This window comes from Tamandua tetradactyla, chromosome 15 (genome assembly GCF_023851605.1).
Source record: "Tamandua tetradactyla isolate mTamTet1 chromosome 15, mTamTet1.pri, whole genome shotgun sequence".
Lineage (NCBI taxonomy): Eukaryota > Metazoa > Chordata > Mammalia > Pilosa > Myrmecophagidae > Tamandua > Tamandua tetradactyla.
Genome location: NC_135341.1, coordinates 57,087,478 through 57,159,566, shown reverse-complemented (window position 1 = coordinate 57,159,566; position 72,089 = coordinate 57,087,478). Strand labels below are relative to the sequence as shown.

General features: G+C 39.3%; 1 long non-coding RNA gene and 1 pseudogene across 1 annotated transcript; both read right to left on the bottom strand.

Moving 5' to 3' along the window:
* The window catches only part of LOC143656832 (small ribosomal subunit protein mS22 pseudogene), a 12,923-nt pseudogene extending 3,354 nt beyond the window's left edge, over window positions 1-9,569 (bottom strand).
* Window positions 9,570-37,871: 28,302 nt separating this feature from the next.
* Window positions 37,872-53,916, bottom strand: LOC143657996 (uncharacterized). The gene is made up of 3 exons (XR_013163052.1): window positions 53,824-53,916; window positions 47,369-47,522; window positions 37,872-38,015 (listed from the first exon to the last, which is right to left on the bottom strand). It is a non-coding gene; the product is annotated as an uncharacterized LOC143657996 (long non-coding RNA).
* Window positions 53,917-72,089: the final 18,173 nt, after the last annotated feature.

Here is a 72,089-nt window from a genome sequence, read left to right as displayed (position 1 = left end):
ATGTTACTGCCTTACTGATTGATTAAAGTATTTTTCTTTTTTAATGTAATTGCTGTGTGTATGTATATACTATATAATTGTATGTGGAAAAAATGAATGTAATCATATATATATGCTCATTTTTAATTAAGTTTACAAAAAACTGAGCAGATAGAGTTCCTATGTGCTCCCATTTGCTCACCCCCACATTCCTTGCCTCCATAAACAGGTTGCCCTATTATTAACAACTTGTATTAATGCAGTACACTTGTTAAAACTGATGAACCAATACTTATGCATTATTATTAATTAAAGCCCAAAGAGCTCACTCTTTCTTTTGTAATCCTATGGATTTTGACAAAGGCATACTGTCAAGTATCCACCATTACACTAGCATACAGAACAGTTTCACTGCCCTAAAAATGGCCTGTGTTCTACCTATTCATCCTCCCTCCCACCTCCTTTTTTACAGTCTCCATAATTTCGCTGTTTCTATAATGTCACATAGTAAGAATTGTTTTCCTTTGGCAATATGGGTTTAAGGTTCCTACACGTCTTATTATGGTTTGATAGCTCATTTTTGATTGCTGAATAATACTCCATTACATGGAGGTGTCACGGTTTATTTATTCTTTAAGTTACTGAGGGACATTTTGGTTGCTTCCAGTTTGGACAATTATGAATAAAGCCACTATAAACATTCATGTGCAAGTTTTTATATGAACATAAATTTTCAACTCATCTAGGTCCATACCTAAAGGCACAATTGCTAGATCATGTGGTTAGTCTATGCTCAGCTATATAAGAAACTGCCAAACTGTTTTCCAAAGTGTCTGTACCATTTTCCATTTCCACTGGCAGTGAATGAGAATTCCTGTTGTTCCACATCTTCTCCAGCATTTGGTGTTGTCAGTGTTTTGGATTTTAGCTACTCTAATAGGAGTATAGTGATATCTTGTTTTAATTTGAAATTCCCTAATGACATGTGATGGTAAGCATCTATTCATATGCTTATTTTCCATCTGTTTATCTTCTTTGGTGAGGTTTTTATTTAGACCATTTGCCCCTATTGAAGTTAGATTATTTATTATTTTATTGTTGAGGGTTAAGAGTTCTTTGTATATTTTGAATACAAGTCCTAATCAGATTTGTGCTTTGCAAATATTTTCTCTTAATCTGTGGCTTGTCCTTTCATTCTCTTAACAGCATCTTAGAAGCTTTTAGTTTGTTTTAATTTTAATTTTAATGAAGTCCAACTCACTAATTTCTTCTCTCATGGATTATACCTTGTTGTCATACCTAAAATGTCATTACCCAACCCAAGGTCACCTAGATTTTCTCCTATGTTATCTTCTTGAAGTTTTAGGACTTTGCATTTTACATTTAGATCTATGGTAGGTTGAATTATGTACCCCAGAAAAAAAACATGTTTTAATCTTGATTTAAATAGGACCTTTGGAAGAAGTTATCTTTAGTCAAGCTTGTGGCCAACTGATTCAGGATGGGTCTTAATCCTGTTACTGGTGGTCTTATAGAGAAGGCCAGGGAGAGAAAGGCACCAAGGAGAAGTAGAAGTTGGAAGTCAGTAGAACCTGGAAGAAAAGGGAGAAGAATGCTGTCATATGTATTGCCATACAATGGAAAAGCCAAGGTCTCGAGGATTGCTGGCTACCATCCCCAAAGAGCCACAGTCTTCAAGGAGAAAGTATCACCTTGCTGAATCCTTGATTTTGGATTTGTCCTAGTCTCAACACCATGAGCCAATAAATTCCTGTTGTTTAAGCCAACCCATTTCATGGTATTTATTATCACAGCTAGGAAACTAAGACAAGGTTTATGATCCATTTAGAGTAAATTATCATGAAAAGTATATGATTTGTGTCTAGATTATCTTGGGGTACATGTGGATGTCCAGTTGTTTCAGCACCTTTATTGAAAGATTATCCTTTCTTCATTGAATCACCTTTGTTCATTTGTCAAAGATCAGTTGACTATATTTGTGTACTGGTTTCTGGGTTCTACATTCTATTACTTTGATATTTTTGCCTATTCCTTTACCAATACCATATATCTTGATTATTATAATTTTATTGTAAGTCTTGAGGCTGGAGAGTGTCAATTTTCCTACTTTCTTTTTCTTCAGTATTAGATTGGCTATTCTGGGTCTTTTGCCTTTTCATCTAAGTGTTAGAATCAGTTTTTTAATATCCACAAAATAATTTGCTGGGATTTTGTTTGGGCTTGTATTGAATCTATAGATCAAGTTGGGAAGAAATGACATATTAACAATATTGTCTTCCTATCCAAATGAACATGGAATATCTTTTCATTTATTTAGATCTTCTTTGGTTTCTTTCACCAGTACATGTTTTTTCTGTTGTTTGTTTTTCAAAAAAACTTCCTCTTCCCTTCTATCTTTGCCTGTCTCCCATGACAATAATCTAGTGTAAGTGTTTCCTTACATCTTTTTGTATCCAAGTTCTCCTATATTGAAGGTACATGTGGATATATGTATATATGTATACCCACTTCTTTCTCTTCTCCCCTACTTCAACACACTAAAATATGAATACATGTATTTCACAAATAAGTAAAATTCTGTCATATACTTTCCTGGTCCTTGCTCTTCTCATTCAATAATCTCATAGATATACCCCTGTTCTGGTTTGCTAGCTGCTGGAATGCAATATATTAGAAACAGAATGACTTTTAAAAGAGGGAATGTATTAAGTTGCAAATGTAAAAATGGCCCAATTAAAGCAAGTCTATAAAAATGTCCAAATTAAGGCACAACAAGAGGTTACCTTCGCTCAAGAAAGGGTGATGAAGTTCAGGGTTTCTCTCTCAATTGGAAAGGCATATGGCAAACATAGTGACATCTGCTAGCTATCTCTCCAGACTTCTTGTTTCATGAAGTTTCCCCAGAGGTGTTTTCCTTCATCTCCAAAGGTCTCTGGCTGCATGGACTCTCATGTTTCTTTTGGCTCTCTCATGGCTATGGTTCCCTCATGGCTTTGAAGCTTTTTCAAAAATGCTTCTTCTTTTTAAAGGATTCCAGTAAACTAATCAAGACTTGCATGGAATGGGTGGAGTCACATCTCTCTCTAATCAAAGGTTAATACCCACAATTGGGTATGTCACCTCTCCGTGGAGATAATGTAATCAAATTGTCAACCTACAGTGCTGGATAGGGATTAAAAGAAATGTTGCCTCCACAAGATGGACCAGGATTAAAACATGGTGTTTTTAGGTTACATAATCCTTTCAAACCAGCCCACCCCCTAAGAGATTTAGTTCAGCCCTTTTATTTTAAAAAAGAATACATAATATCTGGTTATGTGGATCACCACAATTTATTCAGTAATTCTCCCATATCTGATCATTCACTTTGTGTTCCCATTTTTTTGCCCCTACAATCATCATTGTAGTAAACTTATAAATACATTCTTATATATTGATTGTGTATTTATGGGGGTAAATTTCCAAGAGTGGAATTTCAGGATCAGAGGAATTTGTGCAATTTTTGTTTCATTAGGTGTTGCCAGATTGCATATTCAGAAAATGTAGTTACTGCACTTTTTTTTTTGTATCAGAAAGGCGTAAGTGGGAAATTTCTCCCATCTCTCTGCTATAAATTGCATGACCACTCTTTCAGTCATTTTTTTCCAGCTGTATCAAAGGATATCTCTGTTACTCTTTTTTTTCATTTCCCTAACTACTAGTTGAATTTGAGCATATTGTTTTATACTTGTCAGCCATCTGGATTATATATTTTGTTAATATTTCTGCATATATTGGGATTATATTCTGATTTATTGGTCTTTATTGCCAATATGTAAGTCTTATTTGTTTATTACAGATATTATCTTGGACTGCCATCTCTATTACAGTTTTATTTTTGCAGATCTATCATTTTCTCATTGCACTTGTTTATGGATCACTTTGGTCTTGGTTTAGTTTCCACCCCAAAGCATTTGTTAAGAGGTCTAGGGAATATTTTTTAATTAAAGGAATCAGAGTCAAATGAGAGTGAGAACAACTCACTCTCAGAATACTGTAGAAATAATGAACATTGCAGTATGGAGTGGAACTCAGAGAAACTGAGATTGTTCACTCTGGAGAGAAGAAGATTGAGAAGAGGATTAGGAGATCAAGAAAAATGAATAACCATCTCAAATATCTGAACAGCTTCATGTGGAAGAAGGTTCACAAGTGACAGAACTAGGTCAAAGGAAAACTATAGTAGGAAGAATTGGACTTGATATAAAGAAGAAATGTCCTAACAGTCATGGCTGCCCCAAAGTTAACTGGTTGCCTCCAAACATAGGGTGTTAATGGAATCTGTCCAGATGGCCAACATAAAGATGGAGCACTCCTAGGAATGGATATTATGAACAGATTTTTATCATTCAGGAAAACTGAAACCAGTTCAGGTTTTTCAAAGAAAAGGAACTTCAATAAAAATAATTTCATGATCACAGAAGAGTTGGAAGGCCTGGAGAAGTGAAGAACAAGGGCAGCAATAGTTTTCAGCTTCATTGCTACAATTATGGTCTCACAAGACAGAGACAGGAATATGCCAGACCCTACTGCTAACTTCCCATCTCCTTTACAGCCCCCACGCATGTGCGCTAGTTAGAAACGATTATGTACCCCCAGAAAAACCATGTTTAATCCTGATCCAATTTTATGGGGGCAGTTTCTTTTAATCCTGATTCAATACTGTAGGGTAGAAACTTAATTAGATTATATCCAATCAGATGTGACACGCCCAATGTAGGTATGACCTTTGATCAGATGGAGATATGATTGCACCCACTCAAAGTGGTTCTTGATTAGTTTACTGGAGTCCTTCAAAAGAGGAAACTTTTTGAAGAAACCTCAGATGCAGATGCTTTGAGAACAGTTGCTTCAGAGCTGACAGAGACAGATGTTTGTAGATGCTTGGAATGCCGACAGGGAAAGCTCATGCCTAGACATGGACAGAGCCCAGCACAGCAGATGTTGCCACGTGTCTTCCCATGAGATGCTAAGCAAGCCAAAACCCAGAGTTGTGCTCCGGAGGAGCTAAGCAAAGGCCCACAGATGCTTATAGAGGAAACCATAGGGAACAGAAGCTGAAAGCAACAGAACCCAGGAGCAAAGCTAGCTACCTGCCTTCCCAGCTGATGGAGGTGTTCCAGATGGCACCAGCCTTTCTTGAATGAAGGTGACCTCTTGTTGGTGCCTTAATTTGGACATTTTCAGGGCCTTAGAACTGTGAACTTGTAATGCAAAAAATTACTTTTATAAAAGCCATTCCATTTTTGGTATATTGTATTCTGGTAGCTTAACAAACTAATATAGCAGGTGAATAACAAGAAACTCAGAAGTCATTGCAAAAATATTATCTATGCAAACTACACATAACCACACACTACTGCTAGTAGAGAAAAAAGAAAATGACTTCTACCTTTACTCTGCCTTCATGTAAGTGTACCTTAATGACAAAACATAAATGATATCCAGCTTTCTGGAAATAAAGGATTCCAGAAAATGTAGTTCACAGTCTTTTAGTCCCTACAATACTGAGAAGTGTTGAAAGACAGGATAAGGGACACTAGGTTGTCAAGGAAACTAACATCCAGTATGGGTTTCAAGTATCCATTTGGGGCAATGAAAGAGGGATGTTCTCGGTGCCATATAACCTGCTTAGAAGGTACAGAAGTAGGATTCCATAGTTTGTTGCTCAGTCCTCCCCCCTGGAATTGCTTTAGAAACTTGTGTTGTAATAACAACCATCTTAAAACTCTTGAGTTCTTCTCTATTCTTGTTCTTGGAAAGCATGAGCAATACTGCCCTTTTAACTACTATGGCAACTCACCCACTTCATCTTTCTTATAGAATCTGTGAAAACTGTACTTAAATCAATGTCATTGCACTAAAGCTAAAGACAATCTTTGCTACTTCTGAAAACACAAGGATATTATTCAATTCAATAAAAATGTGTTGAGGAGCACTTTATATGAGTTGTTAGTTTTTAAAACTCAAGGGGTCCAGCTAACCACTAGTGCTGTATGCACAACCATGCACTATAATGCTTCTTCTACAATGCTGCAGAACCACCAGTGGCCTCTGTATTCCAGGGAAATGAGAAACTGTGACTGCCCCATTTTGGTTAACTAAATCATGATATTGGGGCAGTCTCCCATCTCTACCCCATTTGTGTACCAATTCTCAGCACAAATTTTATAAGATCACATAATGGATATAAGGAATGGATTTTATTGAGGAAAAGGAAAATTCAAAAGTACAGAAATCAGCAATACAGAAATATATGTTGCACCCTAGTCTTTCATCATCTCCTAGAAAAAGCATGCCAGGGCCATTGAATCATCATGGAAGTATGCTTCTCAGATTTTGCCAAGAAAGAGAGAGAGAGAGAGAGAGAGAGATTGGAGTGCAGTTAGCTGAACACCTCTTCCATTAGGGCCTCTGGAAAGGTCACATTCTCTTCATGCAGCTCCCAGACGATAACTGAGCATTGTGCGCCTGGCCATTTCTGTTCAATGTGGAACTTCTCTATGTGTCATCTTTGTGCCTGCCCTACCCATTGGACTGGTCAAGACTTTCTCAGAGCTGCATCATAATCTGAGCTTTTTCCTCCCAATCTGCTTTCCTTCCTCCTCTCTTTACACAGGTGTCAGAGCCAAACTGTAGTCCAAATGCTTTCCCTGACTCTCTGATGTCCTTTCAACTTATCTTGCACTTGTAAGTGGGTCTTGGCATCTGCTTCCTGGAGAACCTAATCCGATACAACCAGGGCATTCATTAGTCACAATGTGGGTGATTAAACAGTCCACTTCACCCTCACAGACTGGAGCTAATTTGCATGGCATCACATAATGATTCCTGAATTAGAATTATGATATCAATCTTTTATTAGAACTTTTCCTATATCTTATCAAAGGGAGAAGAGTCGAAGTCTATAGGAACAGACACCTGGGGGATGTTTGGCTTAGTGTGTGTGCATGTTAGATGTTAAGATTTTTGGACTTTAGGCAGGAGACAAAAAAAGTAAATAGTTAAGCAGCATTTCTACAATTCATTCTCTTCTGTTGGAGGTTACCTCTGAGATTTAAAGCAGATAATCTCATCTAAACTTTCTTGTAAGTAAATTAATAACAGATCTTCTGGCAAACCAATGTTTTTGTTAGTGGAAGAATCCTTATCTATGGAATGCTTTTAGAAGAATATTTCTCATGGTCTAAGTTGCTTATGGAAAACAAACCTGGGATCTATGGATTTATGAATATTTCAGGATTGAAACAGCTCTCTTTTGTGTAAGCTATGGTTGCACCCATTATTTAGATACCTCATATGTTTATGTGAACCCAGAGAATATCCTGATCCATAAAAAAGACCTAGGGACCTGCACTGGAGGTCCTAGACCTTTCACTACTTTGCCTGTGACTTATGATTATCTATAGCCACAACATTATTAGTAATAAAGCCTGATACTAAGCAATGTCTCTTTGTCTTTGTGCATCTGACTTGACAACCTGATCCTTTGTGATATCTCAAGGCACACAGTGAAATGAAGTCATCACATCCTTATGTCCACTCTGTCTAACCCAGTATCTATTAGGTATCATAAGAGTTTGAGAAGAAATATATTAAACATGGTTTTGGTCCTCAGTGAGCTGATGTGAGAGACAAGAAATACACTCAGGAAATGATTAAAGAAGAATATATACTTTTACAAAATATTTTCAAATGCCTTTCAATTTATGGCCACAATATAGTGATTTTTTTTAAATATAGTATATTTTGAAGTAATACCAGATTAGCTCGAAGTCCTGTCTCCCACACTACTAGTTACATGACCTTCAGCAAATCATGACCCCTAAACCTCAGTTTCCTCATCTGTATTATGGGAATAATAACAGAACCTATTTTCTTTGGTTGCTTTGAACAGTCCTCTGTATAGTTCTGACACATAATAAGTGTTTAGAGATAGCTAATGTTTTTCGCTATATCTCTTTCACACTTACAATTACCAGGTCATGTATTAGTACAGGGAATAAGAAAGGCAAAGTCCCTGACCTTAAAAACTTTCAACTTAATGATAACAAAAAAAAATTTATACTGTCATATGTGTACTACTTTCTGTGCTCCAATTCAGAAACCAAGTTTTGCTGGCAAATCATAGATCTATTGTTTTGCAGAGATTTATTTTCCCTCATTTCCCCTCCAACATGCCACATCAACCCTTTTTACTCCTAAAATCATTTACCTGTCCTTTTCCACTCCCTCTCACTTTATTTGTATCTCTCACCATGAGGAAGAGTGAATTAACACAATTCCTTGCTTTGAACAGAGATGGTCACATACACCCATACCCAAATCCTACAACACTCTTAGAGTTAGGAAGAGAAGGGTGGGAGAACTGAGGCACAAACAAAGTAAACTGGACTAACCAAAGGTAAATCTAGTACTTAGGGTACCTAATTTTGCTATATGATCTAAAAGTTAACCTTTGCTCTTCCTCCAATCTCCATACACAGCTACAAACATGAGCCAAACAGAAACATGGCAGTGTTCGTAGAGTGGCAATCACAGGCTCATACAACATAGAAGGTGAACAGAGATGTACTTGGTCCAACACTTCTACTTTACAGACAAGGAAATTGAAGTGCAATAACTTATTCAAGTTTGCACAATTATCTGTGGTCTATGAGAAAAAAGACTCAGGTCTCTAGACCCCTGATCCAGTGCTCTTTTTTGAATGACTAGTACCTTTTGGTCATTTAAGCTTTAACTGCTTCAGTTTTTATTGCTGCTTCTGACCTCTCACCAAGGGCAAACCTAAACCAGGCAGCCCTTGTTTCCTCTTTGTTCACAGCAACGATATGACACAGATGGTAGGCATCAAGTGAATTGTCAAAGAGCACTATAATCTTCAACCTGTGGGCCTTTTCCTTGTATTTTTTTACCATCTATCTTGCCCTCTCCTGTCTAACAGCACCAGTACAATTCCACATTTATTGTTCTCCCCATAAAGAGAAGAACATGATTTATATAGTTCATGGGGGGCATTGAAATCTTTAGTTTCAATAAGCAAGAAGCAGCAGTAACATCAGAGGGTGCCTCTCATGCACTGACTCAGACCCTCTACAGTTATTATTTGTGGTTGTTGGCATTATTGGCCCCAATATTTCATTCCTTCCTAGATCCACACTCTTTTCCATGCATGGTGGCTTTGTTTTAACATAATAAGCTAAATTACATTTCCCAAAAGGTTCTTCTCTGTGTGGTCATGGGTTTAGTTTGCCCCATGAAAAATGTCTGAATTTAGGAATAAGGAAGTGAAGCAGCAGCCCAGCAGCCTTTTTAGTGTATGTTTTAAAGGTGGATATAGGCTCTGGCTCTGTTGAAGCTCATGCACACTGTCACGGATCTTCTGGCTCATCTTGTCGACACAGAGCAGTAGCCAGCCCTACAGCTTCTCCAACTCCCGTTGAAAACACTCCTTTGTCTTCTTTAACTCCTGCCCCAGGTGTGTGCAACTCTATGGCAAAGAGCACCAGCTTCTCCTGTAAGTTGCCCATGTCTTCATAGTTGGAAGCGGTAGAAGACTGATGTTTGTTCCAGTCAGTCCTTTCTCTCCCTCACCCTATGTCTAAATTTCCTTCACAACCGCTGGCCCTGAAGACCTCAGGTCCAACATCAGACCCAGAACCACAGCCTTACATAGACTTCTTAATCAATTTCCACAACTGTATAAAGTCTAATTCCTATGTGCTGCTTTGAAAGTATGCCCCCTAAGAAAAGCCATATTTTAATATAGATCTCATTTCATAAAGGTAGAATAATCTCTATTCAATACTGTATGTTTGAAACTGTAATGAGATCATCTCCCTGGATGATGTGATTTAGTCAAGAATGGCTGTTAAACTGGATTAGGGGATGACATGTCTCCACCCATTTGGGTGGATTTGATTGGTTTATTGGAGTCCTATAAAAGAGGAAATATTTTGGAGAAAGAGAGACTCAGAGAGAGCAGAGAATGCTGCAGCACCACGGAGCAGAGAGTCCACCAGCCAGCGACCTTTGCAGATGAAGAAGGAAAACGCCTCCCGGGGAGCTTCATGAAACCGGAAGCCAGGAGAGTAAACTAGCAGATGATGCGGTGTTCGCCATGTGCCCTTCCAGCCAAGAGAGAAGCCCTGACTGTGTTCACCATGTGCTGTCTCACTTGAGAGAGAAACCCTGAACTTCGTCAACCTTCTTGAACCAGGGTATCTTTCCCTGGATGCCTTTGATTGGACATTTCTATAGACTTGTTTTAATTGGGACATTTTCTCAGCCTTAGAACTGTAGGCTAGCAACTTATTAAGTTCCCCTTTTTAAAAGCCATTCATTTCTGGTATATTGCATTCCGGCAGCTAGCAAACTAGAACACCCTATAATAAATCCCTTATTCTATATCATTCCTAAAAGCCTTGATTTTCTAATCAAACACTAATTTAGACATTCCATTGACCATGCAGTTGCCCTTACTTCCATTGGTAGAGTAAATTTCACCACCTCTTGACTTCGGTGTTTTAGTTTCCTAGCTGCTAAAACAAATTCCATACAGTGGGCTGGTTTAACAACAGGAATTTATTGACTTACTGTTTCAGAGGCTAGAAAGCTTGTTTCCTCCTAATGTCAGTTTCTTCTGTCTGGCCAGGAATCTTTGGGGAACCTTGGCTTTACCATCACATGGCAGTGCACATGGCAATGTCATCTCCTTTCTCTTCTGGGTTCTGTTCATTTCCAGCTCCTTGCTCCTGCGGCATCTTTCTCTGTATGACTTCCACCCTGTTTATAAAGGACCCAGTGATATGGATTAAAGTCCAACCTGATTCTGTGGGACCACACCTTAACTGAAGTAACATCTTGAAGATTTCTTATTAACACTGGGCCCAGACCCACCAGAATGCAGACCAAGACCAAGAAAAGGTCCAAACTGGGGTACGTAATTCAATCTACCACACCAGGTAACTCAGTTTAATGTAACACAAGCAAGAACTTTCCCAGTGATGGCCCTTCTTATACTCTGCCATCACCACGAGAAGAGTGTGCTCAGGCTAGCACGTGGTCTAGGAGAGGCTGAGAGTCACATGGTGCATAGCTTGCCCAACCATCATGGTCTGGAGCAAGACTTCCCCAGCCAGCTTTTAGCCCTTAGTGAAAAGTAGAACTGCCAATCACACCCCTTCCTAAATCAGCTAATCCAGCTACATGAACATTAATGCTCATTTGTATAAGCCACTGAGTTTTGAGTGTTTTGTTGTATAGCAATAACTAACTGATACACTGTTACAGAAACTTCACATGAGAGAATGGAATCTAGACATCTCCAACTTTTGCCAAAGATGAACTTTGTATATTTTTAGGGGACTTTAATAACCATTCAATAAAAATCTCTTTCTATTTCATTTTATAATGAAGTAAAGTAGGCAGACTTTGAGGGTAGAACATATGGGTTTGAATTTTGGCTCAAATACTCATGAAATATGTAAGAATATATTTAATGTCTACAAACCTCAGTTTCCTTATCTATACAATGGGAATGAGATGTTATCTAGTTGGTTGTGGTGAGTTATAAGGTAAAATGCTTAACATAGCAACTGCAGCTATGTGTTCAATAGTCATTAGCTATCAATCTATGTGTGTGTGTGTGTGTGTTCTAGTTTGCTGGCTGCTGGAATGCAATGTACCAGAAGTGAATGGCTTTTAAAAAGGGGAATTTAGTAAATTGCTAGTGTACAGTTCTAAAGCCAAGAAAATGTCCCAATTAAAATAAGTCTATAGAAATGTCCAATCTAAGGCATCCAGGAAAAGATACCTTGGTTCAAGAACGCCGATGAAGTTCAGGGTCTCTCACTCAAGTGAGAAGGCACATGGTGAACAGGGTCAGGGTTTTAACTCTCAAGTGGAAGGGCAAATGGTAAACATGGCATCATCTGCTAGCTTTCTCTCCTGGCTTCTCTTCACAGAGTTCCCTGGGAGGTGTTTTCCTTCTTCATTTCCAAAGGTTGCTGGCTGATGGACTCTCCGCTTCTCTCTGCTATGTTGTTCTGCTCTCTCTGAATCTCTCGCTTTCTCCAAAATGTTTCCTCTTTTATAGAACTCCAGAAACTAATCAAGACCCACCAAATGGGTGGAGACATGCCTCCACCTAATCCAGTTTAGCAACCGCTCTTGATTAGATCACATCTCCAGGGAGATAATCTAATTACAGTTTCAAACATACAATGCTGAATAAGGATTAGAAGAAATGGCTGCCTTTACAAAATGGAATTAGGATTAAAACATGGCTTTTCTAGGGTATATATATCTTTTTAAACCAGCACAGTATATATGTGTGTATGTATTACTCTAAGTATATTGCTCCTAAGCGTTCATTCACTATTTTAATTGTCATTCATTCATTTACCATCTACTGAGAGTTGAATGCCCATCTAACAGATTATTTGACAAACACAAGAGAAACATAGAGGATCAAGTTCCAGATAGTGCCCTTAGAGATAACTCTTACATTTGCTCAATTTTAACTACTTTCCAAATACATAAGTCACTTCTGAAAGACAGTATTGCTATCTGGTCATGGAACCAAGGCCAGAGTAGCCAGCAAGAGACACATTTTGTGACTCTATAGACTACTATAAGAGGTGACTAGCAAGATAAAATGTGATTTTGGGGGGCTATAGATTATGTTCAGCTAAATTATCACCATAAACTTCTTTTATTTCAAACCTTTCAATTATTATGTGGAACAATTACAATATTTATAGCCTTATTTTGTGGCTTCTATTTTATTCCCAATCGTAATTTTGTTCTTTTGAAGATGTGATATGAAAACTAGTTGAATTCCCAAGTTTAATTTATCTATATATTATATAGGGCCATTTCTTTTCCTGAAAGAAACCATCAATAATCTTATAATTTGTAAAATGAGATTGACTCTGTTGTGCATAAATTTATGTTGCTGACCTCATTTTAGGCTAATAATAACAACAAACATTTATAACCTGCTTACTATATTCCAGGCATTGTTTTGATCATTTGATATAAACTCTTCATTTAATATGAAAACAACTCTACAAAGTGAGATTTTATGTAAATATAGTCATGTTGTGGATGAGGAAATTGAGGCTGAGAGATTAAGTAACCTTCCCAAGGTCACACAGTTAGTCCATGACACAGACAGGATTCAATTTGACTCCAGATTCTGCGCTCTTAACCCCCCAGACCTACCATCTCTTCCATCTGCTCCATAAAACAGAGTTTCTGCACATTACACATATTGATATTTAATACAAATCCTCCCAAACAAAAAATTGCTCAAAGTAATTTCATCATGCTTCTGAACTCTCAGCCTTGACTGTCATCTTTAAATGTAATTTCCATTTAATAACTGTCCTCCTTTTATTGACAGGCATTTCATTAACTTGATTGTCTCTTGGGCCTGACAGAAATGACTATCACATTCTGGAAATTGGAAAGAAATGGGGTTTTACTTTGAGGCAAAAAGAGTGGGGTGAGGGACACAAGAAAGGCAGAGAGAGATGGGTACATAAAGAGATGGAGAGGGAAACGAGAAATTGAAGAGTTGTGGCCCATCTGTTTTAAGACAATCACCAGAAGTCCCAGACAGTGATTGCCAAATAGACACTGCGGAGATTCCACAGAACCACAGATTTCTCCCACAACTGCCCCACCAAGGAGCAAAGGGGACATAGCAGCAACTGCTGCAGTATTGGGGGATGGAGGTGAAATATAGGAATGTCTCCTGCATTTTCGAGCCTGAGGCTCTGGGAAACTTCCTTACGCCCTGGTTACTGGGGAGCCAAACAGAAACAGCAAATGAAAGGCATCCTTCAAGGAAGCCCTGGAAGGAAGCCGAGTAGCAGGAGTTCAAAGGCCCAGAATCATCATTTTTCAGCCTCAGAGGACAGAAGCATTCCTCTGAAGCAGAGGCTTCCCCCTTAATCACTTGGCGACTCTCTGTGAAACAATTTGCTGACACAGGTTTCTCTAGCTGGAGAACACTATTTTCCTTGTTCAGGCCACAGAGACCAGCCACGTTTCTGCTTTGTCATTTGAAACAATTCTTACTATTTCTGCCCAGGGTTTTGCCTAACTGCCCCTCCCCTGGTGCTCATGATACCACAGTGCTACATGTCGCTGATGCAGTCACTTGGTGCAGCAGCAGCTCATTATTTAAAGATATAACCTGCGAACTGGCCTCCTCATATTCCCTCCCCTGCCCCACCATCCATTATCTGCTGTGCAACCAGAGTACCCTTCTAAGGACATAAATAAAATTAGGTCATCACTGTCTTTGCTGAAAATCCCCTTAAGGTCCAAGGCCAAATCCTCTGCCTAACCTGTATGGCAGTGTGAGGAAAGGCCATTGCCTACCTGTCCACTCTCATTATTGACCCTCACTCCCTTGTCCTCTGGCTCCTCGCCATACTGGCTGTGGTAGGTTGAATCAATGGACCATGGGCATATCCGATCCTAATCCCTGGAACCTGTGAATGTTACCTTATATGGCAAAAGAGACTTTGCAGATGTGGTTACATCCAGGATCTTGAGATCAGGAAGTTATCCTGGATGGGTCTTAAATGCAATCATCCATACTCCTCGAAGAGGAAGGCAGAGGGAGATTTCTCCACAGAGGAGGGGAAGATGATGTGACCACAGAGGCAAAGACTGGGGTGGTGCAGCTAGCAACCCAGGATACTGGTGGCCAGCAGAAGCTGGAAGAAGTGAGCAATGGATTGTTCTTTCCTGGAAGCTCCAGAGGAAGCGCAGCCCTGCTGACACCTTGATTTTGGCCCAGTTTTACTGATTTTGGGCTTCTGGCCTCCAGATCTGTGAGAGAACAAAATTTCTGTTGTTTAAAGCCAGCAAGTTTGTAGTAAATTGTTATAGCAGCCACTGGCTATAAATTCATGTAGGCTCTCTGTTTCTCCAAGGCACCATGCTGCCTCACTCTATGAGCCTTTGCACATGCTACATCCTTAACCTGGAACTTGCTGCCTTCACCAGTTAATACTTTTATGTCTCTGAGCTGTGTTGACTCCATTTCCCCTTCAATTCACCCTTTCCTTTCCCGTCCCTATTCTCTGCCCCAAAAGGTTAATCTATGGGGACTACATTAATAGTTTCCTTTGCCTTCAGGCTTCTGGCTGAAGATTGAAGGGAGAAGTGAGAGTGAAGTCAGGGCATTCATTTTCCCTGTATGACTCTTTGCAAAAGTCAAATCTATGCAGTTCTCAAGGATGCTGTATCAGTTCACTATGACTGTGTAACAACCACAAAAATCTCAGTGGCATACAATGATAAGGGTCTACTTCTCAGGTGTCTTCAGGCCTTTTGGGGAGGAGGTGTTGATCTAGACTGGGCTCACTGGGCTCAGCTATGCAGTAAGAGAGCAAGTCAAATCATCGAAATAGTTTTAATCATTTGATTATCTGTTCTTCCTCCTAAATTGTAAGTTCCATGTTAGTTTTGCTCATCTTTACATTTTCATCACCTAATAAAATACTTGACACTGTGAATTTCTAATAAATAATTGTTGAATGAATGGATAAAACAGGAAGACTGCATTAACTCAGCCAGTGCTCTAAATGCAAAAAAGGAGCAATAGAGCTATCAGAGGGGCTCTTTTTTGTTCTTCAGATGGAAGAAGAATTTTGAAAGGACATTGATTTCCCCTGAAGATGGGGTGACTATGAAGTGTCACTATATGAAAGTGAGGATTTGTTGCAAAAAGTGACCAACCGAATGAGCAACCAGCAACCCTAACACCATCAAAGTGACTTGTAATCAAGACTTTAAAGATGCATAATACATACCCTGTATAGTGTTGGGGTGCTCAACAGCTTCACAATGATTTACCGGGAAATGGGATTTGAAATAAAATGAAGGGGAGATTTTCTGTTCTTTGACCTTAAGCAAAACATTTGACCTCTTTGAGCATTGAGTTCCTTGCTATAAAATGAGATGATATTACCTGCCTTCAATTGTTATTATGAAAATGAGGAAAAACGCAATGTTTAAATGCCAAAATTTGAACACAATGTATCCTGTGTATCATTGGTTGCTTTGGTGGTGGTGCTGGTAGCAGTGTTTTTATTATACATGACTGTGACTGAGGATAAATTGAAATAAAATTATTTCATTGTTCTGCTTGCATGGGGCTTTCTTTATGGCACATAAGTGGTTTGTGCATGAAGCGGGAGGAGAAAACAATGAGACGGTTTGAGTGAAAGCAAACCTGGACCCTCCCCATCCTTCCATCTCAGAAGGCTTCTAATGCTGTTACAGAAGTGAGTTCTGGGGAAAGAAAAGGAAAAAGCAGCACTGCATATTAGACTTCTGCATCTATAGACTTAGGTTCAAAACTCAGCTTTACCACTTCTGAGCTATGTGACCCTGATAGGGTACTTAATTTGTTTGAGTTTCATTCATCTGTAAAATAGGGTTCAATAGTATTTGCTTCATGAGTTTGTTTTGAGAATTACTTTAGATAATGTGTGTGGAGACACATAGTAAATTCTCTACCACACAATATGACTACTATTTTGTTTAAAAGAAGGGATCAAAGAAATGTAGGATTCCAAAATAAGTGGAATAGAGTTGGGAAACTTTTATCCACCCTTCTATCCTCCATGCCCATCCAAAAATCTCCCGTTTTTATGTAGATTTCACCAAATAGAGCTTTGATCTCACAATTAGAAATCTAATAGTTGGCAGCAAAGGATGATTGCAGAGGGGAGTCCTTTAATCAGACCAACACCTTTAGCCAGATTCTTAGAACTTTGATTCTCCAAACAAGACTGTCTGCTTTCCTGTGTGAACACTAAAACTCCTTGGTTTAAGGGTCCAAGCACCAGGACCAGATAAGATGCCACATTTCCATCAATAGTATTTGCTTCATGAGTTTGGATCAGAAATGGGATCTCTTTCCTTTTTAACTATAACTTTCACCATCTAATCTCTCTTTAGCCAACCAGTCACTCTGAACTTTTGTGTGCTAGGAACATCTGTGATTATCACCCATAAAGCTTTACCAGTGACAAGAATGCATAAGTTGGAACTGGGAGTCAAGTGAGAAAGATCTCAGAACAACTCACATGGGAATTCAGTTAACCATCTGGCAAACTTTTCAGGTACTCCAGTTTCAAGTCTATATTGGTGTCCTGTTGATGCTATTACAACTGTAGTGGCTTAAAACATCCCAAATTCATTCTCTTCCAGTTCAGGAGGCCAGAAGTCCAAAAATGAGTTTCACGGAGTTAAAATCAAGGTGTCAGCAGGATTGGTTCCTTCTAGAAGCTCTAGGTGGGAATCCATCCCTGGCCTCTTCCACCTTCTGGTGGCTGCTGGCATCCTGGCCCTCACTGAAACCTCTGCTTCCATCTTACATGGGCATCTCTTCTGTGATGACATCTCCTCCTGCCTCCCTCTAATGAGGACACTTAAAATTGCATTTTGGGCCCACCTAAATAATCCAGGATAAGATACTTGAAAAGACACAGGTTGGCAAAATCAGCCTTATACTCACCGGCAGACATCCCACGGGGAATTAAGCATCTATTCGCTTCCTGCACAGAACCATAACAGAGCACCCTCTAGGGCAGAGACTACACAACTGCACTCCCTACTGGCAGTGATTCATGACTTTAACTATCCGCTCTTCCTCTCCCCATCCCGGTTTTCAGCTTATACAGAATTGGTGGGAAAACATGGGGTGGGAGAGGATGTCTGGGGAGATTGTTGAGGGCAACAGACACATTTTAGTTGCTATTTTAAAAATTTATTTTGTAATTTGCATACAGTAAAATTCACTTATTTGGAGGTTTACAGTTCTATTAGTTTTGAAAAAGTGCCTGGAGTCATATAACCATTCCCACAATTAAGGTACAGAACAGTCTCATTACTTCCAAAAATTCCCTTTGCTTCCCCTTTGTACTCAAACCGTGCCCCACCTTTAAACCCTGGCAACTACTAATTTGCTGTCTGTCTCTAGTTTCTCTACTCCAGAATGTCATATAAATGTCATCATACAGTATGTAGCTTTTTGAGTCAGGCTTTTCACTCTTAGCACAATGGATTTGAATTTCATGCATATTTTTTCATGTGTCAACAGTTTGTTCCTTTTTGTTACTCAGTAGAACTTTACTGTACGATTTTATCACCATTTGTGGTAACTATTCACCTGCTAAAAAACAATTGAGTCATTACCAGTTTTTGGTGATTATGAATAAAGTTGCTACAGACATTAACTTTAATCCCTTGTTATCCTTTGAATATCTTTAGGTTCTAACATTATTATATATTCCCTTTCATTGCTGATATTAATACTTTGCATCTTCTTTTTTCTTTGTCAGACTAGAGACATCAATTTGATTGATATTTTCAAAGAACCAACTTTTAATTTCATTAATTTTTCTCTACACATTTCTATTTTTTATTTCATTGATGATTGTTCTTAACAATTTTATTTCTTTCCTCCTGCTTGCTTTGGGTTTAATTTATTCTTCTTTTTCTAATCTCTTAATTAGGTGGTTTAGGTTATTGATTTGAGTCTTTTTTTCTTTTCTAATATAATCATTTATTACTATTAATTTTCCTCTAAGCACTACTTTAGCAGCATCCACAAATTTTCATATGTTGTATTTTCGTTTTACTCTGTTCTTTATTTTTCTAGTTTCTCTTGAAACTTAAACTTTGAATTATTGGTTATTTAGAAATGTGTGGTTTAATTTCCAAATATTCAAGGATATCCAGTTTTATATTTTGGTTTTTCTCTTCTAATTTAAATATGTTATGGTCAGACAACTTACTTCATTTCCGTTTCTAAAAATCTGTTATGATTTTTAACTCAAAATTTGATGTATCTTGATAAATGTTCCATTTGCACTTAAACAGAATATGTATTCTACTTTTATTGGGAGGAGTGTTCTATAAATGTCTTTTAGGGCAAGCTGGCTGGTGATACTGCTCCAGTCTTCTGTACAAATGATGATTTGCTGTCTACTTGCTCTTTCTATTAATTACAGAATTGCGTTGAAGACTCTTAGTGTATTTGAGTAGATAAGTCTACTTCTTTCAGTTTCATCAGTTTTTGCTTCATATAGTTTGAAGCTTTAAGTGAATATACCCTATTGAGTTGTTGTTTGGGTGAATTTCCTTTGAACATTAAGCAAGTCCCTCCTTATCCCTAATAATTTTACTTGTTGTGAAATCTATGAGGGTTGATATTAATCTTGCCACTCTAGATTTCTTTCAACTTGTGTTTCCATGGCATATTTTTTCTACTCTTTGTTCTAACCAATTTATATCATTGTATTTAAAGTACGGTACTTGTCAACAGCAAAGAATTCAGTGTTTTTTTGTGGTTGTTTACTTAGCCAATCTGACATTCATGCTCTACTAATTGTGTTTAGACCACTTATACTCATATAATTATTGATGTAGTTTGATTTAGAGCTACCATTTTATTATTTGGTTTCTGTTTGTCCTGTTTTTATTCTTCTGTTCCCCTTTTCCTAATTTCTTTTAGATTATTTTCGTATTGCATTTTGATGGTCTATTAACTCTTTGGCTACATCTATTTCAATCATATTTCATCATTGTTCTAGGGATTAAAATATACATCCCTAATGTTTCATAGCATATTTAAAATTAATATTTACAACTTCTATAAAATAGAAAATCTATTAAAATATATAGGGCACTACCCTCTTCATCTTTTATGTTTTACTTATATGTATAGCATATGCATACTTTGAAAATCCAGTAGATAACATTATAATATTTGCTTTCAGTAGTCATATAAAGTTATAAAGAACTTAAGGGGGAAAAACTATTATATTCTATTATATTCATATTGATAGTAACTATTTCTGTTGCTTTTCTTTCATTCCTGAAGTTCCAAATATCCCTCATTTCCTTTCAATCTAAAGAGTTTCCTTTAACATTTCCTTAAAGTAGGTCTACTGGAAAAGAATTCCTTAACTAATTCTTCATTTAAAAATGTCTTTATTTTCCCTTCATTCCCAAAGGATATTTTCATAGTATATAGAATAATTGATTGATAGTTTTGTTCTGTTATTCTAGCATTTAAAGCATTTCACTGTCTTTTGCGCTACATATCTTCTGATATAAAATTTACAATTATTTAATAGTTGTTCCCCTATATATAATTTGTCTTTTTGTTTTTCTGGGTGCTTTCAGGATTCTTCTTTTTCTTAAGTTTTCAGCAGTTTGATTAGAATGTGTCTGTGTATGGTTTAGTTGAGTTTTTCCTGTTTGGGATTAACTGAACTTCTTGATACCGTACATTTGTGTCTTTTACTAAATTCAGTAGGGCTTCAGGAATTATTTTTTTTCTACACAAATATCTTTCTCCTATTTTCCTGGGGCTCCATTAACATGAATGGTAGATCATTCGATGTTGACCAACAGGACACTAAGGCTCTCTTCAGTTTTTTTAAAGCTTCCATTTCTCTGCTCTCCATTTTAGTTGTTGCCATTGATGTATATTTAAGTTCACTGACTCTTTCATTGTCATCTCTACCCCGTTATTGAACTCATCAGTGAATTTTTTATTAAGACTTGTAGTTTTCATTTCTCAAAAGTCATTTGGTTCTTTGAAGTAGTTTCTATTTTCCTGCTGAGTTATTTTGGCATTCATTTCAGGAAGGTTCTCTTTTATGTCACTGAGAATGGTTACAATAGTTGCTTTAAAGTCTTTGATAATTCTACCTTCCAGGTAATTTCAGGTTTTCATCTGTTGATTGTCTTTTTCCTCTAAAATCTGTCAAATTTTTGTGAAGTCATTTTGGATTGTATTGTATCCTGAGCATTTTTAATAGTATCTTGTAAGATTCTGGATCCTATTAAAATCCTCAGGAGATTGAGTTTTTGTTTTTGTTTTAGTTGTTTTTATAGCAGACAATCAACTCAGATTTAACTGTAAGGTTTTTCTTGCCTTCTGCGGATGGCGGTTCCGATGTCAGTTTTCAAATCCTTCAGTATGTTGTTGGGTCTGACTAATTCATTTGCCACTCAAAGATTGATTTGGGACTTGGGCAGTGATTAATTTTTCACTCTACTCTCAAAGCCTTTATTATGCTTCTTTGTACCTGCTCCACCCATAGGCATCTTGGGTAAATGCCCAGGACTTGTGTTGGGTTCCCCAAACAAAAGATATTGCCTTCTTCAGCAGCCTCCTGTAGGGAATTTCCCACCCTCTTTGTTTCCAAAGGACCCATTTAGGGCCTCAGAAACATGTTTAATATCCTTATAACCTTAAATGTATAAATAATTGCATACCAAAATATTAAGTATTTCCAGCAGGCTCCCTGATGCCATATTTCTCCCCATCTCCATAGTAGTGACCATTCTAGCAAAGCATGTGACAAAAAGAGGATACACAAGAATAAATTACAATTTCCAGATTAGGGAGGTAAAAACTATTGCTCTAGTTTGCTAGCTGCCAAATGCAATATACCAAAAATGGAACTGTTTTTAAAAGGGGGAATTTAAAACAATTTTACGGTTTTACAGCTAAGAAAATGTTGGCCTTAATAAGTTACAATTTTACAGTTTTAAGGCAGATAAAATGTCTCAATTAAAACAAATCTATAGAAATATCCAATCTAAGCATCCAGGGAAAGATGCCTTGGTTCAAGAAGGCCAGTGATGTTCAGGGTTTCTCTCTCATCTGGAAGGGCACATGGAGAAGTCACTCCGTGAAGTCTCTCAGCTTTCTCTCCTGGCTTCTTGTTTCATGGAGCTCCCCCAAGAGGGTTTTCCTTCGTCTCCAAATGTTGCTGGCAGCGTGGGCTCTTGGCCTCCTGACTCTGCTCGCTTTGCTGTGGCTTCCTTGTGGTTCTAAAAAGGGACTCTCTCCAAAATGTTTCCTCTTTTAGAGGGTTATGGGTGGAGTCACACTCCATGGAAGTTATCTGATCAAAACTTACCACCCGAAATTGGGTGGGTCACATCTCCATAGGAACAATCAAAATGCTCCCAGCCAGCAATATTGAATGAGGATTAAAGGACATGGGTTTTCTGGGGTCCACCACAGATTCAAACCGGCACAGCTATTTTAACTTGACCCTTACCAGAGAATCTGTTTCCTGAACTGCAAAATATTTATGCAAATTTACTTGTGACCTCATGATTGTCTCCTCTCTGACCCTCAGTAAGATCTGACTGGAGGCAACTGAATAAAATTTTGGAATAAAATTAAGTTATCACTGGAGCATTATGCCCATGACCAGCTAAAACCAGGAGTATAAATATCCTATACATTGTTTAAAGTTTCTTGCTTAATTCATACTGTACAGCAAATATTGGTCTTTATAATTTATAAGCAATACGGCTAAAATAAATTCATGTACTACAAACAAAATGGTTATATCTGTGAAGTTTTATAGAATGAAAATATTTGTTATTAAGTATCATTGCAGATTTTTCTAGAATGATGAATTTTCCTACCGTTTATTGTACTATGACCCGAGCTAGAACATCTTTGCACAGAATTGGGATTTGTGATATGGGATATTATCCTAAACACTGATGAGCTTTGACTCCCTGCCAGAAAAACTTGAAATAGCTAAGAAATTAGAAACGTAGTGATGTTTTGGTTTCTCAGTTGCTAAACAAATACTATAAAATGAGTTGGCTTAATACCAAAAATATATTGACTAATGGTTTCAGAGGCTAAAGGGTTTGCTTCCTCTTAGAGTCAGTATCTTCTATCTGGATGGCTGGCAATGTTTGGGATTCCTTGGCTTTTCCATCACATGGCAATGCACATGGGAGCATCTTCTCTTTTCTCTCCCTGGTCCTTTTGACTTCCAGGTTCCCACTCCTTCTCATGGCTTGTCCTCTCTGTGTCCCTCTCTGTGCTACTCTCTGTAAATACTCCAGTAATAGGATTAAAACTAATCCTGATTCAGTCAGGCTCTTCCTTAAGTGAAGAAACCTTAACAAAAGGTCTTATTTACAGTGGGTTTAGACCCACAGGAGTGGATAAAGTTAAGAACGGGTTTTTCTGGGGTTCATAACTACAAGCCACCACAAATGTTCTTCGTACATGAAGTTCAAGAATATTGAAAGGCCAGTGGATTTTCTCCAGAGGTCTTGAACATTGGAAAGCTTCCTAGAAATGAATATTTATATTAGTGACCTAGCATAGACATCCATTCACTATAGAAGGAAAGGAAAAAAATTCAAGGTTATGGTATAAAGTGCTTTGTATAAAAATAAAAAATAGTGAGTAAAAGGATAAATAAAGCAATACAGAAAAATGTATGTACCCACAAATGGTCTTTGGAGCATGTTTTTATATGGGAAAAAAGTGGAAATAACCTAAAAATTCAATTATAGGGAAATAATTAGGTTAATCATGGTATATTCACAAAACATATTAATATACAACCTGTAAAAATAGTGCTTAACAGGAGATTTTATTGGAATGACAAAGTCCATAGTTTCTATTATAAAGTGAAAAGGATCTTTAGAGATCAGACATATATTATATAATACACATAATCATATATATGTCACATATGTTTGCGTGTATATCTGTGTTTATGTGTATGTATGTCTGTATGTCTGCATGTGTGTGTGTGTATGCCCTATGCCTGCATTACAGAATTAACTCTGGGGAATAATTGGTAAATTGAAGATATTTTAAGGAGTTTATGAATCAGCTACAAAGCTGAAGTTGTCCATTCCTTTGTGGAAATATTATTAAGCATAGAAGCTAAGTATAGTAAGCCAAAGAAAGATTATGAAATGAGTCACTTAAGGTCTTGGTAAATATCTGAGCTTGACTGTAATGGAATAAATAACAACCTAGGATCAATGAAGTAGCCTAGCGGGAGCAGTATCTCTGAGAGCTCAGGAAAACAGATGGCATGGCTGGGAGGCTCCATTTTACACCACGGAGAGCAATTTGACCATTTGCCCAATTACCATTAAGTATGTTGCTGGAACCCAACCCATGGAATCATAGAAGAATTTGGGCTCTGGTGAAATATCAACTTCTCTATTCTTCTTATAAAACACCTATGAAAAAAAAAAGTAGGGAGAGAATTACAACCAAAAAATGAATTAAGTTTGTGAATGTCCATCATAAGGTGAATGGATACACAAATTGTGATATACAATGGATTACTGCTCAGTAGTAAAAAGAGTAAACAGCTCAAAAACATTATGTGTTTGGGAAAAGTAGCTATACACAAAAGAATACCTCCAGCATGATCCCAGTTGTATGAAATTCTACTATAAGGCAAACTAATCTATAATAACAGATCATTGATTTCCCAAGGCAGGGGGTCTGTGGGTGAGGGGAATGGGGTTGATTGCAAAAGGCAAGAGGAAACTTTCTGATATGACGGAAATATTCTGTCTTGATTGTGGTAGTGGTTTAAATGGGTTTACATCTTCCCAAACTCATTGAACTATATACTTAAAATAGATGTATTTTATTCTCCATAAATTAATGCTTCAATAAGATTGATAAAAAATTTTAAACAGGTTGGCAGCACAAAAAACAAACTAACAAAAACGTTATCACATGTTAAATAGACAAAATTATGAAGTTCCATCAAAGGGCATTTTATCTAAAAAAAACAAACAAACAAGCTTCTAAGAGGAAAAAACAGAATAACTTTCATATGTTCACATAAACAATTAGCCAGATTCTACTAGGCCGGGAAAACAAAAATGAGTCATATCAACTTGATTATTTAAGAGTGCTATTGATCTATTGATCACAGGAGATTAGAGGGGGTTGCATGCAGAGAAACCATGCAGTTTATATCATCAAAATGAGAAATGAAAAGAGTGAAATGAGTGAGAGAAATGAAAAGATGGGCTAATTCAGTGTCTTTTACTGACCCCTTAAAAATGGAGAAAGGAGCTAATAATAACTTAGACCTGTCAGTGTCAGGTACTTTATAAATATTATCTCATCAGTCCTCATTATCCTTGTTGAATATCCTGAGTCAGAGTTATTTTTCCCATTTCGTGGTGTGATAACTGAGGCTCAGAAAGGTCATTATCTTGCCCAGCATCAAATAGTAAGTGGCAGAGCCTTGACTTGAGAATTCTCTTTTTCTAAAACCTACGTGTACTTTCTCTACTATGCTATACTGCCTTTTACTGTCTTGAAAGCTGATGATAATAATAGCAGTAGTTGTAGAAATAACATTTATTGAGAGTTATTTATGTGCCAGTCACTGATCTAAAATTATATCTATAACTACACCTATGCCTAGATATAGTTATACAAAATTCCATTTAATCTTCACAATTTTAGGAGTTAGGCACTATTATTATCCTCATCAAATATGGCACAACTGAAGTAAAAAGAGGTTAAATGAGGTTTTCAAGGTAATAAAACTACAGAGATAGAAGTTATTTAAGAATAATCCTCTCCTTAAAACATCATATTTAACATTATAAGCCAGGGTAAAAAGATAAAAGAATTTTGGTAACCTTGCTTTCAAGCTCAATACTCAATAAAACTATTATTGAAAAATACTGCCTCTTTCCTTCAAACTTTGCAAATTTGTGATAGCCCATTTTGGCTTCAGCAACTACAGTATACAGAAAAGGGCTGGTTATTGCATATTCTGATTTGCAAGATCAATGTGAATATTAATATCCATCATTTAAAAATCACGGACTAGTAAACTGGAAAAAATACTTCTGACAGCTTCTGCATCAAGAAAAGCAATGCATTGTGTCTGACATGTTGGAAAGGGGAGGAAGAAAGCGGTGTTTAGATTATGGACTGCCAGCTGGAATTGACAATGGGGCCTGCTTTCTTTATCAGATCTGCTCCCAAGGCAACCTGTGACTCAGGGCTTCACGTTTCACTGACATATGCAAGTTCTTCCTGCACTAATCCTGCAGGTCAAACGCAAACGTGGAAATGTGAACTGGATCCAACTTGGCCCCATCTATCATCAGCACAACTGTCAGCTGCGTTTTCATCGAGGAACTTTTATTCATAATAATGGAATCAGAACTGGAAGAGAATTGCGGTATCCGTCATACTGGCAGCATTTTTACATGAATGTATTTATACATTCATACACTCATATGGCGTTAATTGTAAGAGGGAATTATGTCAATATCAAAGAGAGAGGATTTAAGTAACTGATGCAGCTTACCAATTTAAATATTTATTGGTTCTAGCAAACCACTGTGCACCCTTATTAAAAGTCATCCACATTCATTCAGTTGGAATTCCCGCTTTTTAAAATCCAGCTACTTATAGTCCTCCCACTTGGGGGCATGGTCTCAGGGGGCTCCTCCCTTTCCTGGGTCCGTCAGCCCTGGAGAACCCTGGGGGTAGCTCCAGCTTAGCCAGCGTGCCTACCCACTCCGCTCACCTATCGAGTGGTGAACACTAGGGCAGCCAGATCGTGTGTCCTCTCAGTAGGCAGCACGAGTAGCTCTATGTGCCATATCATTAAGGGAATTCTATCCTCCTTGGATTCTGTTTTTCTAGATGGAATTGGTTTATTGAACACTTTTTCTCAGCAGAGTATAGACACAGAAAAGCTCTATCTTTTTTCCCCCCGGTTCTCAACCACACTTTATCAAATCTATATTTTCTGTCTCTTACTGTCTCAGGAAATTCCAACTTATTTAGTCAGTTCCTATTATTAGAATTGAGTTTGTCCAGTTTTAAATTTCAGTCTAGTATTCAGCCCGTGTCTACCCCTAAAGCCAGGCGATACTGGCGGCTGAAGGCACTTGCAGTGTGTGTATGGGCGGGTGCTGGGTAGAAGGGGCCTGATTGTTAGATGTCATCTTCTCAGATCCCCTGAGTTTCACCCCTTCTGACGTTTTGGGGTTTGGGAATGGAAGGAGGGGGAAAGGAGAGTAGAAGCATCATGAATTACCTCCATTGTTTGTCTGAAATTCAACTTAGCCGTATTTTTATTGACTAAATCTGACCATTTTAGGTGGGCTCCATCTGTTGGTCACTCCTGAGCAACTCTTTTCAGAGTGCAGGATGCCTTTTTTCTGCCTGGGTCCTTAGACAACATTCTGGGACAAAGAGAAAGTCCACCATCAGCAACCTCTTTCGTTTGGTTTTGTTTCTACTTTTCCCTCTTGAAAGTGCCAGAGTCACTCTGCACTCTCTTCCCAGAGTCCCACAGAGATTCCCTGAGCATCTTTCAACCTGAGATCCAGAGATGGCCACAGGCCTGCTCTACTCATCAGGAATTGTGTACCTGCTCAGCCAGCTAGTTCCACCTAGACCTTTAGACTCTCAAGCACTTCCACATGATCCTGATCTGCTGATTTTATTGCATTAGCTCACAGCTTCCAGGATCTTCAGCAAATAACACAAGCACTCATATCCAGAATTAGGAGTATCCATGCCTATAATACAGTTGACTTCTCCGATCCCTATTGACAATGTACAGACCTAATTAATGGAGAATTACCTGACACAGGCCCCCAAGTAGGAGATTCCAAGTAGGAATCCAACAACTCCTACCATATAGTGGGCAGGTGGGATGGATCATCTGGCAGCAACCAATGTGATGGCCGTTGTGCAGCATGGACCACGTTCTTTGGCCTGAATAATTCCAATTCAGGTCTGCCTAGATCAAATATTCTACCCCTTTACACATTTTCCTCCTGATTCCCTGTAGTGGATGGTGTCAGTACTCCACTCTGGTCCCCTGGGGCCCACTTACTATCTCTCCATGTCCTTCCCCTATTTTCTGTTTGATTTAGTTTTGAACAGCCTACACCTATGACTGTCTTTGGACACCTGCCCTAGGACTACTGGAGCTACTTTGCCCACAGAAGAAGCAGAAATGCCTGGGAGTTCCTATCACCTCCCATGCTCCTCCCCTCCCCCCACCCAAGATACTGGTGGCTCTTGATCACTGACAAGAGGCTGGAAGCCCAGCTCTGTCCCCTTCTATAAGGCAACTCGGAGGTGGAAATTACACTCCCAAGTGTCCTGAGTGGGATACCAAAACTGCCCTGAGGGGACCTCGTTTTATTACAGCCCCCTTCTTTTTGCTTCATCCCCTTCCCTGCTTTTCCCCCACTGTCTTACCAATCTCTCCTCATAAGACTTCCTTAATAAATCACTAGTGCATGAATTTTTGTCTCAGGATCTGTTTTCTGTGAAACCAAACCTAAAACATAGCCTTTGACTGGGAGACAATACAGAGGGGACGAAAGATACTGGAGAAAGCATTGCCTTTTAAATTCTTCCACATTCATGTATTCAAACTCTCTCCCACTGCTGTTAAATCAAACCATACAGAATGAAAAACCTAAAAAAAAAAAAAAAAGAAAGAAATAAAATGCTTTCATTTTTGGAACACTTATAGGGATAGATTCTTTTCGGGAAGGAAAGGGCATTTTAATACACTTACAGAAACTATGCTAATTAGCTCTAAGAGGAAACTCAAGAGTTTCAAAGTCATGATTTTGGCAAAAGAATTGAAACACGCAGAATGAAAATCAAAATTGTAATTTTCTTGAGTGGTTAGATAATTGGGTAAGTGCTGTGGGGGAGGAGAGCCACTTTCTAATTAGTAGAAAACTTCTAAGAATCCCATACCACACTGACGAAGCATTTTTATGAAGTTCAACTGAAATCAAGAGCATAAGCAGTTGTGATTTGTTGTTGTTATTATTACTATTATTATTATTATTATTTAAGAGGCTCATACGGGCAGCTTAGAGAGTCGTGTTCTGTAAGCAGCCTCTTTGTGCTCACAATTAAGCTGGAATGTACTCAGGGGGACCTGTGGGAAAGAGAAAGGAAGACAACCCCTTCATACTGCCTCAGCCAACAGCTCTGATCATCTGCTTTATAAACCGGATGTTTTAGGCTGGGTTCCTCAGAAGCAGAGCCTGAAGTAGAATTCTTAAGCAAGTAATTTATTGAGGAGTGCTCTCCGGCAAAACTTGTAGGGGGATGAGGAAAGCAGGATAAGGCAGATGAAAAAGCTAGGTGAAGATGTGGTTTTAGGTGACATCTAGCCTCAGCTGGGCCCATGGGGAGCTCTGGAAGTGAATTGTACTGCAGTCATCCTGCCCAAAGGGAAGGAAGCTGAGACCCTTATATGTCCAGTAATAATAGTCATCATTCACAGGTGGCCTGGTATGGGAGGCTGGGGAGGGGGCTGATAATCACCCAGCATCTCTGGGTGTTGAGGAGAGACCTTGCCTGGAGAAGGGGGCAGCTGTGAGCTGCTAGCAATCAACATGCAGAGCAGATGGGGGTGGGTGCTGGCCTGGTAAAGGGATCTGTGTGTGGCGGGAGGGGCCGTGAGCAGCATCTGCTATGCTGGGTAACCTCAAAACCTCCATGTCCCCAGGGGGTGTGCTGCTACAAGGTGACTCCCTATGCTGGCCTAAAATGTGCTTTCACATTCAGTAGTTTTCTAGTGATTTTCTAAAGAAGGAAACCTAATCCGCAAATCATTCCATTCTATAATTACCCGATGCTGGTGCCTGACTGAAACAAAATGATTCTTTTTTCTCTTTTTGCAATTCAAGGTTTCAGCATTTATTAAAGATGTGTATCTCATCCGCTCCAAACTTCCCATCCTCCCCAAAAATCTCCCCCAGTCTGCTGCACACCCTTATAGGCTTTGTTCTCGTTAGATGGAATCTTCTTTAGAAGTCAGGCAGGATGGGTTAATGAAATCTCTTGCACCCCAGCTCGGCCCAGAGACTAAGTCCCTGAGACCAGACATGAGCAGTCCATTCAGGGTTTTGCCTTTTTGATTCTAAGGAGATTTAGGGGAGGCATTCCCAGCATTTGAGGATTTCTGGTAAGCATAGTCATAGGCTTCAGTCATAGGAAGTCAATGTGAGAAGTTCCAACACTGTGGCCATCTCTGATGACCCTGAGGAAAACCATGGAATTGTCTGTACACATCCCATCTCACTAGAAATCCATGCAATGTGCACAAGGAATGATATGGGAGATGCTGCAACTATAGATCACAAGGCCGTGACAGAGAGGGCCCTAGCTGGTGGTTTACCTCAGGAGTCATTCTCTGGATTATTAAGCTTCAGGCACACCCAGCAAGTTCAAGAAAACTGTCACATGGCACATTCTAGTCCATTCACAGGCCATTTCAAACTAACCACTCTCTGAAATGCTGCATTTTGAATTGATCAACTGCAGAATCAATGAGTCCTGACCTCAAAACAGAATGAGAGAGGCAGGTGTGCATTCCTTTTGTGATCATTCCCCTACAAGACAATTGTGCCTTATTAGCTCAGGTCCAAGTTTAAGAATTCATACCACAGTCCTTCCCATGGAGCTGCTGAGCTGGGACAGACGCTCTGTGTTCTCACAACCATCTTCATGGGAAGGAATGTGAAAGGGAGGCAAAGCAGGTGGTGGCTCTTGTTTGAAATGCACTGACTGTGTTTGGGATCCTTTTAAAGAGCAAAAAAAAACAGATCCATTCATTGACCTAAAGCCATCCATGAAATGGGTTATGATCTCTGATACAAAGAATAGAATAGAAACTCCCCAATATCATAGCAATCTAGAGATGAAAGAAAATGGTGTGAAGCCAAGAAGACTTTATTTCTCCATCTACAATCCTATACACACTCACACACATTTGCACACACAAGCATATTTTTTTACTTTAATAGTCCTTTATCTTCTTCTCTCACAGGACACTGTAAGGCATGGTAAGAAGTTCGCTTTACCTCATCAAAAATAATTGCCATTGGGTGGGGTAATAGTGGCTCAGTGGCAGAGTTCTCTCCTGCTGTGCCAGAGACCTGGGTTCAATTCCTGGTGCCTGCCCATGCAAAATAATAATAATAATAATAATTGCCATCATTTTATGAGCATTTACTGGGGCGTCACACACTGTGATGATCATTTATTATCTCACTTAATCACCAGCACCACCATGAAGAAACAACTATAATCCCCATTGAAAAGATAGGAAAGCTGAGGCTCAGGTCATTAATAAGCTTGCTGGAGGCCACACAGGATTTGGGTGCTGCTCCCCCAGTGCCTGGGTATGCCCTTTGGAAAGACAAGAAAAGAGAGCTTGAAACCTGATGCACTTTAACATTTGAATGAATCTGTTCCTCTTAACTATGACAACCTTTCATCCAGTGCTATTCACAGCTTTGAGCTCTTGACTGGTTTGTGGGTTGAGTAGAGCCATCACCATTGACTCATCTCTGTCCTTCCTCCTTTGTAACTAGTCAGTCACTAAATACAATGGATTCTTCTTTGAAATGACTCATAACCACCCTTCCTCAATATATATTTTTTTTCTCCATTTTGGGCTCAGCCTTCATCTTTTCCTATTTAAATCACATCAGCATTTTCCCCACTGGCTTCTGTGACTCAGCTCTTTCTTCATCCTATCTGCCTGCCCACTGCCAGACATGGCTTCCTAAAATAGTGTGTCCAACATTTCACTCCCCTGCCCGAACACCTGTGATAGTTCTCTACTCCTCATGTACTTAAGTTTCGTCTCCTCCTTTATAATTTGCACACGTCACACAGCCAATGTCCATCCCCAGTCAGCACCCATATGCTCCACTATTGATAATCTCCCTCCACTGCACATCAGGCCACCTTCACATTGTCCTACAGTCCCTACACTGTTACCCAAATCATTTAACGTCAAGGTCACATAGAAGTCTTCCTACATGCATAAACTTTGTACTTAAGCCAAACCAACCAACCTTCAACTTTTCTATAGATAAGGAGGCTCTTCTCATTTGGGTTACTGCCAAAGGAAAACTATGAGAAAGAATCCAAATGCAAATACATTATTTGGAAGATGTACACTGTAGGGGAGTGAAGAGGAGGGACAAGGAAGAAAAGGCAGCCAATGATTGATGAAGTATTACGTCTGTTACCACCATGGCAACTAGAGCGTAATCCTGTAGGGACTGCAAAGAACCAGTATAGGACATACACTTCAATTATCCCACCAAAGGGGTGAGGGAACTGGGGTATTGATACACCAAGTCTCATCAGTCATTGCCAGATAGGGGCTCCCAGATGTCATTAACTCCCAGGAGTAAGTCAGGCTCCTGTGACAAAAGAAAACCCTAAATGAAAGAAATGTGGGTGCTGGCAGGTGAAAGCCAGATGGCATGCACTGAGAAGGTAAGAGCAAGGGGATGTAGACAGGGCACTGCCAGCATCGGCTATGTTATATATATAACATATATATAATAATTATATATATATATATAATGCACTACCCAAGCAGAGTTCTTCTGGGAGTGAAGCACTATTAATAACTACTTTGTGAAAGCAGGTGGAAAAGTCAGGACTGTCCTGGGCAAACTGATACATCTGGTCTTGCATTGTAACTGTGATTTTTGGGACTGCATTTTTTTCTCTCTTGACCTCAATGGTGTGCTCCTTCAGAGTAAGTTCTGTGTGAATAGCTATGCATTCTTCACTGAACTTAGCACAGTGGTAAAGACATACTAGGGGCTCAGAAAACACTGTATGGCTGGACCTACATAGAGTGGTCACCAAAAATTCAGAATGTAGTGCTATCTAAAGGGCAGAGGCTTTGAAATTAGACAGTCCTGTGTTGAAGCCCAAACCCTGCTGACTCGTTGTTAAACTTTGAGCCATACTTCACATGTCTGAACTGTTTCCTTATCTATAAAGTGGGAATGATAATAATATCTAACTTGTATAAGTTGTTGAAGAACAGAGATCTACAAAAAAAGCACCTAGTATGTAGTAGGCTGAAGTATAGTAAATTGAACTACAATTATATTACTACTACAAAAGTTATATTCTAAAAAATAGATATCATCGATTTCATTTTGGCTAGGCACTTACTTTGTGACTGGTACAGTATTTGACTCATCTCAGGGTTTCATTTTCTTGCTTGTAACTGTGGATCACTTTCACATAGCAGATGAATTAAACCTTCATGAAATTCATTTCCATTCAAGGCAAAACCAGAACTGACTGCTCAATCTCTAGTTAGGGTGGATATGGATTTGGAAAGAGGAAAAGATTTTTAAGCAAAAAGTTGAAGGGATAAGATCTGGCATAATCTGCTCCCTAAATTGGCCAAAATCAGAATCTCCAGATTAAGCCTCATTCTTTCCTACAGTTTAAAAAGGCAATAATTAAAAGAAAAGTTGCAGTAGAAAGATACCTGACTTCCCCAAAAGAAATAAATATATCTTCTGATATTGTCACTAGTCTATTGCCATCACTATTGCTTTTGATGTTCACTGGGAAGACTTTGGTTTTTTTTTTGAAAATTAGAAAAAATAGAGTAGATAGAGAAAAGAATTTATAAGCCAAATTATTATTTTTCTGTAATTTAGAAACATATTTTTCAGTTTGCATTAAATCTTAAGAATACCCGATTCACCTTGTATCCTAGATCAGTGGGTGATAAATTTGGGGCATAAGTAGAGGGGCATCTCCTGTCACCTGGCCTACTTGCAACTTGCATGGCCAGCTATCTTACCCACTATGCCAGGGACTCCTATGATTTCTTTTAACTTATTTATTCTTTCAATATAATACATGTATATAGTAAAAAAAAAATTAAGAGATAATGGTACTGCAAATTTATTTTGAAATACAGCAATAACCTGCCCCCACTCCACATCCAAAGGCCTTGTTCTCCAACCCCCAACCAATTTCAATTATTTCAGCTATTTAGATATTTCTTATGGAATTTGCTTACACATTCCTAAATAATATGTTATAGAAGAAATGGTTATTTTCCCCTATCCATTCTCCCATTCAAATATTACCCCAACTCCAATTTTTGGTTGAGCATATGACTTCCAGATTTAAAATGATATTTTCAGGCTCTCCCTTGCAATTGCATATAGTCATATGATTAAATCCTGGCCAAAGGATGTAATTGAAAATGTTATGTGCAACTTTCAAGAATATTCCTTGAAAGACCACTGAAACATATCCTTTGACTGCTTGCTTCTTCATTCTTTCTTCCTTCTGGATTGTTAGGGTACAGACATGATTGTTGGAACATAAGCAGCAATGTTGAAACACAGGGTTAGCTTTAGAATGGAAGCCATTCACATAGAATAACAGTATAAAGGAAACTGAATTGCTGAGAACTTTATGAAGCAAAGCTATTACCCTAACCTTGTACTGCTTAACTTTATGCTGTCTGAGAGAGAAAATAAACTCTGCCTTATTTAAGTCATTTGTGTTTCTATTACCTACAGCTGACCAAAACATACATTTTATTACTATCTCCAGATTTATCAGTTTTAGAAATTATCTGTTCATTATAATAGTAGATAAATATTTAATATTCTTATAAAACCCCATCCCCCACTTATACCAATCCTTCATCTTGATATAATTCCATCATAATATTATAGCTGGGTAAATATTGTTCAGTACCAAATCAGGTAGTATACTGTGACTATATTTTCTTTATAGCACATCTTTTTTGTTTTACCAGGAGTTGGTAATTGCCTTGCTTTTTCATTACTTAGTTTTCTCTATAGCTATCGGTAATTCTTTCTACATCTCCCGATAGTTTCTCAATTCATTTTTGCACACAGAGAGATGTATCCAATTCTTTCTTAGTTCTTTAGACTCTCACTGGAATGTTCTGTCCACCCGTTCCAATGTGGACTGATTCCTCTCGTTCTTTTGCTCAGCTCCCATCTCGAGACTTCCCTTCACCTTCGTCTAGGCTTTCCTCTGTCTCCTGTTTGGGATTTTCTGTTTCCTTGATGTCAAATTTTCCACTTTCTTGATCTACCACTCATTTATTGTGGAGAACTTCTTCCATTAGCTTCCTAAAGAAAATGGTGCCGGGAAAGTATATTGCATGTGATGTCTGTTTGGTGGGATGTAGAGGCATGGATGGACCCAGGATTTCTGCAGCCTAAGGCCAATAAGAAGACCTGGATAAAAGATGCTGTGGTAATATCACCTCCATTTTCACCTTCAGGTACAATGTGCTCCTGCAGAAGAATACAACCAAGACAGGGAAACACTTCTTTCACAATGGTCTTTCCAAAGAGAGGGCAATTGGATGCAACAAATTCAGGAACTCTTGATATTCCTTTTTACAATGTGTTGCTTTCAAAAATCTGACTTTAACTGTTAACATACTCCACAAGGAAGAAAATGTGATGTGGCACTTTTTCCACTCATTTCCTGGAGTGAGAGTATCTGAATGCAACCTTCCCAGAGCTTATTAACTGCATAATTAGCCACATATCATTTCAACGCAAAATTCTCCAGCAATTCACAATGCACAATCAGTAGATATAATAGCAAAGCAAGAACAGGGCGGCCTTATTAGCCTATTAGACAAACTGGCAGGTGTGCTTTCTATTCTTCCCTTCCCCAGGCCTCTCAATAGCTCTTGACTTGAAACTACAGAATGAGCTACCTATAGTACTGGGTAAATCCAGCCCAGGTTTTGTGCCATTTCTTGTGCAAGCTTGGATGGTTAGCTTAGAAAATCTGTTTTGCTCTAGGTAGAAAACCAGCCATGATGAATTAATCCAATACACTTTCCTGTTTTTTAATTTAAAATTGTATCTTGAGGTGTAGTAGCTGAAGGCTCTGCAGCAGGGAAATATACAAGGCTTAAGAAAGCAGAGGGAGAATCTGTTTCCCACTACTTGGCTCTCTTCAACCCAGAAAATCAGGCAAGTGATATTATTGCAGTGCATTCTAAGCAATTTCACCTAATCAACTGAGAAGTCACTCCTTAATGGTTTGTAATTGTAATAAAGATTCTACAAGCAGTGGGTGACCCACTTCTCCATCCCTAAGGATTGCCAGGGAGGTGGGGAAATTTTTTATATCCTTTTGGCAGCCTTAATATAATTTTCCAATTTTGGAAGGAGGAATCAGCAAATGGTTCTTCCCCTTTGGCTTTCTCTCCATTTTCCCCCCTTTCTTCTATTTCTCTTGCATTCTCTTCAAAGCTTGGGGCTGCCTATGTGCTGAGCTGGTGCTCTACCAGATGTATATACTCCCCACAGAATTTGAAGCAATGTTTCTTGAAAAAAAAAAGCATGATTAGACCATGAAAAAAAATGGGCTCAACCCAAGTTAGGTCTTCAATATGTTAATGTGCATGCTAACTCTCCAAAACCACACTACTGCAAGCAGCATTTCCCAAGCTTATTTCACCACAGAACCCTTTATTTGGGGGATGTGGGGAGTTTGGTCCAAGGAACGTCATTTATGAAACCAAAGCAAATGCAGGCAGAGCTGGCCTTCAGTGCTTCTTGCCTCCATTATATGATTTCAGAACCAGAATAATGCAGGTTTTGGGGAAACCAAGAGTCTAAGATTTGAAAACTACCTTGGCCAAATCCTGGCCTTTCTATCTCAGTGAAGTTGATTAATCTCTATGAGACCCATTCACCCATCTGTAAAATGGGAACACTAATATTTATTTTTTTTAGAGATACTTAGAAAAGTTTGAATAATATCCTATATGTAAAGTTCCCCACCAAATCCCTCACCCTAAATTGGCACTATCAATCGTTACTAGTCTTTTTCTATTTTATTTTGAACCTCTCCATTGATACTTACAACCCCTTCCCTTCATCAACCATCACCACCTTACCCGTCTGCTTGCTGATATCTGAAATGGCTTTTCATCAATGAGTAAAATAGATATGAGGGGGCATAGATACAGAAGGAAGAAGGAATTACACTATAGGAGTGATTTCAAACATTGGAAAGCTACAGAATTATCTCTGAATATGTTTTTTTAAAATAGCCATACCTGAGATCCTATTCAGGGGGTTGAGGATGACTGTTTTAGTCAGGATTCTCCAGGGAAACAGACCAAATATGTATTTACATAAATTTAAATATTATGGTATTTTTTTATGTGAATTGGCCCACACTGCTGTGCGAATGGGCAAGTCCAAATTCTATATGGCAGACTGCAAGCTTGGCACTCTGATGAAGGATTTGATATATTCCCCAGGAGAAACTGGCTGGCTGAAGTAGAGATGGAAATTCTTCCTTTTGACTGTTGAAATATCAGTCCTTCCTTTAAGACTTTCAACCAATTGGATGGAACTACTCTCATTGCTAAAAGCAATCTCTTTGTTGAGTGTAGATGTAATCACTAATAGATGTAATCAACTTATGATGATTCAAATTCACAAAAAAACCCTCAGGGTAAAAATCAGACCAGTGCTTGCTTGACCAAACAAATGATACCATAATATAGCCAAGCTGACATATCAATTTAACTATCATAGTGAGGCTATGGAGTACATATTTTTTGCAGAATATCCAGGGAATTATGATGTACCCAAAAATGACCGTAAGGTTTGGTATGGTTTTTATACATATGTACTTATAATGTCAGATGATTCTGTGACAGCATGTGGTTGGGCGAAGGGAGAAGGTAAGGGCCCTGTTGATTGAAAAATGAAGCCAGAGAAGGAAGATCCCAGAGCAGACTCAGAACAGAGGCTTTGAATAAGAACAAACTTTCTGTACTGCTCATTCTTCTTGTGAAGGTGTGCTCAGTATGGTGGCTAGAAAATGGAGATAAAGTATTGATAGGGCCAAAGATGAGCACAGCATTGTGACTTCCAATATTTATTGGCAGGGCTGATCAGGCCATCATTTACCTGCAGTTGGTAAATAGCCATCCTATGGATCCCAAAGTCACTTCCAGCTCTGTAGTTTCTTTCAATGGTACTAATTATAAAATTCTGGTGTCATAGTCAACAATCCTTTGACAACACTTTTTAGGGACCTGGGAAAACCCAGGTATTGTATTACCTCTAACTCTGAGGTACTTAATCCCTTCTCAAAGCATGATTAAGTTATCAGTTCTGTCTCCTGGTATCCTGGTAAACTTCATGTTTCACCACCCTTTTCTGAACAGAACCACTGGTTCTGCTCACCTATTTTGCTATTCCAAATCTGGAGTGTGACCATCAATAATAATATTCTGCAAAACAAGGAAAAAAATCACCAGAGGAGAACAAAGGGACAAAAAAAGCAAATAATATCACCCTCGCCTTTAAAGGTTCTTGTGAGGGTTTAAATAACTGACATAGAGTGTCCAATAACTCATGACCCATAGTCCTGTGTTTAATGGGAAAGTAACAGTAGATACTATCTTTAGATAGCATACAGTGAAAATTTTCAGTACAGGTAGCATATCTTTTACTCTGTTTTCCAAGTAGGCTACAGGGCCTAGTATACAGTAAGACCACATATTTCAGCTGGTTAACAGGATAGATGATGATTCTAGTAACAACCATTGCATCAGCAAGCTTTAATGTCATGTTTACTGTGTGGCCATATCATAGTGGCCTCTATATTGGAGTAGAGATTTAAAAGACACACAGATATCATTCCAGTTTTAGGAGTTAGCAATTTTTTTTCTAGTAAGACAGCTTAGATACACTCATACACTCACACATGCATACATAAGCACATATACACATATACGCTCACACACTGTGCTCTGAATCCCCTAATAACTATATTAGAAAACTCCAAATAATATATAATCAAATGGAAAGTTATGATATGGAGACCATAAATGTTTGGTAATTTGGGTGAAAGAAAAAATTGGTGTTTCTCTTGTCTCTCGGGAGGAGGGGCTCTTCATGAAGTTGTGGAAAGAAACTCAGGCTTTGGAATCAGGCAGTCATCGACTGTGCTGGTTTGAAAGGATTACATATCCTAGAAAAGCCATGTTTTAATCCTGATCCATCTTGTGGAAGCAGCCACTTCTTTTAATTCCCATTCAGTACTGTACACTGGAATTTGATTAGATTATCTCCACAGAGTTGTGACACACCCAATTGTGGATATTAACCTTTGATGAGGGAGATGTGACTCCACCCATTCCAGGTGGGTCTTGATTAGTTCACTGGAATCCTTTAAAAGAGGAAGCATTTTAGAGAAAGCTTAAGAGCAAGAAAGCCATGAGAACAACAAGAGCCCACACAGCCAGGGACCTTTAGAGATGTAGAGATGAAGAAGGAAAATGCCTCCGGGGGACTTCGTAAAATAAGAAGCCTGAAGAGAAAGCTAGCAGAAGTCAACATACCCACCATGTGCCTATCCAGTTGAGAAAGAAACCCCGAATGTCATCAGCTTTCTTGAACCAAGGTATCTTTCCCTAGATGCCTAAGTTTGGACATTTTCACAGCCTTAGAACTGTAAACTTGCAACTTAATAAATTTCCCTTTTAAAAGGCCACTCCATTTCTGGTATATCACATTCTAGCAGATAGCAAACTAGAACATAGACCCAGATCTAAGGTTCCTGTGATTTAATTTTAATTTTCTCTTCTGTAAAATGAGAATAGCACCTAATTCATAAGGTCACTAGGAGGACTTAAGGAGTTAAAATGTAGAGCAGCATCATAGCTTACAATATTTTTGATTAATTTTTCATGTTGGGTTGTGTTGTAAGCTGAATAATGGCCCCCAAAGATGTCCATGACTTGATCACCGGAATCTAGGACTATGCTACTTTAAATAACAAAAAGGACTTTGAAGATGTGATTAAGTTAAAAATCTTGAGATGGGGAGATTATCCTGAATTAACTGAGTGGCCCAATGTAATTACAAGGATCTTTATAAGTGGCAGGCAGGAGGGACAGGGCAGGAGACATAACCATGAAAGCAGAGGTTGAATGATGCAGGGCCACAAGCCAAGGGAGACAGGCAGCCTCTAAAAGATGGAAAAGAAGAGGGAACAGGTGGTCCCTTAGAGCATCCAGAAGGAGTACAGTCCTGCAAAGACCTTGATTTTAGCCCAGCAAAAGCCATTTGGGACTTCTGACCTTCTTTACTTTAAGATAATAAGTTTGTATTGTTTTAAACCATTAAGTCTATGGTAATTTCTTACAGCAGCAATAGGAGACTAATACAGGTACTTTGTTGACCGACTGTTCTCTAGCCATTAAAACAGAGACACCCACTGCTTCAGGAAGACAATATAACTCAGACAAGACCAAAGTACTAGATATTCAGCATTTTTTTAAAACTAGACTCCTGGAGCACATTCAGAGACAATAGCTGTGAAAAATGTGACTTCCATTTTGCGGACTTGAGCTTTGTTGAGAAGGGGTAAAAAAAAAAAAAAAAGGTGATTGCAGGTTCCAGAGATCTGAAGCTTGTAAACTCAGAGAATCAGAGGAAGGAAGAGGATGTGTCCTGAAAGAAGTTCAGCTGCTACAAAAGGAGGAGATAAAAGTTTGGGGAATGACCTCAAGGAACATTTGGCAGAACAAGATTAAAGGTAAAATGTAATCCTCCTGTCTCACACAGAAAGTCGGGAGTTATATGTATGAGAAAATAGAAAATTAGGTGGGTTGAATTCAGAACACTCTGATGGCAGAAGAGGCTACAGCCCCAACTCACTTCAATACACTGGGAGTTTTCAGAGTGTGTCTCGCACAAACTGGAGGGAAGTAGAAATGGAGGCCTGTGGAGTTTAGGCAGCAAAGGCACTGAGACAGCACTCGGGGTTTCCCACAGATATCCACAATTTCTCATGGCCCAGTGGAGAGACCTAGAAGAAAGCTGAAAAGGTTCGTGCATTGGAAGGGTCTGGGGTTAGAAGGACCCTTTCAGGAGGAGGGGGATGTCAAGTACACATACGTCAAGACTGCAGCCCACGACTTGGTCCATGGACAGAAGTAGATGCAGCAATACTGTATCTGGAATTAAGGCATCACTCTACAATCAAGAACAAGGGAGCACAGCTGAGGCCAGGTAGGACAGCAAAGGAAATACATCCCTCCCTTACAGCTACAATGCCATGTATGTCTCTCTTTGTACTCAGGCACCATCCTGGAGAGGAAAAGAGGGAAAGGTGAACCCTAAGAAGGGAGTTCAGTCTTTTAGAAAGCTTCAACTTTGAACTGCCTGAATTTAAAACTTAAACTGATTGAGTATTGACTCAAAAGGAAATTAAATTTTATACCAAAACAATCTGAATTATCTTGGTATGGCAAAACTACCCACGCTCTTTGTGTTGGTTTGAGGCTGTTATGTACCCCAGAAAAGCCATGTTCTTTATCCTAATCCAATCTTGTGGGGGAAGACCTGTTGTTTGGGTGGGATCTTCTTGACTGAGTTCTTTCTATGGAGATGTGACCCACCCAACTGTGGGTGGGACCTTTTGATAAGGTGTTTTCCATGGAGATATATCTCTGCCCATTCAAGGTGGGTCTTAATTTGCTTACTAGAGCCTTTTAAGAGGAAAACATTTTGGAAAAAGCTCAGAGCCAACAGACAGAGACATTTGAAGATGTAGAAAGAAAATGCCCCTGGGGTAGCTGTTTGAAACAAAAAGTCAAAGAACCAGTAGACGCAAGCCACATGCATTCCCATCTGACAGAGGTATTTTGGACTTATCAGCCTTTCTTGTGTCAAGGTATCTTTTCCTGAATGCCTTAGTTTTGATATTTTTATGGCCTTAGAACTATAAACTTGTAACAAAAACTTCCTTTTATAAAAGCCAACCAATTTCTGGTATATTGCATTTTCAGCAGTATTAACAACTAAAACACCCTATAATGGCAAGTTGAGTTCAATTATAGAAAAATAAAGCAAATTACACTTCTGGGCTTCTAAGCCATAACTATGAATTTTAAACCTATAGATGAATCTAAAGTACCTGGAACATAGTAGGTGCTTGGTGATATTAATTATCTCACCTGCCCTTCAGTAAACAAAGGAAGGGATACCTTGGGAAAATGATACACAAGAACAAATTTTATGGAAGGAACTAGAACTCAGTCTTGAAAGAAGTAGCAGATATCTATTGTTTTGCCTCTCTAGTCTATAGAACCTTCTACTGGTAGCACCCTGATTTTTCTGGGGTTCTATACCTTCCCTACACTTCCCATGTGATTTGGGCAGGGTGACCTCATCCCAGTTCTGGGACTGGGCACATTATCTAGGCCCAGTCAGTCAGAATATTCTAGCCCCATGGTTATGTAGTCAATTTAAGGAAAGGATAGACCCCCAAGCTTCATTCCAGCTTGGGCTTTTCTTGACATCATTTGGAATGAGGTTCTTTTTCTGTTAGAATTAGCAAACTGTAAGAACCTAAGGAAGCTTGGATTTCTTGTGCTATCTTGCTAAGGTAGGGGAAATCCTGCCTGAAATTAAAGCCAATGCAGAGAAAAGAAGAATCAAGATATTTAGAGAGAATCCAGGAAGCATTAGTGTACCAGGATCCATTCAAGCTTGAATCCTGTTTTGTTTAAGCATATCATGTTTTTTTCACTAGCAGATAAAAACCCTGAATATAAATATAATATGAATATAAACCCTGAATATAAAGGTATGCACTTATGTTCTCAAGACAACAAGGAAATCAGTCTAGCTAGGGAGCAGAATCCAATTGAATGATGGTACCAGAGAAGTCTGAGTAGGTAGGGTAAGAAATATCATGAAGGCTCTTGACTGCCAAGCTCAGTAATTTGATTTTGATCCACTAAGCAATAAGTAGCAGGAATAGATTGAGGAAAGGAGACACATAATGAAAAGATTGTCTGTGGAAAAATTGACTTGGTAGCTACCTGTAGGGCTGAATAACAGAGGAGCTTTTGCCTAGGGTCCATGACTATGGAAGGAATTCAGGGGGTCTGCGTACTTAGATGGAAAAAACTTATCAGCCTTAATTATACTAATCCCCATTTTAAATGTGACACTTGCTTCTATTTTGAATGTAGGCAACAGACCCCAGTAGTATCAGCAGTACCTGTATATTTGTCAACATAAAAAAATAGGTATCTTCATATCCCATTACAATTATTTCAGGTATATCAAAATATCATTTACACTCATTACTGCTTTAAAATTATGGTTGTGGTTGACCCACTACTGGATCTTGTTGTATATGACATTAATAAAGAAGCACTTACTCTACTACTGCATAAATCTATGGGACTTTTTTCCTATTTTGATAACTGTATTTTAACATAATTGGTTTCCTTTGTAATCTTAGGTATTTTACTTTGTGACTTAAACTTATTACTTACAGGAGTCTTAAGTTGTGCCAAAAGGGTCCATAAACACACTTAAAAGCCAATCAAAAGCTCTTTCATTACAGGAAGTGGAGGGTCTGGAAGCAAGCTACCTAGAGAAGAGTCTGTCACACAAACCAACAATGAAGCTTTGAGAATTTCAAGTCAGGACAAAGCATGAAAGGAAGATATGTATCCAAGAGGCTTTTAAGAAGTTATGGCTAGATTTACAGGAGAAATTCCTTTGTCAATTAAAGGAATAAAGGAAGATCAAAGAGAGCACAGACTACGTTTTCAAACCGGAATGAGTAGGACAAAATGGGTACTAAACAAATGAAAAAATAACTAAAAGTAAACTAAGTCTCCATTTACCCAACCAAGCTGGTTTAGGGTCAGGTTCATGGTACATTCAATCTAAGATAATGGCAGGACTTCCCAAAGGAGATATTCCATAGGAAATTCCAAATATCTCCTAAGAGATCAGCTCAGAAGTCAGAATGGGGCAAGTCTATTTGAAAGTCTTCTCTATGGAAGTGATGATATGGACTTCAATACTTTCTCCCGGGGAGAGGGGATGCAAGAAACTGAGGCCTGTGCCCTTGAGGTATGTACTCTGTGCTTCTCTGTGATTCTCTCACCTCTGCCTTCCTCTAGGTATGGGCTTTCTCATCCTCGGGAGTAACAAGACTACTGGGACTGATAACCTCACATAGCATCAGCTAGAGGAAGACTCCATCATTTCTAGTAGTACCTGGGGAGAGAGAGCAGATGCTCATTCAGATCAGACCGGCTTGGATCAGGTGACCTCTTCTGAACTAGGATGACTGTACAACCAAGTCTGTCTAGAAGAGACATATGTACATCTGCATCCCAGCCTAATTATAAATAGTGCTCCCATTCTCTCTCAAAAGTATATCAGTTTGAACTTATTGTCAAGGGTCCTAGATTGTAAGCTCTTATAGCAGTCACATATATTCATGAGGTGTAACTGTTAATTCTAAATTCTGAGATACTAAGCTGTTTGTATATAACGTGGCCTTTCTCAGAAACTTTGAGTACTTATGTGACACCTGAGACTCAGAGTTAGAGCTCTGAAGCTATGAAAGTCAGCAGTACCCCATACAGGAACTGTTTAAAAAGTTGAAAAGGGAGGTGCACAGAGGGTTCTGTGGTAGAATGCTTGCCTTTCATGTAGGAGACCTGGATTCGATTCTCAGACCATGCACCCAAAAAAAAAAAAGTTGAAAAAGGGATCATGGATAGGACTTAGGTATACTAGAAGACTGGGTAAAGGATGATATCGTCCACATTTTAAAACCTCAACTTCTGGGTGAGACTAAAGGGTGAGATGTTTATTTGGTGCAAAAATTATATTTTGGTAGTGCATTTCCTAATTTAACTTTTATGGTCAGTTTAGTTGAACACCATAAGTACACGGAATCTTAAATAGGGAGTAAGATTTTGTTCATTTGTCCAGGTTAGTGTGATGCCCCAATAAATCCCAGAGTAATGTGGGCAGTGAACAAAGAAGTATTTGCAAAGTCCCCTTGGGGGAATGGGGAGAAAGGAGGAAATATTCAACTTCCCCACTTGGAGAATTTCTAATACACAAGCAATGAGGACAACCAAATCAATAGGCCAAGCCCTCAATCTTGGGGTTCATCTCTATGAGACTTATTCTTGCAAAGGATAGGCTAAGCCTACTTAAAATTATGCCTAAGAGTCACCCCCAGAGAACCTCTTTTGTTGCTCATATGTGGACTCTCTCTCTAATCCAATTCAGCATGTAAGCTCATTGCCTTCTCCCCTCATGGGATATGACTCCCAGGAATGTAAATCTCCCTGGCAGCATGGAACAGAAAGCCTTCTTAGCCAGGACCTGGCATCAAGAGATTGAGAAAGCCTTCTTGACCAAAAGAGGGAAGAGTTTCAGTGGCTGAGAGATTTCAAACAGAGTTGAGAGGTTATCCTGGAGGTTATTCTTATGCATTATATAGGTATCCCTTTTTACTTTATGGTGTATTGGAGTGGCTTGAGGGAAGTACCTGAAACTGTTGAGCTGTGTTCCAGTAGCCTAGATTCTTGAAGACGTTTCTATAAAGATAAAACGTTTGCAAATAGACCATGTGATTGTTACAATCTTGTGGCTTATGCTCCTTATATCCAGGGCATGGACAGATGAGTAAAAGTATGGATAAAAATAAATAAATAATAGGGGGGATAAGGGGTAAAATAAGTTGGGTAGATGAAAACACAAGTGGTCAATGAGAGGGAGGGGTAAAGGGTATGGGTTGTACCAGTTTTTTTATTTCTTTTTCTGGTGTGATGTAAATATTCTAAAAGTGATCATGATGATGAGTACACAACCATGTGATGATATTGTGAGCCATTGATTGTGCACCATAAATAGAAAGTATGTGTGTGATGACTTTTCTCAAAAAAACAAAAAAAGTATCCCAATATGGATGATAAACTCTGTGGTTATCCTTCCCCAAACAGTCACTGAGGCCAGGAATTGGAAGGAGCTGATTGGCCTGGCTATGTGCTCCATCTCTCAATCTGGGGATCTGAGTAGAGAAGTATTTCCCAGAACAAAATCAGAGCAGACACCCAAAAAGAAAATCGAAGCTGAACATCAAAACCCACAGATGCCCACTTAGTAGACATAAAATAGATTCGTTAAAGTTGGAAAAGAAATATTTATAGCAAGCAAAATTTAGAAAGCTAGTGAGGGCATGCAGGTAAACAACTGTCCTCAAGAAACAAGAAGGGAGGGTTGATTTTTTTATACTGTCTCTCCAGAACCTACCAGCAAAACGTGTGGCAGTTTTTCAACTGCTTGGATTGATATCAAAATATCAGAGACTTAGAGAAATTAAAAATAATAATAAAACCAACTAACAGTCACTCTGCTTTTCATTTTTCACCATGCATGGGAAGTTAGCTGATGTCAGTGACAAAATACAACTCTCCCCTAAAAATCTATTGGCCTAAGTTTTAAACAATTGTTGTGGTTACTTTGAATTTTAATTACACATTTTAAACTTCAGAGTAGCACATTTGTATTACTTATCTTTTACTAAACCTTGTGTGCTACATGGAAGTTAATTCAGAAAACTCTCAATTATACAGTTGGCCAGCACACCCAGACATGGTTTTGAGTTCCTAAGGAGAATAAATTCCTAACAGCTTGGAACCTTTCCAGTATACTTCAGGTGCAGCTCATTTCTCCAATGCCTGTGAACTACATGGTGTTTGGACAGCAGATTCTAAATAGACACAGTAACACAGTGATTATAAAGATGAAGAAACAGAACTTAGGTCATTTTAATTCTTTTATTCTGGGAATGCTTGGGGTTTTTATTTTACCATTTTAGCATTTAAGGAGTAAAAATTGCAAGGCATAATATTTTTGTTTGGAAAGTGAAAACTTTACTTCATACATGAACCATTTCATTGAATATGAATAACATTTTAAACCTGAAATGTATTCTTCGTTAATTATTGTTTGTTTGAAACTAAAGAACAAATAAATAAAATAATGATTATTGAATATTATGTAATTAGTCTCATCTGCAAGGCTGCTGATATGCAGGTACTGTAAAATGGGGCTTTTAACAATGGGAATTTATTCATTTACAAGCTTACAGTTTTGAGGCTGAGAAAAATGTTTAAACCAAGGCATCATCAAGTGATGCATTCTTCTAGAAGACTGGCTGCTGGCAATCCTACACTCCTCTTTACATAGCCAGACATATGGCAGTGCCTGCTGGCTTGTCCTTTCTCGTCCTGGTTTCATTGCCTCCAGCTTCTCGCTTCAGTGTTTTTTTCCCTCTCTCATTCCATATTCATCCCATTTATAAAGGACTCCAGTAAGAGGATTAAGAGCCACCCTGAGCCACACCTTGACTGAAGTAATCTAATTAACTTTAAGAACATGATTTTCATACAGCTTAAAACCATCATAGTGATTATCACAAAAAATAATTTCACCATACAAAGGAGGGGTTATTTAAACGTGGGCCATATTGGATATCAAGTAGCTAGGTACTCCACTCAGTCCAACCTCTGGAGTAACTTCCTGACAGTAATGATGCATAGTCTGTCTTTTAGATGAGTGGTGACCTGGCTAGCAGCTTCCCCTCTCCATGGAAGCATTGGAACAAATCTCTGGGCTCCCTGGCTGCATCTGCAGACACTCACGTTCTCTACATAGGAAGGACTCAACCCACTTGTTCAGTTCCCTCACAGCATCTAGCACCAGCGAGAAGTGCCAGGACCACTTCAGCACCAGTCCTTACCTTTCATCCCATGGTTCATTGATCTCTGCAGGGCTCTCTGCTGGTGACCCAAGGTTTTTACCAGCTCCAGAGATGAAGAAGTGTTAAGACAACTCCCTCCATGGCCCCAGCAAAGTCATGACTCCCAAGGTCTCTTCACATCCTTCAGACCCTCCTGCACAAACATTAGATGTAAGTTGGAAAGAGGTCAGCAGGTTTGTAAGAGCAGGCGGCCATCTTTCCAACGTCCCCACCATTAATTTATACAGCCACACCTTCAGATGTGCAATATATGGCTTTCTTTATTTTTTAGTAACTAAAAACCTAACTCAATTCTTGAGCTACATTTTTTCTACCTGTAAGTGAAAAACTTAATTTTTCCAATTCAAAATTAGTCAGAAACCACCAGACTTAAACAGAATCAATTCAAACTTAAATTTGGTCAATTCGAGATGTTCCCTATCCCCCTTCTACTCCTCATGGTTCTAGGTCAGCCTGTACTCCCAGAGACTTCTTATTCACCAGGTGTTGGGGGAAAAGCATCTGGTCTGGGTCATCAGTGCACGGACCTCCTCTGAAAGGCAGAGTCCTCAACGTTCTGCATTATCAAATTGCACCAAAGCAGGTCTACAGATTCTTTTACACTCTTCTTATGAGGAAATAGAGTCTGTGTCACCTTCCCTTGAACGTGGGCAAGCCTTTGTAACTGCATCAATGAAGAGAATGCAGCAGAAGTGGTGCTGTGTGCCATTCAAGGCTAGCTTAGAAAAGGCTATGGAACCTCAATGGATTACTGTTGGGACACTTACTCTGGGAGTCTTTAGTCACCATGTTAGAAGTCTAGTACTGGTGGCTGCCCTCTACATGGGAAGGCCACCTGCAGAGATCACGAGGAGAAACAGAGAGAGATCACATGGAGAAAAAAAGAGAAACCTGAGAGACTCCTGTTGTTCTTGCCCTCAGCTATTTTGAGTCTTCCCATTCCAGGGGTCAGACATGTAAATAAGAAGCCTTCATGATAACTCCAGCCCCCACTACCATCTGACTACAACCACATGAAGGTCACTGAGCAAGAATGACCTGGGCTGAACCCAGTCTTCCCCCACCTCCAGATTTGTGAACAAAATAAATCATTTTTATGGGTTCAAACTTAAGATAGTGTTCTAAACCACTGTTTTGAGGTGATCTGTTATGCAATAATAGATAAATGAAGCACGTCCTTTGTTGATGATGCACCTTTCCACTTGTTCTCTAAGCAGAAGCAATGCTCAGTAACTGATCAAGGAGCTTCATCTCTTCTCTTACACAGCCAATGCTCTGACACTTGGCTATGCTCTCCATCCAGTCCCTGGACTGAGATAAGTAATCAAAGCTTCTTTCACTGGATGCCATAATGATGACAGCCCTGGCAGTTCCACAAATTCTCAACTATCAGCCAAATTCCTTGTTCCACTACAGAATTGGAGGCAGGGAATGTTACTTCCTAACTCTTCTCCAGATATGGCTTGCTGTCTTTGCCTTGTCTACTTCAGTTGCCCCATTTTGGCATGAGGCAAAAGTCTTACTCCTCCCACAGTTCTAAATGACAAATGAGATACCAGTCCTCTGTACCCTCAGAATCCCAAATATCTAAGTGTCTCTTATTCTCACCTCCTAAACAAAATGCAGTAGGATCTCCTCTGAGATCCAGCAGTTTCTAAGCTCTGGTATCCTTCCTTCCTAATTTCTCCTCCCACCAGATGGTTAGAATTTCCCTCTTGCGTGGGACTCAGTCTATCTGCCTATATTTTGCCCAGCTCTATTGGGTATGGTTTACTTTATTCTGGAAATCCTCCAGACATTATGATTTATACTTGTGGCTCAGTCATTTAGAATTTAATGATAAACTACTCTTCAACAAAGCCTGGCTCTAGAAAATAAAAATATTTTATCTTTCATAGCATTCAGAACCCAAACCATCTATGCCCACCCAGTTTGTGATCCACATAAAGAAGACTATTCCAGGACATTCTTGCCTAGGGAGATGAAATTTAAAGCACCTTTTAAAGTTTGTTTCAGGAACCACTTAAAAGTGTACAGGTGACAACAGATAACTCAGACAGGCTCATCAATAATCTAAGACCTTCATTGAAACCCCTTGCCTTCAAACTTTTACCTTATGTGTCTACCAATCCTAAGCTATTTTATCATGAACTCTGCCCAGTTCTAATGGAATCGTAAATATCCTAACTTTGTACTCCCTGTTCTGAGATGGTATTAAGACTTTCAAGGGAGCAATCTCCCTTACTGTTGTAAGCAATAAACTTGGACTTGCTTTATCAATAGGTTATTTTGGTAGTGTTTTTGAGGAGCCAGCATTCTACACTACTGCTTCTGCTGTAAATGTGCAGAGGTTTAAGAAACTTCTACCTAAAATATTAATTACCATAGACTATATCAAACTTTCCCTGAGGGTGGTTTGTATAGAAAGTCATTGCTGCTGCTTGCATTGTGTGTGTGGTGGTGGTGATGATGGGGCAGTGAGCAAGAGGTACAAGAAACTATGTGCATAAAATAATAAGAAGAACTCATTGAATCCTCAAAACAACCCTATGAGGTAGGCATTGTTATTATTTCTCCCATTTTTAAAATGAGGAAACGAAAGTATAGAGACCAGCTAACTTGCCCAAGATTACACAGCTAGTAAGTAGCAGAGCTGGGATTTGAACCCACACAGTCCAGTTTCAGAGTTCCTTCTTTTAATTGCTATAATAGAATCCTGTTATTTCTAAAAACAACTTCAACACAGTATTATAAATGACACAGCGTAAGTATGAACAGAAATTAAGGTAACAGTAGGCAATCTGAGAGTGGGGTCACGTGGGAGAGACAAGGTTTTGCTGGGCTTGACATAAGGGGTGAAGCTTGAGGTGAACCTGGGAAGATAAGCAGGTGAACTGGCTCAAAGAACAGGTGTAAAATCCCAATGGTATCAAAGAGTGCGGAGTGTTCAGGAAATAATAAGTAGCTTCCATCTAGCTAGGCCACGGGAGGGGTGCAAAGGTAGGCAGGCACACTAAGAGACAAGACTGGAGATGTTGTAAGGACCAGATCATTGAAAGTCTGATGGATCAGACCAAGAAGTTAGGAAAAGAATTTAATTCCCTGATATAGCCTTGAGCATCATGTTTCTCCAGCCGTCCTCTCTCCCAATAGAGGCTCTGAAATAATCAAAGAAACAGAATCAAAAACTTTTGTTCCCCAAACAGAAATCAATATACAAGTTCCTACTCCCTCAAATGAAGGGAAGGGGTTACCATAGTGTGAGGCATGCAGAGGGAAAGGTGGAATTTTTATTTTGAGTAAAACTCCTTTACTGAAACAAGAACCTTTTTGCCAAAACCTGAAATTGCATATTAGGATGAGGTCATTGCCTATTGGTAAAGTTTTCCCCTTCTCTGTTCCCCATAAGAATTCCTCTCATTGGGCCTGAAGCTAACACAGAAACCTGTGTGATGGATGAAATCAGCAGAAAGAGATGGTTGAAGGGCACATATTCCTCTAGGCACTTTTTCCTTTCTCTAAGTGCTGTCCTGTGATATTATGTATGTGTGCACACAAAAGGCACAAAGAAGGGGAAATCCAAATTAGAAGACAGAGGAAAGATATTTTTCTCATAAATTCTCTAAACCCAGGACAAAGAAAAAGATTTGGTGCGGGGAGGGGGAAGGCAAAAGATAACATTTCAAGCATCTAATAGAACATGTTCCAAGAGTTAGAATATTGGGGCAAAAGTTCTTGTGATTTCCAAAACTTTTATTTTTAGGGTGGGAGTCTACCCAATTTAAATGAGGGAGAAGAAAAACAGAAGCTTCTATTTCTGAATTCCAATGCCAGTGCACCAATCTTCCCTCAAAAAAATGGCCTTACTTGAAATATTAATTTTGGAAATTAGCATTAATTTGCATCCATTATGTCCCCAGTATTATGAATAAAGTCAACTTAATGAAATCAATTGCAGAAGTATCAAAGCCATTATCTAGGGCATGACAGAAAAGAAATTTCATTGCCTGGCACACAGTAGGAACTTAATATGACAAATGGAATGATAGAATGAATGAGTGAATGAAAGAATGAATGAACAGCCCATTTACTAGCTTCCCCTTCTCTAAGCTTCATTTTCCTGGTTATAAGTAACAGGAAGTACAGAGGAATTGATGCAATTTACCTAACACAAGCCTGGTATTAAACGGATGGCTCAATCCAATTGTACCCACATCAACCTGTGGACTGGGTGAAAGGCTTTGCCCCCCACCAACTAACGGTGTGATAAAAATCGCCACCCCTCATACACCACAACTCCCCAGTCACTCTAGAATCAGGGTTCCACTTTTTTCTAGCTGGACAATTAGACACTATGGTCAGCAGGCTGGAAAGAAAGCAATTCCCAGGCTTTGCTCTCAAAAAATCCCCCACAGAATCCTCAGCAAGTGGTATGGAGGGTTCTTAGTGCCATCTGATGAAAGCACCTGCTCCCAAGAAGGCATGGTTAGGAGCTACCTCAGCTGCTCTCCCTCACAAAGCGATCCTCAGCTGAACTGAATTCAGTTTGCCAGCCCCTGCCACAACCTTGTAGCTAAGGAAGCAAATAAAGTTGTACCATTCAAATCAATCAGCCAAACTTCGCTAAGCTTTAAGCTCCTGTCTGTGAAGAACTTACCATGTGTTTGGAGAGGCAAGATTAATACCCAAGGAACAATGACATGGCAGTGCAAATAGTACTAATCAAGAACTAACACACCACAAGGAAGGGTTTTTGTTCCCTTCCCCTTCTTTTGTCAGTGAGCAGGAAAGAAATGCTTCTTGATGACAATAAATACCTCAGAGAACTGAAGGTGAACAAGATTTCAACCAAGAGGTCCTCAGATGTTTCATGAATTGGTGATTTCTGGGCTGCAAATAAACATTTCTTTCACCTCTGTCATATGCAGATACATAGAAAAAAGTAAAACTAAGGAGGGATTTTATTTTCTTCTCAGACAAAAACCATGTGAAGGGGTTTCCATGGGCTTAGATTTTATTTTCAGTAAATGAGCCCCTCTTGAAAGTTCAGCACCAAAGGTTCTCAAACTTTTGTGCATCAGCATCACCTGGAAGATTTGTTAAAATAAAGACAGCTGAGCCCAGCCCCTGGCATTTCAGGTGGTACAGGTGGAGCCAGAGAGTTTGCTTTTCCGATAAGTTCCCAGGTGAAGCTGCTCCTGCTGATCCGGGGAGCACTTTCAGATTCCCTAGTTTGGAGGGTTGAGTTGAAATGGGCATTGTATGTGAGTGTTTGCTGTATGCCCAATTCTAAGGGGAAAAAAAGTTGTATAATCCAGAAGTGAGATGATGAGGAAAGAAAGGGACAGAGAGGGATGAGGGAGGAGAAGAAATGAGGTGAGGAGGAGGAAGGGAGGAGGGTTAAAAGAAAAGAGGTAAAAAAAAAAAAAAAAGGAAAGGCCACTGTAAAAGAGGATGCAACAATTATAGAATCTAACTCAAGGTTCACAAAATCAAATAGCTATAGGCTTTGGAAGATAATAAAAGTGAGAAAGGGGCAAGGAGGAATGAGAAATGGCCACTATTAAGTACAATACGAGAAAGATGGTAGTAGCTGGGGGTTTTCAGGGGTCTGCGATTGTATGCCCTCTTTAGAAGAGATAGTCCCTATTCAATTCCATATAGTAGATGTGGTTCAAAGAATGGGGCCCAATAATTCCCAATACTTCTTTGTAAAAGAAGTAAAAAGTCCTGATTTGGGGAGAACTACCTGTGAGGTCATGATAACCAAAGTCACAATAAAAAAGAAAGCAGTTCATTCAGTACCTAGGGTGACCCTGGAAGAGACCAGGATTAAGTACTTCCCGAGAATTTGCCTGTGAAACCATGATTGGCATCATTTAAAGGCTCAGAAAATCAAACCCTCTGGCTAGAAGGTGAGATCATTTTAAATGTGGTGTGACAGAGCTTCAGTAGCCTGTCAGGGACACCAAACCACACTCAAATCTGGCTTCTAAAGCAATAAATGCCCATTTGTGCTGATCCCAGACCAAGAAAACATGTGGTGTTTCTGCTTCCCTATAACTCAAGGTGCAAATTGGGTCTCTCCTGACACAATAACCTGAGGAAGGCAGCCTCTGTGTGGATTTCCAGGTGGATCTGTCCCAGGTCGTACTTTAGAGTCACTCAAGGAGGACATCATGTTCACACCACTGAGACTTACCATGAAAGCAAGATGAGAAGCTCCTTATGGGCAGGGATTGTGTCTGGCCTACCCAGTTTCCCCTGAACCTGGCACAGTATGGAGATTCAATACTACTGGCCTGAATAAATGTCCTTGGAAATGAGACCACTTTGAAGAACTAGCCGATTTTCTTAAAAACTTTTCTTTTCCTTTCTCTTCTTCATTTGTTCTCACTACCCCTTTTACAATTCCTGCTCCCCAGGTCACTTACCCCAGGGTCCTTTTGTATCTGTGTCTATAAAATATACAATCATTATAGATGTTCAGATTCTTCCTTTTACCTCTTCTGTCCAGGGGATTCCAGTATGAGGGAAAAGATCCAAGGAAAAGAAGGAGATTGGGAATTTTAAAACCACTTTTAAAATGAGGCAGCTTCCAAAATCCCCAGTGCAAAGGTCCCCCATAAAAGCTGAATTGGAACAGGTGAATTAGTTTGGAAGCAGAAATAAGGTCTAGGACGATCAACAGTCCTTGTTTGCTTGGAAATGAGGGGATTCGTGAGATGTTGGGCTTTCAGTGCTAAAACCTGGGACGTTCTGGGCCAACAGGACAACTTGTTTACCCAGCTTCATATTTTGCCTCCTAACCTAAATATTTGGAATGACAAAGAAAGAGAGGATGGAAACCTGGGGAGAATGACTCCTTGACCTCACCCACCCAGTCAGAGGCAGAGGATAAAAGGAAAGGAAGAAAGAAATCCAGGAACCCCTAATGCTCTGTAAAGCACAATAGCCCAGGCATAAATAAAATACAGCCCAGTCAGATTTGTAACTTCTTCTTTCATGGAAGTGGGGTGGCAGGGAGGGGGTGGTGGTGGCTATGAAAGGAATAGAAAGATGGGCAGAAACATGGAAGAAGGAGTGCTAGAGACACCTGCCACCCCAAAGGAATTAATTCTAAGGTGAGTTCCTCCCTTTTACTCTCTAAGAGCCCTCCCTGTTTTGCCTTTTAGAAATAGAAGGATCAGCTTCAAAGATCCCACTTCATCTCAGTGCTCTGGAATAATAAATAAACGTGTTTTTGCAAATCACTTCTGGAACCTGATTGCTTTGACACAGTGAATTTCAACCTTCTACCAAAGGAGCTTTCTCTTCCATTTAGGTTGTTTCATTGTGAAAGGACTCCGTTCAGCAGTAGTGTGTTAGATACCACACAAAGACTGCAATCTCCATTGATTGTAGGGAAAGAAAGGAGCAAAACAGGCTGCTCAAATGGAGCACAAGTTCTATTTTAAATAATTTTCTGAAAAACAGTGGCTGTGAAAGCCCTGAGCTAGGACAGCTGGGAGCAAGCCATTGGATTCCCCTTTTAAGGCATGGCTCCCTATTGCTCTCAGCAGACAACATAGCATCTCTGAAGAAATGTTAAATCAATAAGCTACCTAAAGGTTGCTGACAAATCAGACACTCTTCTATAAAAAGCCAGCTTCATTTCCAGGGGAAATTGAAGCCTTAAAGAATTGTTAAAAGGAAAGGCCATTTTCCAACATCTCACCTGCATTCTGACATCTGTGTGCCTCAGCTCATGTTCTGGGTAAAGCCCTGGGTCCTGGTTGATTCAACCAAGCCTTCAAGGTTTAAGCCTGTTAGGAAAGCACAAGTAGATGGATTTGACAGATATGCTGTGCCATATTACTTTTGAAAATTATTTCTGACTGCAAAATAATCCCTCCTCTCTGGATAGTGCTTTACATTTTCCAGAATATTTCACACCATCATGTCATTAGCTTTCCACAAACATCCTATCAGGTTACAAAGCCAGTATTCTTTACTCATCCTATAGCTGAGGAAGCAGAGGCTCAGAGATCCCTTTGCAACTCATTCTAGGTCACATTATTTCTCAGGAAACAATAGAGCCAATTCTAGAACGCAGAATTGTGTTTGATTTTTATTTTACTTTCCCTTACATTACTCTTCTGGGAACTTAGTATTCCCATCAAACCCACTTGATCAGAATTTATGTTTTCTGCTCCAAAGAACAAAGTTCTTGGTTTTTCCAACAGCTAATAGTGTCAGATCTGAAAGTATAAGATTCTTGTGTTAATAAATGCATGGGCATATGTTTTATTTTCCAAATTCATTCAGCCTTTCCACAAACATGTGCTAGACTCTAGCACAGACATTGGAGACACAAAAATAAATAATATGGTTCCTGCCCACTCAGCTAAATCCAGAGCAGGGATAGGCAAACATTTTCTATAAAGGGCCAGACAGTAAATATTTTAGGCATTGCAGGCCATGCCATCTCTTTCACAACTACTCAACTCTGCTTTAGTAGGGAAAAAGTAGCCATAGACAATGTACAAACATATAGATGTAACTGTGGTCCAATAAACATTTATTTATAAAAACAGACAGCAGGTAGGATTTGCACAAAGGCCACAGTTGCCTATCCCTAATTTGAGAATGATATTTGAAGCAGAAAAAGCCAACAATGAGGCAATATGATAAATGTCTTAATGTCCTATGTGCTTGGACTGTATATTGGAAACTCGGCCTCACCACTCCTGACTAAGGATGGATGAACATAGGGCTAACTAGGAGAGGAACTCGTCTGATATTTGAAAGGCAAAATAAAAGCAAAGGTCATTACTTTGGAAGGTTGTTCAGGTCAGACATGAAGACAAACAAAGATATGCCCTGAGGGCCCTAGTTTGTCCTTTCTCTCCTTCCATTTTGCATCCAGCTCATCTTCCTGATTATTGGCTGTGTTGACAAACAGTGGCTCCAAGTTTACCACACACACTTGGTCATAGGTTAAAGTGACAGATTCCACAGTTTCCACTGAGACAGAAGCTTTCACAGAGGTGGAAATTTCTACATTTTTCTCTTTGAGCTTCTCCTTTGGAGTCCCACGACAGCAACCAGGCACACATGGCATCTCAGGTTTTCCTTCAAGCTGTAATCATCTACCTATACCTATGGTGAGTGATGGTTTCTCTGCAGCCCTGCGACCCTGGTTCCAGATCCCCCAGCACCTTCCATTTTCATGTAAGAAATATGTCCTATATTAAACCCCATATTCCCTTAACATTTATAGTGGCTAAGTTTTCCTGATAGAATCCTGGCAGATATGCCATCTGAACTAAGTGCCTTGGGGTGTAGAGGAGGAAGCAATAAAGTGATTGAGTCATTTTTCAGTTTTGTCTTATTGGGGTAGGGGCTGGAAGAAGTTGAGAAGACTTTGTAAATAAATTGTTGTAGATCAGAGTTACCTCAGAAATAGACCTTGAGACTCTGAAATTTGAATGTCCAAGGTTAATTGGAGGATGTGCTGTAAGGGAGTGAGGTAAGCAGGATTGGACAAGGGGAAATTTGAACTATGATGCAACTGAGACCTCAGAGAATCCCATTGGATTCTCTAGAGCTAGGATGGTCCTACAAAGGCCAAGGGTCAAGGCTTTGTACCTTCATTTTGACTGGTAAAGCCCATGAGGAGTGGGTGCTATGAGCCATCAACAACCATCACTCCTAGTAGTTTAGTAAATGAGTGCTTCAGTTGTGAAGTAACTCTGTGTGGCAAAACACAGCATCTACTAAAGGAATGCACTTATAAGAGGGATTTCAAGGTTAAATAGAAGTTATCCACATATTAAAGAAGAAGAATGAGATTTTAAAATATGAAATATTCAAACCAAATTCACCTTTGGGTAAAAGAGACTGTGATAGGCAGAAAATTTCCAGAGTGGCTAATGCAAAGGCTTTATGGGGATAGGAAGAAGCTGAGGTCAGTATATGAAGGTCTGAATTGACCTCGTACAAATTCTTTATTTTCCTGTACTTTGGTTAGCACAATCTTATACCCAGAGTGAAGATGTAATAAACATTTGGGGCTAGGTAGTGAGGGGATGAGTGATGAGGGAATGGGTGATGGGTGATGAGTGAATGACTTGATGGATGGGAAGAAGATGAGAATATGAGTTATTTGGTGATGAGTGGATGCATGATGAGTGGATGAGTTGATGGGTAGATGGGTGGTGGGTGGATGGGATGATGGGTGAATAATAATGTATGGATGGCTCTATGGACAATGACTGGATGGGGGATGGGCGGGTATATGGTAAGTGTGCTGGTTTGAAAGGAAGTATGCCCCCTAAGAAAAGCCATGTTTTAATGTAAATCCCATTTCATAAAGGTAGAATAATCCCTATTCTATACTGTATATTTGAAACTGTAATGAGATCATCTCCCTGGTTGATGTGATTTAGTCAAGAATGGTTGTTAAACTGGATTGGGGATGACATGTCTCCACCCATTTGAGTGGGTCTTGATTAGTTGCTGAAGTCCTATAAAAGAGGAAATATTTTGGAGAATGAGAGACTCAGAGAGAGCAGAGAATGCTGCAGCACCACGAAGCAGAGAGTCCACCAGCCAGTGACCTTTGGAGATGAAGAAGGAAAACGCCTCCTGGGGAGCTTCAGGAAACTGGAAGCCAGGAGAGAAAGCTAGCAGATGATGCTGTATTCTTGAACCAAGGTATCTTTCCCTGGATGCCTTTGATTGGACATTTCTATAGACTTGTTGTGATTGGGACATTTCCTTGGCCTTAGAACTGTAAACCTGTAACTCATTAAATTCTCCCTTTTAAAAGCCATTCCATTTCTGGTATATTGCATTCCAGCAGCTAGCAAACTAGAACAGTAAGGAAATGGATTGTTGGATATAGGAGTAAATGGTTTTATGGTAGATGGGTGATGTGTGGACAAGTAGATGGGCTACCAAGTATTTATTTCTCACTTGCTATGTCTTTGATCAATGAGGATTCATAGATAGAGGCTGGTCTCAACTGAGCTTGATAACAAGCTATGCCTTCAATTCAGCTCTGCTCCACCAGATTCTAATTTTTCAGGGACTAGAGGGTTACCTGGGGCATGTTCTTCTCAGGGCAATGGCATAAGTGCAACAAAATAAGCCCATCCAGGCCAGAATATTTCAAACCTCTACTTGCTTCATGTCCATTAATATCCCATTGGCCAAAGAAAATCATATGAGTAAGTCCAAAGTCAAGGAGCAGGGAAATTACGCTTTGTCCCATCAAGAGACCACATTGGAATCAATAATTCCATCTGCCATAGTAAGCAATGCATAAAATTCTATTTTATCACAGCCTTTCTCGTCTCTTTGCCACCCCCTTCCCACCTCCTCCTTTCTTATATCCTGGCTTCTTAGCTTCCAGATGGATATTTGCTGATCTCTAGAAACTGATAGATCTGCCCCAAACTACTCCCAGGATAAGCATGACAGTGTTCCTAGAAAACTGGAGATATAATCCCTAGAATTTGGGAGACAGGGAGGCAGGGGAGGAAGGTTAGATAGAGAATAGTTCCTGACTCTGCCGAAACATCGGAAAGGAAGATGCTAGCTGTGGAATCCATACGGGCAAAGTAAGAAGAGAGGCTACGGTTGGAGTGGCCAGCACTGCAGAGTTTAATGAGCAAACTATATGTCCTACATGGTTCTACTGGATACTCTACAATGGAGCCAGCCTAGAGCTGCCTTGAAAACTCAATTAGGGGCCAGACGTACGGCAAAACAGAAAAGGAGTTGAGGGGGGCTCACCAGAAGTCAGCAAAGTATTCATCACTGATGTCAGTAGATAGGGTGGTACACAGCACAGGGCCACTGTTTTGCCAATCACATCACAGTCCATGGCATTAGCAGTACACAATGTATGTGGGCTTAAGGCTAAGCCCTCACAGTGCATACCATACACATTTCTCTGAAATATACCCTCTCTTAATACAACAAAGATGTTCTTCCATGTTAAAAGGTATAGTACAAACTATTTCTTTTGACAAGTTGTTCAATATCCTGTAGTGTAGAACAACACAATACATTTAAATACTCCTATAATAATAGACAATGTTTTTGCTATTATACACAATATTGCAAGAAGCATTCTTTTACATACACCCTTTCCATCCTATCTCATCTCATACTCAAAAATAAGTTTTGGACAGGTGAAGACAAACATACAAACAAATAAACTTAAACAAAAAGAAAAAGAAAAACTATCAGAAAAAAATCAATAAGATGCTTTTATACTTTGGGGTACAGATATTATTTATAAAAATGACACAAAACCATAAGAAGAATGGTTTAGTTTCATAGAATTCCTGTACAGATAAACATAATACAAATTTAAAAGACAAATAGACTTGAAGCTATTAAAAAAAGCAATAAATTTCAAAGCACATTACAACAATTAGTGCTGAAAAGATTTCAGAGTTTGGTATGGGTTATAATTTCACAATTGTAAATTGATTTTTTTAAATGAATAATTCAATAGAAAATGAACAAAGAAGATGAATTGGTAATTTACAAAAAGAAGAAATATAAATGGAAAACAAGACACTTCATCTCACTAAAGAATAAAGGAACACAAGTTAAAACGAAAATAAAGGAGACTTCTAGGAAGATGGTGGAAAAAAGAGAGGTGGTACTCACTCATCCACCAAAACACCTAAAGTTCAAGCAGAAACTGTCCATAGCAGCGGGTCTGGTGCTCAGAAGACCAGGGAATTGCACAAACAAGGAAGAGCAGAGTGAAGAAAGAGAGAAACTGCAATGGCAAAACTGTGATGAGTGACTGAATCCAGCTGTGGCTGCTGGTACTCATCCTCCACTCCAACCAAGGCCAATAGCTTTGGTTTAGCATGGTTTTTGCCTGGGTGGCTGCTGCAGAATGGGAGAGACAGGGAGGTCCCACCCCAGGGAAAAGAGGAGGTCCCTTTGGGTCCCAAAGCCTTTGGGTCCCACAGCCTTGATCCTTTCCAAGCAGGAGCCCTGTGCACCTGTGGCACCATTGTTTCCATACAGGAGGAACTACAATGAGTGACTGGACTCCACTGCAGCTCTTGGTGCCCACCCTCCACCCCCAAGGCTGGTAGCTTTGGATTGGCCTGGTTCTTGCCTGGCTGGCTGCTGCAGACTGGGAGACAGGGAAGCTCTCTTTCTGGGATAAGAATGGGACATGGCATAGCTCTGATCCAATTGTTGGCCAATGAAGTTGACCATCTGGGTCCTGTAATCTTGATCCTTTCTGGGCAGGAGGTCAGGGTGCCCTGACACCATAGTTTCAACACACAGAGAAACTGTAGTGAATGTCTGAACTTGGCCATGGTGCCCATCACCCAAGCCTCACCCTTAAGGACAACAACTTAAAATCAGCCCAGATCCTGCCTGGTTGGCTGCCGTGGACTGGGAAAGTTGGGTAAACCCTCCAACCTAGAAGCAGAGGGGGATTGGCATAGTTCTGATCCAGCAGTTGGTTGGCAAAATTGGATACAGGGTCCCAAAGTCTTAGTCCTTTCTGGAGAGGCGACTGCAGCACTGTAGTGCCATTATTTCTGCCTCCCTCAAAAACAGAGGGGATAGAGGGCTAAAAACAATGTATCTTTGTAGGGCTGAGGAGAAAATGTTTCCAAAGAGCACCATCTGCAGGAAGGCTGGTAAAATTCATCTCGGGAAGCTGCTTTGCTGACCCTCTCCCTAGGGCCCTTTGGAATTGGTCTGCATCCCCTGAATGAGACCCTGCAGGTCCTGTTTTTAACTGGGAAATACTGACAAACCAGGTATGAAAGAAGACTTTTAACATAAACCTAATCAACAAAAAAATCTCAGACCAGAGAGGGAAACCAACTTTCAAAATAGCCTTATCAAGATATTGGTTGCCCAAATACCAGCAAAAAAATTTAAAAACATACTAAAAAATAAGAAAGTATGGCCAAGCCAAACAATCAAATTAAAAAGTCAGAAGAGACACAGAATTTGGAACAACTAATCAAAGAAATTCAAACAAATCTTCTAAATAAATTCAATGAGATGGCTAAGGAGAAAAAGGATATTAAAGGAAACAATAGGAGACTATGAAGAAGAATTTGAAATAAATGCAGAGAATAGAAAAATATAGATCTCATGTAAAAGAAAGACACTGTAGGTGAAATTTAAAATATGCTACAGACACAGAGCAGCAGATTTGAAGAGGCAAAAGAAAGGATCAGTGAGCTAGAAGAGCAATCAAATTGAAACACACAAAAGAACAAATGGAGAAAAAAATGGAAAAAAAATTGATATGGGTCTTATGGGAATGACTGACAACATGAAGTACACAAATATGCACATCATATGTGTCCCAGAAGAAGAAGAGAAAGGAAAAAGGCCAGAAAGAATATTTGAGGAAATAATGACTGAACATTTCCCAACCCTTATAAAGGCAAAAATACACAAATCCAGGAAGCCCAACTTACTCCAAATGGAATAAATCCTAATAGACCCACTCTACAACACATGGTAACTAGACTGTCAAATGACAAAGAGGAGAGAATCCTGAAAGTAGCAAGAGAAAAGTGATTCACCATATACAAGGGAAGCCACATAAGGCTAAGTGCTGATTTCTCATCAGACACTTTGGAGAGGAGTAGGAAGGTGCATGATATATTTAAGATGCTGAAAGAGAAAAGTGCTAGGAAGAATCATCTAGCAAAGTTGTCCTTCAAAAAACAGGGAGAGTTTAAAATACAGACAAACAGAAGCTGAAAGAGTTTGTTAACTAGGGACATGCCATTGTTTAGAAACACTAAAGGGAGTACTGGGAAAAAAATACAGGAGAGAGAGGTTGGAGGAGAACATAGAAATGAAGAGCATCAGTAAGAGAGAGAAAACAATAGATCGTATAAATAAAAGCCAAAGGATAAAATGGTTGAAGTAAGGATGGCTTTTACAAGTAATAACACTCAATGTTAATGGATTAAGCTCCCCAATCCAAAGACACAGACTGGCAGAATGGATTTAAAATGTGACCCATCAATATGCTGTTTAAAATACACTCATTTTAGACCCAACGATACAAATAGGGTGAAAGCAAAAGGATAGAAATAGATATTTCACACAAGCAGTAACATCAACAACAACAAAAAACCTGGAGTAGCTATACTAATATCACAAAAAAGAAAAAAAGCCAATTCTAATGACTAATGCACAACTATACAATATTGTGAACTACTGATTGTACACTTTGGATGATTATGTGGTATGTGAATATGTAATATATGTCAATTAAAATTTAGTTATTTTTGGAAATATTTGCTGCTTGATGATAAATTGCCTTTACTATCACATTAAAAACCTATTTTTGAGGACACAATTTTTCTTTAAAAAATGAAAATGATTTATAGGTGTCCATTGAGTAACATTGAACAAACCATTATGTTGATTATCTGTCCAATCAAAACTGGCAGAATAATTGTTCTTAGTACTTAAGTTTTTAAATTTGTTTCTTAGCTACAGCTGTCTCTAATGGTATATCACTGGTGTCTTTCTGAAGAATTTCTTTTTAAAAATGATTTTCTTATTTTGAAGTTTTTGAACAAAGCTGTTTTTAATTACCTTCAAAGTAAATGTTATGGCTAATAAGTTTGGAAAAAATAAAAAATAAAGGCAATTTAGGGCTCTTGACCATGATGATGTCAGAGTTGTCTCAGGTCCACTAACCAAACCAACAAGTTTCTTAGTTTTTTTCCTGGTTTTAAGGTGGGATCTGTGTTTTTTCACCTCCCTGGGTCCACAGGCAGCCTCTGGCTAAGAGCGATGGTGTTAATTCAGGTCCTTAGCCTCAAATGGAGTAAAGATTCCCAGTCACCCAGTAACCACCAACAATCCTGGACCTGTATACCATTAGATCCATGGCTTCAGCCCAATTCACTCTTTGGTATTTTGTTCCTTCTTCTAGTTTGTGGAGTTAGAAATCTTCTTTTCTTTCTTGAACTCTGCAATGTTATTTTTGTTTTCTCTCTTTATAGTTCATCTATCTTTGTCATGTGTCTTTTTAATTAATTTATTTACTTTTTATTGATATATATTATATATTCACATACCATGTAATCATCCAAAGTGTATAATCAAAGACTCATGATATCATCATATAGTTGTGCATAGTCAAATTGTGCATTTATCACAATTGACTTTTGTGTGTGTGTGTGTGAAAAATGACATATGTATATTAAAAGCAATAAATTTCAAAGCACATCACAATAAGTAGTTGTAGAACAGATTGCAGAATTTGATATGGGTTACAGTTCCATGATTTTAGGTTTTTACTATCAGCTGCTCCAAGTAACTGGGGATTAAAAGAAAGATCAATATAATGATTCAGCAAACTCATTTGTTAAACTCTACCTTCTCTGTATATCACCTTTGATCTTTCTCCCACCATCACCTTTGATCTTCCTCCTGCTTGTTAGGGGTATTTGGGCTATACCCTTTCGAACATTTTCATGTTGAAAGGGGCTGTTGATAATATGAGATAGGGGGATGGAACTAGTTGATGTTATGGAGAGGTTGACCCCTCTGCATTTCAGGACTTATCTGGTCCAGGGATCAATCTGGAGGTTGTAATTTCTGGAAAGTTACCCTAGTGCATGGAACCTTTGTAGAATCTTATATAACACTCTAGGTGTTCTTTAGGATTGGCAGGAATGGTTTTGGTTGGGGTTTGGCAAGCTATGATAGGTAAGGATGTCTAACTGAAGCTTGCATGAAAATGACCTCCAGAGCAGCCTCTCAACTTTATTTGAACTCTCTCAGCCACTAATACCTTATTTGTTATACTTCTTTTCCCCATTTTGGTCAGGATGGCATTGTTGATCTCATGGTGTCAGGGCCAGGCTTGTTCCTGGGAGTCATCTCCCATGCCACCAGGAAGACTTTCACCCCTGGATGTCATGGCCCATGTAGGAGGAAGGGCAATGATTTTGCCTGCAGAGCTGGGCTTAGAGAGAGAGCGAGGTCACATCTGAGCAACTAAAGAGGCCCTCTGAAAGTAACTCTTAGGTATACTTATAGTTATGCTAAGCTTTTCCATTACATACCTAAACTTCACAAGAGCAAGCCTCAAAATCAAGGGCTTGGCCTATTGATTTGGATGTCCCTAATGTTTGACACAGTATCAGGGGTTTCCCTGGTGGTAAAGTTTAATAGCTCCAATTTTTTTCTCCCATCCCTCAAGGAACTTTGTCAATACTTTTTACTTTCTTTCTTTCTTTTTTCTTTACAATGGCAGGCACCAGAAATTGAATCCAGTTCTCTGGCATGGCAGGCGAGAACTCTGCCACTGAGCCACCATTGCCCGCCCTCTTTGCCAGTACTTTTTGATTATTTGTTTAATATACTCTGGGATGTTTCTAGGCATTACATTAAGCTATGCAGGATTAAAGGCTCTCATTCTGATTCTGAGCTCCCTGTGATGGGATTGTTTACATGATCTATCCGGACAGATTGAGTTAGATTATGTGCTACAGAAAATTTAGGTTCTGGACATAATAAACCTTTTTTTCCTTTCGTCTTAATGAGTAGGCAAAGATCTAAAATACAGACAATGTCTTCCTTACCTCTGTATTCTGAATTACCTTAGTCTTGGCCTGATTAGCTTCGTACTTATCTCTAAATACCAGGTTATACATATATAAAACAGCCTTGCAAAATCTAGAAATAGCAATTGATTTGTAGTGTTTTTTGGTTTCCATGGCATAAATATTCCCACTATGTTCAGTTTCAAATGGCTCACAAAATTCCTGGATATTTAATATAATAAGTACTCAATAAGCCAATTTTAAAAATCAAGTGTTGAACAGAGCTTAACTGCCATGGTCCCAGGGGAGAAAAACAAGTCAAGTCTGAACCTCTGCTCTGGTAGAATGGAAACATCCCTGCTGGCTGGTGCTAGTTTCTGAACAGCACATCCATCTTTCTCCCCAGCTCACTGCTAAGTATTCACAGTTCAAGGCTTCTCAGGCTGGTGTGGTCGCATTACAGTTTTGCAAGGTCAATTTACTTCCCTGACATCCTTAGAGTTTCTTCATCCTTTAGAAGTAGGTCAGATGGTGGAAGGAAAGTCTGAACAAGGGTTCCTTGTTCATTTCAAGCCCAGACTGCCTCCAGGCAACTGAATTCTGCAGATGGTGCACAGAGGAAGAAAATATGGATGCACTTTCAGCCTTTACAAAATATTTCTCCAGATGGGCAGACATGTAGTACAGCCCTGGTTCCATGTGCTTACACTGCAGGGATTAACAAGGCATCTGGTTATCTACCGAGTTGTGTAGAAATAGTAAGATCACCTGCCACCAAGTTGCTCACAGTCTAATGGCACAAAGGCACGAGAACTAAAGCAATGTCGCGGGGAAGTGCTGTGATGGCCAGGCCTAACCTGAATATTTGTGGGGCCCATAAAACCTGCCTCCCTTCTCTTTCTACTCCAGGATTCCTCCTAAATGCCTGTGGACACCCCATCGATTAGGTTCAAACTCTATCTACCACCACTTTCCCAACAACACCCAAGACAAGCAGTCACCCTTCTGCTATCCTTTATGACCAGAGGTACACACCAGCCAAGATCTCCACCTTGGGTAGAAAGAATGGGGGGAAATATCTTGTGCAGGCACTTGGAGCAGGCTCAGACTATTCCGGCTGGGAATTTCAGGGCCTCAGATACTCAGAACAGCTTTAGAAGCAGAGGCAGAACTCTTCACCTCATGGCAAAGAGCACAGGCCACAAAGGGCCTGACTCCAGGTCTCAAAAGCGTGGGCAGGAGCCCCAATGACCTGGTAAGTATTGGGACTGGGAATAGTAAACATCTAACCCACTCTTGAGCAGTGAGGACAGGCTTCCTGGAGGTAAAGAGCCTGGACATATGAATAAAATTTAGCCAATCAGAAAATAGATGTTAGGGGACTCAGGGCAGAGGAGCAAAGTGTGAAAGGTACTTTAATTGCTGAGTATTACTCAAAAGAGCTGTTGTCAGATGACTGATGAAAGGCTGCACCCTTTTGTTTCCCAGATCAAAGAGACAGGCTGCCTTTTGCCCTCAACCTCTAAGAACAGAGATTGGCAATTTGGTTTCCACTTACAGAGGAATGATGGTTCTCCTAAACAAGCTAGATGGAGCACAAGCTCTGAAACAAGTGACACTGAGCCTCTTATTTGACAACCTGGCCAGTGGTTTAGCAGAAACATCCCTCTTTAAACCTAACCTATCCCAAACTATTTTCTCTCCTCTTACTGCTCCCTCTGCAGTGTACTGCACTCTCAAGAGACCAGAAGATGGAAAAGGAATTAATGCCAAGGTGTTAATTGGGGTAATGAGTTAGCAGATGATCCATTTGCATTTTTATGAGGCACTTTAAGGCCTCAATTTAACTTGAAAGCCCTATTAAGGAGGGAATTTTAAGCCTCTAAGCAGGACCCTTGGAAAGATACAGAAGGTCTTGCAGCATCCCTAAGCGAGAGCCCTCCTTGGTCACATTTCAAGATCAGGGGTTGGTGAACTTTTTGTAAGGGGCCAGAGAGCAAATATTTTAGATTTTGTCAGTCTTAAAAGTTTTAGCTGCAACTACTGAATTCTGTTGTGCTCAAAAGCAGCTGTAAACAATATGTGACTGAAGGAGGGAGAATGAATGAGCAGGTATGGGCTCAGATCTATTTTTGTTTACCAAAATAGAGGGCAGTCCAGATTTGGCCTGCAGGCCAAAAGTGGTATACCCACACCTGCTCTAGATTTTAACCTACTCACTTTCTCTTCCCACTACACCTCCTTCTCAGGCCCTACTTCTCAGGTACAATTTTACAAATATTCCTTGAAATTCGACCAAGGGAAATCATGACTGATTGGTATAATTGACCTCAGTGAGTCCACAACTTGTGGTCAGATGGGACCTGTCATGATTCTTCGATATCATAAATCCAGCATACACTGCTTTTGAAGGTAATCACAGAAACTGCTTACACTTAGGTTCTCATGTCTAACCTTATTGCCTGGGAGAAGGTAGCATAGCTAAGTGGTTAGGGAAATTATGGCATCCAGACCACCAAGGGTTGTGCTAGTCAGGATAAGCTAGTTATGTTTCAGTAACAAGTAACCCCCAAATCTCAGTGTAGCAAAGGTTTATTTCTTACTTATGGTATATATCCAAAACTGTCATCAGGGTCAGTGGCTCCACTCCACACAGTTATGCAGGGACCCTGGCGAGATTCCGCCATATGGAATATTTCTAGACCCTGCCGTAGAAGAGAGAATGTGTGCACTCTTATGCTTCAGCCTAGAAATGACACTCACAACTTCTGCTTACAGTTCACTGGCCACAGGTAGTGACATGGCTGCAACCTAACTTTAGGGAACTCCAGGAGATGTCAGAAAGCAGATGGGATATTTGATATGCACCACACCTGCCCCAGTCATTACTCTGTGCCTCTGCCACTTAGTAGCTGTATGACCTTGGGTAAAGTTTTCCAAGGCAATTTCCTCCATTGTAAAGCAGCAGTAATAACAGCCTCAGCCTCAAGTATTGTGGTCATAAGAATTGATAATATAATGCTTCTAAATCACAGTGGCAGGCACATAGTATGCATTCAGTAAAAGTCTGTCATTACTTTTATTACTACCACTATGTGATCATGAGAGAAATGCTTTATCTCCTTGGGCCTAAATTCCGTCATCTGCAAATCAGGAGTGCCAATAATACTGTTTAAGGTCGCTATTAGATTAAATGGTACAAAAAATAAGAAAATTCTAGCATTGTGCCTAGCATACACTAAGTGCTCAATAAAAGTTATTTCCCCTTCCTGAAATGCAATCATGAATTGATATTCTTTATAGTTCCGGTTATTTGTGGGTCTAACGGTTAATATTATGATTTCCTGCCTACTCAAGAAATAAACACTGACTTGAAAGTTTCTCCTTCCCTGTATTGGTTTGTTGCATATACATCTATTTTCTCTCCTGGATTGTAAATACCTTGAGAAAAGGTATTTTATTTACCTTTGCTTTCCCCCACCTGAGACTTCCATCCTCACAAAGTAGAAGTCACATGACTATCTCAAATGGGATGTTGATCAAGTGAGAATCAGAGTTCCATTGGGTACAAGGAAGTGTTAAGGTCTGTGGAAGCCAGCCTCTAAGATGGCTCCCCATGAATCTTGCCTCCCACTTTATGTAGGGCTGATGCATCCCATCTTAAATAGGGCTGCAACCAATATGAAATGCAAAAGTGATGGATTGGGTCTTCCAAATCCAGTCATTAAAAACAAACAGAAAAGGAAGATTCTGCCCTATTTTCTTGGCTCACCCATTCTAGGGGAGGCCAGTCATTGTCATGAGGACACTCAGGCAGTCTTATGGAGAGGTCCACATAGCAAGGAACTAAGGCTTCTTTCCAACAATAGCACTAACTTGCCACCCATTAAGTGAGGCATTTAGGAGGCAGATCCTCCAGTAGTCAAAAGCCTGCAGAATAAATGAAAAAGCTGATCATCAATTTATTTGGAACCTCAAGATGCCAATAATGTTTTGGCATCTTGAGGTTAGAGGACTTACACTCCTGACTTTAAAGCATATTGTGAAGCTACAGTAGTCAAAACAACATGGTACTGGCACAAAGAAAAATATATCAATGAGTAGAATCAAATTGAGAGTTCAGAAATAGACCCTCACGTCTATGGCCAATTGATTTTTTAAAACATTTTTTATTGTGAAATATAACATATGTACAAAAAAGCAATAAATTTAAAAGTACATTTTAACCAGTAGTTTTAGAACAAATTTCAAAGTATGGTATGGATTACAGTTCCACAATTTCAGATGTTTCCTTGTAGCTGCCCCAAGACACTGGAAACTAAAAGGAAATATCAATATAATGATTCAGTAGTCATACTCATTTGTTAAATGCTATCTTCTCTAATACAACTCATCCTTCTCCTTTGATCCTTCTCCCACTTTTTAGGGATTTTTGGTCAATGGCCTATCTAGCATCTTTGTGTTGAAAAGGGATGTCAGCATTATGGGGCAGGGGGATGCAACTGGTTGATGCTCTTGGAGAGACTGGTAACTTTGGGTTTCAGGGCTTATCTGGCCTAGGAACAATCTGGAGGTTTTAAGTTTCTGGGAAATAAACTTAGTGAGTGAAACTTGTATAGACTCTCTGATAGAGCCCTGGGTATTCTTTAGGAATATGGTTGATTGGGGCTCGGCAGATCATGGCAATTATATATCTAGTTGAAGTCTGCATGAGAGTAACCTCAGAACAGCCTCTCTACTCTATTTGAAATCTCTTAGCCACTAATACCTTATTTTGTTATATATCTTTTCCCCCTATTTTTCAGGTAGGCATTGTTGATCCCACAGTGCCAGGGCAAGGCTCATCCGTATAAACGAACAGCTACGAAAGCCAGCTGGGAATGCTCCTAATCTATACCTCCCCACCTGGAAAATGCTCACACTTCAGCTTCCTACAGCCTGGCAAAGCCTGCGCCTGGAAACACCAGGATGTCCAACTTGGGGAAGGCTTGTGTTGCTAAAATGCCCCCAGGTACTACAACTGATGTGCCCACAATTCTTTCACCATCATTGCACTCTCATTTCCCTTCTGGCTTACTCATTGCTGTTCTGGAGAAAGTGGGTGGAGAGATTGCTTTAAGAGCAATCTCACACCTTTTCCTGGAAACTTGTCATGTATTTCAGTGGAGGATATATCAAAGAAGATAATCAGCACAGAAGATTATCGATCTTATTATGAAAACCAGTCACTTTCTGTTCTTGGAGCTACTAATATTTCTTTTGGGGCTCTCCATGTGTAAGCACTTGCTCTGGCTGACTTTCTTGCTCGTGTAAACTTTTCTTACTAAACTACTGGACAAAGGTGGTGAGTTCTGGGCCCAAAGCACTCAGTGACAAATTCTTGAGACACCAGGGTTTCAAAGAGAGAAAAAGTTTATTGCTAGGCACGAAACAGGAGATCAGATGACTTATCAGCAAAAAAATCTGTCTCCCTGAACTGCAGTTAATTCTGATAGTTTTATAGTATTAAAAGTTTTATAGTATTAAAAGATTAAATAATGAGCACAATAGCCACTGATGATGCTATTAGAGGTGATTTAATTATTGAGCTGAAGCACATTGATTTTACATGCTTAGTCACAGAACATATGTCTTATGACATAAGAAAATGGTAGCCTTAATATGATGACGGACGCAGTTTTTAGTATTATAATGAGGTATTGGTGACTTATAAGTTAAAGTCTAAGCCACTGCTCATGTTAAGTGGGCCCATTTTGGTTAGGTCCAGTTTGGGTTATCAAGATAAGTTTGGACTTGGGGTGAGTTAGTTCTGGGCTGACCCAAGACCCTTCATTAATAAACATTAGAGCTGTCTTTAGTAAATATAAGATTCTAAAGTAAAAAAAAACTGGATAAAATGGGTCAAGTGAGTGTTAGTCACAAGGTTTTTGCAATCACAAGAGCACAAGATAAAGGCTATACAGTCACTATCAGAGATCAAGGCGCCAGATGACAGTTCAGAGGCTTCCGTTATTTCCCTCTATCTACTCTAATATATGAGAAAGTGAAAAGGAACATCTGCACAATGACTCAGTATTCATAAACATCCCTTTAAATCCTAACTTCTCAATTATACTTACAGGGTGAAAACAACTACATTTTGTTTGTATAAGCTGGTTATTTCCTATTAATAAACTTTCTTTCTTTCTTTTTTTCTTTTTTTAACATGGGCAGGCACCGGGAATCGAACCCGGGTCCTCTGGCATGGCAGGCGAGTATTCTTGCCTGCTGAATCACCGTGGCCCGCCCTAATAAACTTTCTTGCCCACGAAACATCTAATTAATCAAGACATGTTCTCCCAACACACTGCCTCAGGTCCTATAGTACATGTCTAGAATGGAGACCTTTTAAACTTCTATCTCCTTAATTTGCTAGAGAACTAATAAATCTTTATTTTTTCTTTCTAATCAAAAAATATAATGTAGACTTGGTTAACATACCACTATTTCATATATACATAACGCGTAAAATGGAAGATTCCCAAATCTCATGTCCTAGAGATAATCAATGGTATCAATTCAGAGCAGATTCGTTTAATTGTGTTTATTTACACACATGGAAAACATTTTATTTTCTTTAAAAAGCAAAATTGACATTATACATACTGTTCTCCCATGTTTTTTTCTTGATCATCTTTCTACATTCGCATGTACAAATAAATTCTCATTCTTTTGAACAGTTATATCATCATATTGAAGGACATTTGGGTTGCTTCCTTTCTTTTTTTCCATGGCACTATAGGCTGAAATGATCATTCTTGTACAAGTCTTATACATTCATGGAAGTGTTTTAAGAGGATAAATTTCTACAAGGGAGAATTTTAAGAGGATATGCTAGCTCTATCAGTCTGCATTTCCGCCAACAGTGTGTGAGACTGCCTGTTCTTCCCACACTTAGGAACAATGGATGTTAATTTTTCTTCTTTCAGCTTTGTTTTATGCTTAACTCCTATTATAATTAACACTGGTGAGAACAACAACAGATTCTTCTCCTGCTTTACAGGTGGATTGAAAAGGAAATTCCCTAAAAGGTAAATAGGAGATTAAGTTTGCCCTGGAGTAATTAGCATTTCTATTGGTCCGCATTCTCG